A 64,324-nucleotide genomic window follows, 5' to 3' on the forward strand; every position below is an offset into this window, starting at 1 on the left:
TTTACAAAATTACGGCAAGAAGCTAACCTGGTAAGAGGAGACCACATGGGATTTAAGGTCTAATCTCTAAGAACATGGAAATGATCGTTCTCTCAGCTCCTTTCAGGAACTCCAAAAATGAAACCAAAGTCAGCGTACAAGCCTTGAGAGAGAGAAAAAGAGTTTGGTTGAATTAGCTTGGAATTTTGCTAAGCCATTAAAAAACAACCATACACCTCTCTTCAGGCCTCCCTGCTGGCAGCCGTCTGCTTTATTCTAGCTTATTCAGATTCTGCTCCTAAAACAAAATGAATTACCCTTGGATCTTGATACATATTCCCTAAACCTCCATAGCCTCTTTCGGTACAAACCTCCACTGTGTCTCAGTCCTCCATGGAACTGGAATTGTACAAACCATGCCAAAACTTGGTTAGAAACATATATACTCCACATTTCAAGCCATATACAATTATACAGGTCTTGTCGGCATTTTATATGTCATTTAAATCAGCTAAACAAAAATAAAAGAAAGATTATGTGCAATAGCGCCTAGGTGTAAACATCAATCCATAAACATTTATTGGTTAAAATCCATGAATATACATGCCACCAGCAAGAAGCTCAAGCCTGCCATACAACATTTGAATGCCAATAAACTTCACATATTCCTTTCTTTGCTTGAAAATTGTTATATGCAACTGTACAAGACCCATAAATTCAATTAAAAAATAAATTTATGTAAGACCACAGGCAGTACGGCATATCAGGGAACAGTGAAGGACTTGTACAAAAACTAGGACCAACATACTCGTTAATTAATAATTATATATATTCCCAAGGTCTATCATGGATAAAGCGAGAGAGAATTCTGTAAACATATATTTAATTTGTAAAACATGTGTAAAATTACAAATTTTAGATAAAGATTACTAATTTGTAAAAATAGATTGAAGCTAATTTTAAACATAAACTTGAACTAATCTCACTTCTAAAAACAAGTATGAGACAATGCCTCTCAAGCCTCGGCTGAGCGAGGAAGAGATTAAGGCACCAGAAGCAATTGAGGCGGTTGTGAGACAATCGATTTTTAAGATGGTCTTTCAGCCTTCACAACACCTTTCTTTTCTCCTCTCTCTATCTCTCTTTCAACAGCCATCAATCTGCACTCTGTCTTTCTCATGGCATCATATTTTTATTAAAGGCATCCTATTTTTATTCATGTACTTCACGAGGAATAAGGTCCTGCAGAAACCATAAAGAACACCCTCTAAATACCTACTAGTTTTCAACAGTTTGTATGAAAGAGCATAATCATCCAAGCATATCATGTGGTATTGTAAATCCTAAAACCATTCACCATTTCTGGTACTGAATTAACAAAGATTGACATTATCGACTGATTCAGAGTTTTCTACAATTAATGTGGGGGCATGAAACAAAAGGGCCTAGGTATCACCTAATAAACTTCTTACTGAGACAAATACTCAAACACGTCATGTGCATTAAATTGAAAAATCTCCACGGGCAATCTTCTGCATATTATACATTACTTACAAGTCAAGAATCACAAACCAAAATAGCAACACAGTGGAGTAATCAGGCAAGACTACAAACACCATCTAACAACCCAGAGCAACCAGGGTTGACGTGGGGTTTCATACACTCCACTCAAAAGTATCCATAATACTTCCAAAGGCAGGCTTTAAAATCATAAGAATAGGGGAAAATACATAACAAGAACTTGAAAGTACTGGAAGAGAAGCAGAAACTTGCAGCGGCTAAAACATAGGAAACTCTAATGGCAGAGTGAAGAACACGGAATGGTTTAAAGAGAGAGATGAGAGATAATTTGTAGAACATTCAAAGAAACCAAAGAGAATCATACACGAAACAAACACAATCAAGATCCACCAGTAAAAACAAAACCCAATCATTGTTTCAAAACACCGCCAAAATCTTATAAATCATTGTTCGAAACGTAGAAATAGATAAGGGTTTCCCATACCTGCGAGATTGATAGGAGACACGAGGGCAACAGTAGCAAGGAGTATAGAAATGGAGGAGACGAAGTGGAGCGACAGAGAACACGAGTCACAGCAACAGTGAACGTAGACGAGAGAAGAAGGGTAACAGGGAAAAAACAACGCTGTTACCTATTGAACCGGTAACCATCCGTGTGAAGTCGTCTAAAAAGAGTATTATTATATGTCCATTTTATTATTTCTTTCGTATATAAATTATTTTTAACTTCAAAATATTTATATTTTGTTTGCTTTCATGTATACTATATTATAAAGCATTTGATAAAACTCTTTAAAATTATTTTTTATATATGAAGTACTGTATATTAATGCATATTACTTAAAATACAAGATTACAAGTAAATTATGCACGAGTACAACTTATTAAAGCTTCATGTTTGAATTCGTGTAACTAACTGCGGATAAACATAATTAAATAGAGGATAAACATCTTATTTTAAAATATAAAAAATATAAAATATAATTAGGATAATTATTGAGTTATAAAAAATCTTTATAAAAAATTTATTGTTATGCCGAAAATAAATTACTTCACTGTTTGATCTAAATTAAATTATAATAAAAAAATAAATTATATAAAAAACAAGAACTTTTAAGTAGTTAAATTGATATTAATGTCGATATATTTTTTTAAATTTATTTTTAGTCAAAGTAAAAACATTATCTTTCTCAAAGCCACATAAACCATATTATATTAACATACAAAAAATAAAACGAAATATTAAAAGAAATATGTATCTCGTTGCATTGCGCGAGTACCATTCTAGCTTATACTATATTATAAAACATTTGACAAAAACTCTTAAAACTCATTTTTTATGCATAAAGTACTGTTTATTAATACATATTACTTAAAACTCAAGATTACAAGTAGATTGTGCGTAAGTACAACTTATTAAAACTTCATATCTGAATTCGTGTAACTAACTGCATATAAACATAATCAAATACATGATAAACATCTCATTTTAAATATAAAAAATCTAAAATATAATTAGAATAACCGTAAATAATAGAGGGCTCAAAGTACATGGAGTAAAACTAAATAATGAATGTTTCAATCAAGTGAATGGCAACATGTATTTTAAGAGATAAAGAAAATAATGAATCCATCGTGCAAAACATACAATTACTTAGAAAGAGTTTTTTTATCTCCTTATAGTAATTGTATGTTTTGCACGATAGATTCATAATAATAACTCTGGCTAGAATACTCATCTTTACTGTACCAGTATATTTTGCAATACGGTTTTATAGTGGGCATGTGTTTGCCGTTTTGAATCTTGCAACATGAAGATGTTGCAATTAACCACAAGTATGTTGTTTTAAAAACCAGTATGTTATAGATGTGAAATCTATAGGGTGGTTGATTTTGACGTGAGCAGTGTCGAGCAAGACAATTAGCAGAAGATGTTATTTCTTATGACATAACTCAAACGTACTATAGTACTTCGAAGTCCAAAATAGGGTAAACCCCCTTGACAACGATGATGACGACAACGTTAACATATTTCTTGATTATGATAATTCGGGCCAACCATTGGAAATTTTGTGGATCACTTTGATGTTGACTTATAAGAAAATATGAACACGAATGAAGTAAGGAAAGAGGAATATCATTAGGGGTTGTTTACCCAAATATTTATCCGATAAGTGCTTATCTATAGAAGCCAACACTATAATTTATTTTGATGCGTAAGATTTTAGTACGTCAAAACGTATTGAATGCAACAATTTACAAGGTAAGCGCTTACCTGGGTAAGAGTCGTCATCCTCACTTACCGGGTAAGACTTTTCATTCTTCTCATTACTCTTACATGGTAAGATTTTTTACCCTTCTCATGTTCATCCGATGAGAAATTTTATGCGTTTAATAAACGGCCCCTTGGACTTCAACAAGGGCGATAAGTTATCTAAAGGAGATAACAAGATTAAACAAGTTAGTCTAGGTAGCCTGGAACACCCTTCTAAAATAAGATTAAACAAGTTCGATTGTAAGAAAGAAAAGACCGACTTCTATGAAAAAAATGGGAAGAAATAGACTAACGTGAAATATGAAATAAGAACTTGCTATGCGAGCCGACTAATCTCAGGATGACCACTCGTTTTGCGGGTAGCCTGAAGTCACCGTAATTAAACCTTCGTGGTCATAATAATATTTTTATTCCTCTCTAAATTCGAACCGAAAACCTCGAGACACTTTTAACATTTAGGGCTTAAGTTCAAATCAATCAAGTATCACCCTTGGTAAAAAATTAAATCATTGAGTTATAACATAATGTTTAATTATTATCTTTGTTATTAAATCGAAATTAAATTATGATAAAAAATTATATTAGAGAAGTTACACAAAAAAAAAAAAAAATGAGAACTATTAGATAATTAATTTGATATTATTATCAGTTTATTTTATTTTATAAATTCTTATGTTATCTTCAAATTGATATTTTAATTCGAAAATAAAACATTACCACTTTCTTAAAATCACATAAAATCATATTATATCGATAGAGACAAATAACAAAAAGTAAACATTAAAATCGAAATTTATCATGGTATATTGCACGAGTGCCCTTTTGAATCCACGAACTCAAACAAGGTCTCTTCTATTTAATATTATGAATTTTTTCTTTAAATATATTTTTATAATTAAATTGTAATATCACAGAAAAACAACCCGTGTTTCAAAGATGTTTATATATTGATTTGGAAGTAAAGAGTAATAGAATATGGAAATAGAAAGGGGTGATTTTGGTCCCATATCGATTTGAAAGCGAATAGATTGGTTAGTGGAGGTGTTATATAAGGGGAGAAGGGAGGAAGGGGAAAGGCATGATCCTTCAGGCAAGTTTTAACGGGAACTGATGAGTGGTCAAAACTCGCATTTAAATATGCGAGAAGGGGTGTTCGCCTAAAGCCTTACGACAATTGGCCACCTCCAAACTTTAACCATCTGATCCCTATTTTATATTTCTTTATTCAACTTTTTTTAATATACTATGTTTTTTTGTTTTTTAATTTAATAAAATTTATTGATTAAAATATAAAAATTTAATCCACTAAATTTTTAAATAGTATGTAGATATATTTTATTTTAATTATTAAATCACTTAAATTTATCGTTATAAGAGAAGGAAATTTTGAAAACACACAAAATTGAATTTTAATGAAGATAATAGGAACCATCGAGAACCTTTGATGGTGGAGGGTGCATGATCAATCGATGCTTCCCAAGGATCAACACCCGATTATCACAACCAAAAACAAAAAGTAATTTGATCATAATCGAGTTGTAAGATTTATAAACTGTTAATATTTAATCGGGTTGTAAAATTTATAAACTGTTAATATTAGGTTACTACTATGATATCATTTTATTTATTGAATTTAATATGATTGTTGAGTTTATATGAATATATACATTAGATAATTACACTATCACGTACGCTATTTATATATGTATATTTTCAATATATTCTCTATCGTTATATAACTTATTCGTATATATGTTCAGTAACTGTGAACATATATATATATAAATTAAGAAAATTAATTGAATGTGACATATGTAAAAAATATGGAGAAGTTAAAATGGTTGATGATGAAAAAATAGAGGAATAATATATTCAAGGTTATAATAATATTTTAATGTAACAAAGTATTAACTCGACTAAACCGATCAACCTGTATGGTTTTGGATTGGATTGGGTTGTACTTTGATTTGAGTTGGGTTGTAGCAAAGATTTTTCAAACCGTAAGTATTGAATTGACTTATTCAAATGTCTTCAACCCGATCAACCAAACTCATAAACACCTCTAAACAAAGGACCGTTCGCATGTGCACCGACGGGTTTGATCATTATCATGTGTAACATTTTAAGGGTTAAGATATGTTAACATAAATTAAGGTATATATAATCAATTTAAAATTTTGAAACTCATTCAGCAATTATCCAAAATTGAGGGGAGTAAAATGTAAAATTCTAGAAATCGTTAATTTTCAGGCACCGTCTACAGTTAGGGTTCTGAACCTTGAAAAACCCTCGACCAGAGATCCTCTTCAGTCTCCCATCATTAACGAAAATGGCAATGGCAGCATACCTTTCTAGAATGGCCAGGTTCCATGCTTCCCAACAGAACACGGTACGAACCTTCTCCTCCTCCTCTTCTTCTTCGCCTTTTTCGTCATTTAGGGATTTGAAATCGGCTATCAAATCAGAGAAAGACCCTCTCAAAGTTGCCAAACTCTTCGAATCATCCCTTTCCATACCCACGTTTAGACGCTACCGGCCCCTCTTCACCCTCTCCGTCCACAAGCTCTCACGATCCAAGCGCTTCGACCTTGTCGATCGCATACTCACTAACTCCATCACCACTTCCCCTGCTCCTCAGCTTTCTTCCGAAGGTTTCTGGCTCCGGATTGCGATGTTATACTCTCAGGCTGGAATGGTGGACAATGCACTCCAGGCGTTCGACAAAATGCTTCAACAACAGAATTTCACCGTTACTGAAAAATCACTTTGTGGGGTGCTTTCCGTGATGTTAGATAATAAAATTTATCATGATAATGATAAGTTTCAACAGACTTTTGAAGCTTTTGTAAAGAAAACATCCGTTTCGCCTGGTGTCAAGTCGTTTAATTTGATGTTGAAAGCCCATTGTAAAGCTGGTCGTTTAGATGAGGCTCATGCATTGATTGCAAAAATGGAAAGTGAAGCAAATTTGCAGCCGAATATTGATTCTTATAACATATTGTTGGGAAGTAATTTGCATATCAAGAAAAGGAGTGAGTTTGATATGGTGGTGAAAAAGATTCATGAGAAAGGTCTGGAACATAATTTGACCACTTACAATCATAGAATTACAAGGTATTGTAAAAGCAAAGAGTGCGTTAGGGCTAGGAAGTTGTTGGATGAAATGATAGCAAAAGGTGTGGAACCCAATTCTTTTACTTATTGTGCTATTATTTTTGCGTTTTGCAAGGTAGGTGATTTGGAATCTGCCAGAAAGATTCTTGAAAAAATGGTGAGTGATGGTTATGTTAAGGCACCATCTTTTGGTTATATGATGTTGATGAAGCATATGGTTGAGGAGGGAGAATTTGATGGTGGATTGGAAATCTGCAAGGATATCATTCAGAAGAAATGGGTTCCTCCGTTTAAGGCCACCGGGCTTCTGGTGGATGGATTGGTCAAAGATTCAAAAGCAGATGAGGCTAAGGAAATCGTCGAAAAGGTCAAGAGGCAGCTCAGGGGATCTGCGGTAGAATCATGGGGAAAGATTGAAGCTGATCTTCCTATATAAACGAACTCAAGTTGTTTACAGGAAATAAACAGATTTCGTAATCTAATATCTGAAAGAAAAAGGTATGCCAATGGCTTGTTAGGATTTGTACTTGCTAAATGTGACATTCCTGTGTACTGTGTAGTGGTTCAAATTTGATTCTAAGGTTAGTTTATATTTTGTTTTAAAGGTTTCTACTTTTAGATGGAATTTGATTTTGCTTATGCCAGGGTTGTCATAAATTGTAACTTGTGCTGTTAAATCTAAATGCCATGTTAGTTTTGCCACTGCAGGCTCCCACAATCATAAGATTGTTAGTAGCTCAAGCTGTACTTTTGACTAATAACTAGATATGATCCGAAGTCACCAGAATTTATACATCAGGTTACTACTTTGATCATGCAATGCATTATTTTTCCTCACATTGATAGATCAGATTCATCTGGTATTTATTTTGAGCAATTTACCAAGTTCTCTATTGTTAATTAAGAATGGACTTTTTCCAATATCATTGGACTGTTCTTCTTCACTAACTCTGTTGTAACTTCTACTATTGTTGAAATACAAGAACTCTCATCATTAGACTGTTTAATTGCTGAAGTTTTACCATGTCAACTTTGAACCAGTAATTACTGTCAATCCTTTTATGAGGCCCTTCTCATTGTCATTATCAGATATAAAGATCCTTAGTCTGTCGTCCTGGTTGCTATTTTTTTGATTATATAGATTTCATTGAAAACGTTTATAGTATGATCAGATGGGGCGAATATGTTATTGTTTTGTATGACATCAGGCTGCCCTTTGTACAAGAGTTCAGGGTTATATGTCAACTTTTTAGTTGAGTTTAATAAATTTGAATAGTAATATATACTTGGTGAACATGCTATTTTACTCTACTGGATGTCCCAAGTTAGCTTATCGGTCAAAGATATCTACAATACACTATCTCCTTGCTCGTCTCTCATGAGCACAAAGTGTTAGACTGTAACCTCTGCCCAGAAGGTAGAGATGGCTTCCAAGGAATTTGTGTTTTTGTACGGAGCTGAGATCTAGATGAACCTTGGAATTGATCTTAATGGTATATCTACCTCACTCATATGTGACAGTTCTTAATTATACAAGCATGCTGGCATGTGGTGCTTGGGTATACTAGCGATGAATGCTATAAGACTGGCTTAAGATACTGCGAAATAAATCGCATAGTAGATTTATCTATAGAATAATTAAAAACCATTTTACATTTCATATATATCATGAATACTTTACCTCCTTTGAATTTGAGCCTTGGACAAGTAGATGCATAGTTGTGTTCTTAACTTCAAATCATTTCCTTTCATGTTAGTTTAATTGCAATCATACCCACATGACATTAACTGATAGCAAAATGTGATTGATCAATGTATCTGTTTCATCATTCAATATGTTTGTTGATCTTAAGAGTTAAGATAGTCCCCTTTATCAAATTACATGATGTTAAACCAGTATGCTTATTCAGATTGTACAGTAGACATACAATTTGATGACTTATGTTGACATCACTTCTAAAGCTGTTGTAGATTTGGTAGCATATTATTAGTTGAATTTTATTTCATGGGTTCATTTTTTATGTCAAGGTTAGTTGTTGATCCAGAATCTGGATCACTGATCGACCAAGTTAAATCTCTCCATTTAGAGCCAATTGCAGGTCCCTATCAGATACAAGTTTTTTAAAAGTAACTGGTTTAGGGGCCAGTGAATTCAAGGACCGGTTAAGGTTAAATGGTCAGGACTGAACTTAGAAAATAAAACCCCACGTGGTGCTCGCCCACTGGTCAATGGAACAATTAAAGTGGAATTTTGGGATAAGGACGGGTTACGTTATGACATTTTTTGATCGTGCCTAATTATGTCTGATTAAGGGACCGGTTATAACTAGTTTTTGCCCATTTGTACATTGCATAGCACCGAACATCTTTTTTTTCTATTAACCTGGATATCCAACCCGCTATGCGAGCCGACTAATCCTAGGACGACCACCTGCTTTGCAGATAGCCCGGAATCACCGCATTTGAACCTCCGTGACCATAAAGGGATTTTTATTCCTCATTGGATTTGAACCTGGGACCTCCTGGTACTTTTGACCTTTGGAGCCAAGCTCAAACCAATCAGACACCACCCTTGTGGTTGCACCGAACATCTTTGTGATATGTAGGAAGGGAAATTCTAACTCCTTTGACATATATGTTTCTATTAATTTTTTCATAATGAAGGGTTCATTAAGTTGTATTAATTTTTTTGAGCTTTTAATCCTAATTTATTAGATTTCTTTTTATATTTTGAATTTTCTTAAGAAGTGATGTTTAGATACTTGATTAATAGCTAAACATTTATATTAAATTGTATGTGAAATCAAGCGTGAAATCTTTTTACAACAGAACGACCCGAAATAAGTAGATGATGATGTACATGAACGATACGTGTATTTCCTCGCCTTACGTCACATTCTACACTTAAATGACGTAAAACGTAAGTATACAATATATATGTATTCAGAATGTGTTGTTTTCGTCAGAACGTTTTGGAGGCCATGCCTAATATAACTTGAGTACCAACAAAAATAAGTTAACAATGTTCAAAATGTTGTCATTTTTGTATAAATACATAAACAAATGATATTTTTCAAATTTCTATCACCAAAAGTTCAATCAAATAATTATGCTTTTTTGTTTCAGCTCAAAACACTTGCAAGGCTATGTGGGAGGCAATCACATAAACCAATTTCACATTCATCCTTACAAACAGTAGCAGACCTAGGATTTTTGTTGAATTGACACAACTTTAAAGTGGATTAAAGATTTGTAAAGTTGTCAGATGTATGAAGTTAAATTTCATCGTTTCAAAAGATTTTTTAAAGTTTTATGGTGGAGTTAGAGTGGCTTTTTTGATTGATTTCGAGCGATTTTTTTCCCCTTTTTTTATCGATTTTCCTTATATTTTCTAATACTTGGAGTACCTTTCAAATTTTAATAGATAATAAAAATATATTAAATATTTTGAATAGATTATTTAACCTAATTATTAAATATATTTTTGAAAAATTATTAATTAATTAGGATATATGAAGTAGACTATTTTTATTTATATTATATATAATGGTTATTTAAAATCATAAATAATAGATTTTTTTTTTAAATTTGTTTTAACAAATCTAAATATTATGATATATAATAATCAATTTTTGTATTAGTTAAGATATTATTATTATTAAAGATTGATTTTTAATTAAATTTCAAAATATTACAACTGATTATTTTCAAGATCTCATTTTTAGTATTTTACATTTTTATCAGTTAATTTTTACCAAACATAATCTATTCATCAACTAACTTACTAGTCATATGCTCATATCAACTACTTTACGAAACATAGCTTTAACACCTAAACCCCATGTGGGTATGTATATATTAGAGATGTGAAAGCTCCATTTGCTTTTTCGTTTTTTCGCCTTTACATTTCTTTTCCCGCACATATTCCTTTTTCTAGGTGGTGTTGTGTATATCTTTACTTTTGACGATAATCGCCAAAAAAACTTTTACTGATTCTTTTCATCGCATACGTCTTTGTTGGTGTGTATTTTTTTTCTTCCTGAAATGAGTAATTTCAAGTTTCATACAGACTAATTTCATATCAAATTGTGACTGCAGCCTTTTTACCCACATAAACCTTGAGATAAATCTTTCATTGACATGAATAAAGTTTTCCCAGGATTATTAGTCGACTCATATCCAGGTTAATGAAAAAAGAAAAACACAGTTAAAAAAATTATCCATAAATATACATACGGCTGTACATATACAATAAGCAATGAGTTGTAAAACACCTAAAATAAAAATAAAACTATACTTTAGTTGTACCAACAAATATGCCAATAACTTCACGTAAACACATAATTATTTAATTATTTTTAAATATTTTTAATATTATTAATTATCATCGAGTTGTAAAACACCTGAAAAATGTATTTTTATTTAATTATTATTAAGGATACGTATTTTTATAAGAAATAAAATTGTTTTAAAAACTATATTTTAATATTTTAGAAAGGATATTTTTCAAAATATAAGTATTTAAATAATACGTTTTTAAACTATATATTACCGGCAACGGTCAACGGGGGGCAATTCAGGGATTTCGTTGGAAGATTCGTACCTTATCGTCGCTGCTGGCCATATATTATATGCACAAGATGTTTGTATTTGAAAATTGAAAGACGCAGCTGGTAATTCCGGCGACAAACTCTCCGTTCCGACTTGAAGTTTACCATCTTTCAACCATGTTTCTTGTCGACAAAACTCATTTAACTTCCCATTTCAAATCCATCGGGAAGAAACCCACGCATGGCCAAAAAGGCTACCAACTACCTGCTCGATTCTTTGATGAAAAGGTAATTCTCCATCTAAAAACTCTAACTCCACCATCCCGTTCGTCGATTATCAGCTTATCCTGGCTGTCGAAGGCCGTTTCGTTTCTCTCCATGGTTCACTCCGAAGCGCAGGATCAGATTTCGAGTTTAGGATCTGAATCGGATTATTATCAGGCTTTGTATATGGATTACAGTGTAAAGGTACTGGATCTATGTAATTTGATCTCGTCGGCGGTTCAGCAATTGACTGAGCGTCGCCTTCTGATGAATCTCGGCCTTCGATTGATAAATTCATCCGGTCAGATCCCGTCGCCTGAGAAACTAAAAAAGGCGAAGGACGCTCTCATCAGATCCGTTCACCACAGACACGACACTTCAAAGGAGAAAGGTATACGCGCAAAGGCTTTGATCGAAGAATTGACTTCCGCCATCAATAGCCTGCCGCTTGGTAAGACAAGTAGCGCAAAAGATATGATCCGTCGCACGTTACACGGTCTCGGAGTCTTGACTGTCTTCATAGCCAGCGTTTTGGTTGCCGTGCTGTACGGACAGTCCGATTCGGTTGAAGTGCGAGTTCCGGACGTGTTCCTTTGGGCGGATTCGGTCAACCGTATGCAGACACAAATCTTCGAGCTGATAAAGCCAAAGCAAACCTCAGACGGAGGACGAACAAAAGGATGGTTGTTAGAGCTTGACGATACAGCAAGCCGATCTCTAGCCATATGCGATCTCCTTGATGAGATCGTCTTCGACGGCGACGACAACCGGAGCCGATTGGAGAATGGCGTCAAAGAACTGGGAAACGCGGCGGCAAACTTCTCGGACGTCGTTGACGGGTTGACTAACGGCGTTAACGGTTTGTTTAACAGTGTCTTGAAAACACGTAACGGTGTATTAGACGGAGTTAGGAAGGCAACTTGGTAGGTGTGTGAATACGACCTTGGTGTACCGTGTGGGGTTGTTTATAATGTTTTTGTAACGTCAAATTCAACCGAAAGCTCTATACAATTCCGTAATAAAATTTCACACGTCTAAATCACACATTTTTCTTTCACTTTTTAATGCAAAAACTTTTTCAAACGTCCAAAAAACAAAATCATAAAAAAACAATTAATTAGACTGTTCTACCAATTGTTGGTCCCTATCCAACAATCACCTGCCATTTCAGCTCAAAAAACACTTGCATGAAACGTAACCCCGCAAACAAATTCGTCTCACGAGACAAGGAATCGAGTACGAGTTCGTGAAAGACAGCCAAAGGCAAATAACAATCGTAGATCCGGCTTGTTTGTAAATAACGATAGAATTAAAGCGGACTCATTTGGGTTCCTAGTTTAAAAAGACATCGAATATAAGGTTACACAATGTTTGCAAAGAGCTATTAACGGGTCACACATCCTACTTCCAAATGTCGGTATAAAAACAGTTGAGCAAACAAACGGTCGATACTAACATTCTCTACAGCAATAGTAATTACGACTATTTACAGGGCTTTGCACTTGATCTAAACAAAAATGCCCAAGGCCATCAGCTAAGGAATAAGGGAGTCAATGAGCTCCCATGAACAAATATTTTAGATCTTCTGGTGTTAGACGAGCGGTCGAAGTTCCACTTTGATCTTCACCGAAAGCGGATGCAACCATTTTCCTTTTCTCTTCCTGCATGCACCAAATAATATATCAATTAAAGTGACGATGTGGAAATATAACCTGAGTCGGACAAGAATCAGACAAGCCTGAGCATTGAGTAACACAAATTCTAATTCAAGATCATGTTACGGGTATGGTCATGGTTGGTAGGAAAGAAGTGGAATCAATACCAAAGAGGGAGGATGGTGGCAGGGTGCTCGGTGGGGAGGCCATGGGGCAATTCGTCTACTGTTTAGGAGTTAAATTATTATCTTCCTAATATTAATCACTATTAAGGTCGGCTACTATGAACAACGATATGACATAACCTAGAAAGTAAATATCAAGCAAATTGAAAAACTGACATAGTGATCAAACCTGGAGAGCAAGAATTCTGTCCTCAACTGTGTCCTTAATAGTGAGTCTCGAGACTGTAACAGGACGCGTCTGTCCGATTCTGTGAGCTCGGTCAATAGCTTGATCTTCAGTAGCTGGATTCCACCAAAGATCCAAAAGAATAACATGAGATGCAGCAACCATGTTCAGACCAAGATTCCCAGCTTTCAGGGACATCAACATAACAATTACCTGCAACCATTCCATTACTCGATTCAAAACTGAAATTGTGTCTATTTTAAGAATTTGAATACTGTGAAGTAGGAAGTCAACCTCAGGATCGGTGTTGAATTCTTTGACAGCCCTGTCCCTTGAAGCTAGAGACATTGAACCATCAAGCCTCCTGTATGTAATGGAATACTGATTAAGCGACATTTGAACGAGATCCAGCATTCTTGTCCATTGGGAGAATATAATTGCTTTTATTGGTCCTTCGACCACCTGACCACCAATACCCGAACTAGAAGATGCATTTCCTGAAAAGAAAGAATCACCATTGCATCTAACTAGATTTGGTGTTTCTGAACTTGAACCTTTTGATCTGCAACAGGTCCGAATAATCTCCAGAGCAGCTTTGATCTTGGAAGAACTATAATCAAGCTGAAGAACTATAGATTTCTCATCAACTTTGGATGAACTCGGGCCCTCACCATCTTCAGAGATAAGACTTCTTAAGGTGGCATTGTTAAATACAAGATCAGCGCCAATCTGGCTTTTGCATTTTGGTGACGGACATGTATTGTCATCCCCAGTCAGGTATTCTGATACACACTGATAACAAAATACATGTCCACAGAGGGTAATGACAGCATCTTCTGGTGGATCCTGTAAAACCATCAATTGAGACCTGAGAGTCTACACAACGCATACTGTTTTCTTTTTAAGTATATATGAACAATTCCCCTATGCTGCAAACAGGCTATAGCTGATCTCACTTGTAAAAGAATGATAAGGTTGGAGGGACCAGGAAACTCACGCTACACAAGTGACATATGTTGAGAGTTTCCAAGAGATTTAACAAATTCACTTGCATATCCTTGGGGAGATTCTTTCCCATTCTGGTAGAAACTCTACTGACAGATTCTGAGCTAAATCCCTTAACAAGCAACGGGTGATCGCAAGCCTGGCGAAGGCGCAGAAGCATCAATAGGATATTTGCATAATTTTGAGTTAAAGTACCTGCAGCAGCATACGCCTGCAAAAGAGTATCTAAGACTCAGAAAAAGACTAAATAAACCAAGATTCAAAATGACATTCATACAAATAAAATTGCAGACTTTTGACTTCTTTGAAGTTGCATACATTGTATGGCCTTCTATGGCTGACAGCATTGTGTTTTCAGCATTTAGAATCATTCTAATCATAAGATAATGATATAATGACATTAGGCCTTCTGATTACAAGTAAACCAAAAAGTGTGTAACTTAATGTCAAAAAGTAAGATACTATGATACTGGCAAATGTTAACTGATACTTCTCTAGTCCCAAATCAACACTGAACCATGGATGTGGGACGTGTCTAAAGAAATAAGTAGTAAACCTAAAGATACAATAGCCTCATCAATAGAACTTTAAAATGGGGAGCTTTTTCTACCCCTTAAGTAAAGGACATCATGAATGCCTGATTAGTTTATGAGAAATAAAACAATCAGAAATTATGTAGAATGAAATTGTAACTATGAGCAAACTATTAAAACAATAACAAAAAACAGGGTTGAAGTAGTTTTCTTTCTTTCCAGACATAGTTGGGGCTTGCCCAATATATCTTTTGAGCAGTGACTTGGATATGTAGTCCTTCATATGTGCTTGAGGGATGAAAGTATATCTATTTTCTCATTCTTATACGAGCATTTGCAACCATCATGAAGCTGCAATGCCTAACTTCTTGGATATATAATATCATGCGTTCTCTAAGGGGCTGGGATCACTTGTTCTTTTTTCAGTCGCACGTCACAAAAGCGAGGAAGCAACACAGAAAAAAAATGCATAGGAACTGTGCAAGCTGCTGAATACATGTTTTCTCTCTACTAGTTAAATTCGATACAACGCAAAAAAAACCTTACAAGCCCTTGACATATGAACAAGAAAGCCTGTCCCTAACGGGATGCTATTATAAAAACTAACTCACTATCCAAATGAAAGATGATTGATTATTCTCAGCTCTAGTATTAGACCAACTTACCCAATCAAAACCCATGGATTATAACATTCACTTAGATGTGAAAAACATGAAAAGCCATAAACACTATGAATGCTTATCCTAGTGGAGCTGGGAAATACTTTAAATTGCATTTTACATAAAAGATAGTGAGATGACCCCTTTTTAGCATGTGATGAAGCAGGCTTGTACACAGACTGATAACACAGACACAGATACATACTTGCATATATACACACACATATACATACACGTACATATGGTGTGTTTAATTATTTATAAATATAACGATTATTGAATTACAACCATCATACACTATACAACGCCCTCACAGCTGAACTGTTATAAGGTGTATCATTACTACAAATCGACCGAAAATATATAGATTTATGTAGGGGAGTCATGGCCGATACTTGATAAAACCTTGAGTACTATTTCCTGATTAACTGTTGTGAAAAGGTTGGAAGATCTGGCCATAAAATCCTAGACAACATAATTAGTCCTAAATCTTTTATCATAAAACCATCCTACACATGCTCATAATCTCACATTGTATCTCTGTTGGATTCTGTCATATCTCAGGTTCTTGTAGCATCCACCAAAAGATAACAAGGTTTATAGAATGATATCTGGTAGATCCTTTTGACATACATATTTCACTGTTTATTTTTTAGGATTTACCATGTAATTCCCTTGATTTTAAATGAAAATCATATTTATTGAATGACTCCTATTATAAGAGAAAATACAGAAAATTAAACAAATTAAATGGATTGGTTTAAACAAGCACACAGATAAACTGAAGATGCTGCAAAGTTTGCATATGTGGATGCCATGAATCAAAGATCAACTGTTAATTCTGAGAAAAACAGTGTATGTCTGGATAAGACCACCAGAAAGACATGTGTATATATGCCCTATTAAGCACTTTCAGACAGTTTATCAAGGTGAAATATAATTGTTGAATGCTATATGCTTTGTATGAAATACATACCTAATTGACTTAATTCTATTTCATGACCAAAAGAAGAAAAATGGACAAATTAAAGGCATTCATACACCAAAATTGAGACAATCAAAGGGTATGAATATGCTAAAAGCCAACTGAACAGAAAGAAGGGAATGGGTCCAAACATACAGCGTGGTATGGAGTCAACAGCAAGGTGAGTACTTAAGACCAGCACACAAATAAGTTGAAGATGCTGCAAGGAGCGCATAGTATGTATGCTGTATCTCAAAGATCAACAGTTGGTTCCAGCATATATTTGGATAAGACCACCAGAAAGAGCATACGGATATGCACTTAGACATAAAGTTTATCAAGGTGTAACATACTCTCACATCATGGTAGCCATTTAGTGCCGTCGGGAATGTGTCAAATTTCCTTCCTTATCATAAAACATCATGCATATTCCTTTCACAACTCATGGAAGCTTTTTCCGCTATATATAAACCTCAATCCTAGCCCTAAAATGGTTCTAATTTGAATGTGTGCTTTTGATTACTTTTCCTCTAAACAATTTTACTTGTTTTTTTTTTTTTTTTTTTTCTTTTTTTTTTTTTTTTTTTTTTTTTTTTTTTTTGGGGGGGGGGGGGGGGGGGTTCCTTCTATTAGTTAAGCTTACAACAGAGACAAAGGCTGTAGCTTCTGCTGAGAGCACCACAAGGAGTGTATTTGATGATGCTTCTATTAAGCATTCAACTTCTCTTCTTTTATCCTTTTATAGCAACATTTTCTGATGTTTAACCAAATCTTTCTGTTTTCTTCAAATTAATCGTTATGAAATAGTTTTCCAAAATTGACAATGTAGCCACACTTGTTATATGGCATTTTTAAGCATTAACTAAATATCCATTTTCTTGATTAGGCTATTAACCCAAGAGGGATCTTAGTTGTTTTCTATTTGCCCAAAAAAGTTTGCTTCAAGCCTTCACCGTAACTTATTGCATTGTTCTCAAGGCATCTGAGATAGAATTGATCAAGATCACAAACCCAACTAGGAAATCCGACTTCCATCAATTTCTCTGGAATCTAGCTGCAGTTGAATCTGTTTGTACCCTTATTTTCTTGGAGGTAGGGTAGTAGATTCATTTGGCAGTAAGCAAAGGAATTTTTTAGAACAAATTGAGTGCCAGTTCATCTATAGATTGATATGCACTCCAAGTTGGCTAATGACACTTTATGGATGCCTTCAGGTTTTGTTGTATCTTCGGTTCTATTGCAACATGGACATTGGACCATCAGCTTTATGGTACTCACATGTATTCTTGTACCATCAAGTAGTTGCACTCGGGGGTTGTTGTGTCCTCCAGGTAAGCCATTTGGAGGAGAGATGATAGTAATTGTCATCATTACTAGTTATTGTGCTAGTAATAGTATGATATTTACTTTTTCAGAAGCTATAATTTAGTTTATCCTACATCAAGAAAGGACTTTAAAATGGTATTGTAAACCTATTACAAGCAAAACTACATTTATGAAATTAATTTGAGACCAGTTTTGAAGATACATATTATCTCTTTGGTGATATGGCAATCTTGAGTATGAAACTTAAGAGATCCTAGCATTCGAGGATTGATCCCTCAAATCCCTACTTCTTCCTTTTTACCAATTCCTTGCTGTTAAATTGTTCTAAATCAATAAAATTAATAAGATAACTACTAGTCATAATTACATTTCCCCATATTGATTCTTAACACATGCACAGAAAATTTAACTAAAATGGAGAAAAGTTTGTCACTAGACTTCAATAAGTCGGCCATTGTGACTCCAAACACGTCCTCAATAAAGGAGATTACCAATTTTACATGGCTAACAATCTGATATGCAGCAGATAAAACGTCTAGCCAGTACAAATCTTAAAAAGCATATGACAAAGATGGCAACTCAACAATTTATATATCCAATTGTCTTACTAGTGGATAAAGGATTATCAAAAAAGGCACTAGGTGGGCATTTGAAAATAATTAGAAAGATTTGGTTTAATTTTCAGCAATATCATGCAACCAACTTGAGTAGGAAGGGGTTAGAGAATCCACCGACAAGAGGTCGTTAAAAGAGGATACCATGCACAGGATAATTTCCCAAATCATGGTTCCAGGGTTGAGTATTTATAAATTCTTAGAAAATGGCTGCAAGTAAAGCAGTTAATTAATTTACATGCAGTAAATAAATTCATAAAAAGTAAATACTTCATAGTTTAACCATTTAAAATTGCTACTGGTTAGATTAGAACATGAATGACTTAGGAGCACCAAGATAAAAAAAAATCAGCCTGTCTTAAAACTGGAAGGAAAGACACTTATTTTAATAGTTAATATATACATAGAAAAATCGCTTTTGTGGAAATACGACACAATGAATATAGTTTGTAGAAGCTCTATCCCACACATGAGCCATATCCACCAAGTGGGCCCAACATGTGTGTGTCAGATTGAGCTTGCACAAGCGCCATTTATTGCGTGGGATTCCAGTTCCACAGATGAAAATTAGATTGTTTCATACAAAATTACAAAATAACCCAATGATATTGCCAAACTGGTCGGCAGATAACAGAAGCAAGCAACCATAGGATCACCACGAAAGGTGAAGAATAGATGTACAAAAACTAAAAATAAAACATGTGAAGGATCAAGAAGAGAAAAAACAGAAGGGAAGCAGAACAATGATGAAGACACACACCAAATGTCCTCTCCACTGAAAGATGTAGAGTTCGAAGATGGTTGGATTTTTTTAGTTCTCCTCTCTCTCTCTCTCACTGACTTTCCCTCTTTGTCTTTCAATCTCCTTGAGAAACCGTAATTTAAAAGGCAGTTTAATTTGAAGTCCATTATATTTTTGAGGTAGGAATTTGTGACATCATAGCACCCAAAGTTGAAGCAGAAGCCTAAACATATAAGGACAGACCCACCCCAGGTATACCAGCATCCATTACCATACTATAATGGGGTTGTCATCTGAAATGCTTCATCCATCAATCATCAAAAGCAAGAATAAGTTACTTCCACCACACGATGGACACCAGTAAGAAAAAAGCTAGCAAGGAGCTAAGGATTTAGAATATATCAGAAGTTACCAGCTAGGCGGCTAGGCCACATAAATTACAAATTCGAAAGTTGGCTTGCTTGATTTTCATGCTGGACAAGTTATAATTCTGAATTTATAAGACTATACAAATATTCAAATGATAACAAAATAAGGACATATCTTCTAGGAAATAAGGGCTTTGGGGGAGGGAGAACAAAAGTAAAAGCACCTTGAATCGTGTGCGTGATTCAGCTTCAAGCTTGAGATAGAAAGCACGTTCCTCTTTTGAGAAGTCCACCATTGTCAAGTTTATTGTTTTCGGAGGTAAGTTGATGATAGGCTTACCATCGATCAAAGTGCCTGGACCAGAGAAGTAAAGCTGATTAACAACTTGCAATTAACAAAGGAGCATGGAGAACAAATAAAACCTAGAAACCAGGCATGACTACATGTGATGGGAACAAACCAAGATGAATAACAATGAGAACATTTAACAAGAAGCAGAAGCCGATGTATCACAACAATATGAAAACGCAAAACCCTACCAGATGGATAAAAATGTATATGAACTTCACAAAGAACAATAACAATTTAATTTCTGATTTACCCATTGTGCTATGCCCAAATCTCAAATTACCAAGTATATTAATCAATTTTGACAATTAGCCTATTTAACTTCTTAAGTGTTATTGAACACATCATTAACCAGTTAAATGACGTAAAAGAGATGCAAATGTTTAGATTTTAGCCTACATGGCTACAGAATTGGCAAAAATTAAATCGACATGATATGACAGGGGAGAATGTTTATAGGAAGATCTACTTCTTCCCAATGAACTATCCTAGACTTCTTAAATACCCCATTAAACAATTAAAGAGTTCTACTTATTAGCATTTTTAATGATACACAAATCCAATTAAATATTTGAGAAAAGAATGGAAGAGTTAATATTTTAATTTAATCATATGTTATATAGCGTTTTTAACTATAAGGATAATCCCTCGAACTTCATAGGTAAAACTGTGAAAGATGCAAGTAAAATAATTTGTCAAAATCTTTAACCGGATTTATGTACAAATAGAACTGCACAAGGTACAACCTTTCCATTTAACTTTAATTAAAACAAATTAAAGTACAATTTATATTCTACAATGTATGACCCATTGCTCCCTTTTGGCATACAAAACACTGCATTTTTATATTTTACTGCATATAACCTTATTTACTATATCAATTTACTTTATTAAAGCTAATTTATTATATCAATTTACTTTTGTTCTGATGCTTAAAGTATTTACTTTGTTTGTGTAGATGTAAGCATTCATAAAGCGAAAACCTTTTACTTAGTTATGTCTAAACCAAATGAATGTGAATTCGTGAAGTTCATAAACATGTGTATGTGTATCTACGTAGGTACGCATGCATGTTTACATAGATGTGTATATATGTATGGACTTGGACACCATTATTCTTATGAAGTTCATAAACAATGTAATGAAAGCAAGACCTCTTATATTATACCAATTTCTAAGATAAAACTATATATCACATGAATATTAAGGGTTCAAAGAATGTCTATACTACTAATGAGAAAACCCTGAATACAAATTATGGGTAAGTGGATAGAGATACAAAAAAATTGGGAAAGCAATACTAAACTTTAGTTCTAACCAAATTATAATTTTTTACCCCCTAACAATATTAGTGGTCAAGCTTAGAATCGGATGTTGAAGCTTCACAATTTAACATATAAATTTCTATAATGACCAGCCTAGTTCAAGTAATTAAGTTTGCTTTATAGAGCCGCTTGTTAATTTATATCATAAAAGAATTCTTATTCTAGCACTCATTTAGACCTTAATTTATATCATTTACTAATGTACTGCGTTAGAAGCATGAGGGGATGCCTAGCAATTGGGTTGTCTACCAAAAAAACCGGGCATCTGAAGAAAACAATGGTTAACATGAAACCCAATCTACATCTACTAGATACTCGTCAAGGACGGTGCAACTTTTAGCAGGATAACCTTATTCAGTTATTACACAGCAATACTAGATAAATCTTTTACTAACAAAATAGGAGTACATAAATTTGTGCATCACATTAAGTGAGCACAGTAATACAGTATCAAAAAGGCGAACGGATACAATTTTTTTACCTTTTGTTCGACGAAGCATTATTGCCTTCAGCACAGCTTGAAGTTTCATATAACCCTGCATTGAGTTTCTGGATATTGGGATCTTTATTTGATTACAAAAAGATTTATAATTCGCGTATGGGTCACATTTTAGAAATCTGAAATAGCTGAATAGTTCATCAATTGAGTTTTGTATAGGTGTTCCGGACAAGCACCACCTTTTTTTTGCTCTAAGACCACAACACGATTTAGACACCTGGGTTCTGCTATTTTTTATCGTTTGAGCTTCATCTAATATCACCCTGAACCAATTCACCTTTGCAAGAGTACCATTGCTATCAATGGCAGAACCATCAATACCTTTTCTGCTCTTCTTTTTCTTACCAGGATTAGGCCCTTTCCTTCTCTTATTGAAAAACTCGGAAGATAATCCGTACTTGTCCCCATTTCTTTGATCATCTTCATCATCCTCGTCCAAAAACTTAGTTGGGACCTCTTTTGCCACAATGGCGTATGTCGTAAGAACTACATCATATTTTGCTAGTTCTGCAGGATCTTTCGTCCTATTGCCGCCATGATAAACTAGAACTTCAAGCTTAGCTTCATCTGCAACTTTCTCATCCAGCTCTCTGGCCCATTGTCGCAGCACACTTGCTGGGCACACGACCAACGATCCTGCTGCAGGTTTCCGATTACGAAATTCTTGTGTTGAGCTACTGACCCTTGTGATCACCTTCAATTCATCATTTTCTCCAGTCTGCTTCTCTTCATCTACAACTACTGTGCCAATGCCATCATCATCGTCTAAATTCAAAGCTTCAGCTTTTGAAGTGCGAGAATCATCTGATTTTGGTTTTGATAAAGATTTCTGATTCTGTATAAGTGCAATCATTGAAATTGTCTTACCAAGGCCCTGTGCAGGGAGACACAGCAAAAGTAAGTCTAGGTGGGATTCTAAATTTTTAACATATAAATCCTTCAGATCAATGATGCTATTAAATATGCTGTCCAAGGCATTCCAATTTACAAGGTAGCAACCTGGTCATCAGCTAAAATTCCACCAGAACAAGCCACACTCTTTTCCTTCTGAACCATCCATGCCAAGGCAATTTTCTAGAAACACGTAAACAGAACACATGAAGTCATAAAATAAAATAAAAATATAACTACACTAAAAATAAGGAACTTTTTTATATCAGATGCGTAGAAAACCTGGTGCCTTAAGAGGGAGACCGACAAAAGACCTTCTGGTAAAGTTGCTTCAGTTAAGGGTTGATTAAGATCCTGAAATAAAACAACCATATCTTTTTCAAGGTTGAGCATATTTCAAAATACAGTGAACAGATTATAAATGGATCAACCTTCTTCTAGGCTAAAAAATTTAACATCACATGTTAACTCCCTCAAATATCAACTCCTTTACTGAATTACAGAATATTACTACTTCATCATAAAATACCCCTCTCCAGACAATTTGAACTTCCAGTCTTGAGAATATATTGGGTAGAACATTGTAACTGCTAGAGCTAAAACAACACATACATCAAAGTAAATAGGCCGTTTTAGCTTTCATCTCATGCAATAATAGCCAAAGCACAATCCTTGGAACTAACAATGAAAACTAAAAAGTATGATTTTATCTGCAACTAGTGTTGGATTTGCAAAATGCCATTAAGATATATTACTTCAGTCTACACATATATCTTGTTAGGTAATAGTCCAGGCTCTAACTTAATTAGGAGTATCATCTGTCTAACAGTCATCATAAGCTTGTTTATATATAGCCCTCATATTTGTTGGTTTCAATAAGTTCATAGGAAAGGTTTTCCCCAATATACCACACCTTCCATGCCATGGCAGTACAATGTGTAAAAGCTTGGCATGCCACAGAAGTACTGCTTTCACCAGCTTGAGCTAGAATGCCAGAAGATAGCACCTGCCACCAGTAGCACTTGGCCCTGGGAAAATCGTCATCATATCTTTTGGGCTTTAGATGAGCTATCAGCCATCATTAGGATTTCTTTAATGGGTTACATAATAAGATAGAAAAAAGAAGCTGTTGATGCTAACCCTGCATTTGATTTTGATTTTGCTGTTTATGCAATTTTGGCCCTTATGATCTTGTAAGTTAGAACCCAACATGATCAAATCCAAGTTTCTCTACTTAAGTTTGAGAGATATTGAGATCGAAAGGAAGAATTTTCTTGCAAAGCTGATCTCCATTGAGATCAAAGACAACATGTTCTGCTTGAGGGTTTTTGTTGAATCAACTCGGCCATTGCTGTTGAGATCAGGAAACTGTTAAGGTATGAGTCATCAGATATTTTGCATATTAGATGGGTGATGTCAGGTCATTTATTTGAGCAGGATCTGAGAATGCAGATGTCAGGCCTGTCTTGTTTAGAAGGTGAAAAGTTTTGTTTGGCATCAAAGAATATGCTGGATCATGAAATTGTATCCTGCAGACACTCTTTAAATGACATTGCTTCTATTATATAAACCGTGAAATGCTAACTTCTAATTTAGGTATGCTTTTTAATTGTTGTTGCGGTAATTAGAGTTCATTTTGTTGCTTGAATCTATAATGATGGATGATAGGAGAGTTCATCGTGCTGGGTTTCTAGAAGGCTAGGAATCCTACATTGGCTCGTTTGGAAGCCACAATATCTTCCGGTTTTGGGGAGAAAAGAAAATAAATGGTAGAAAAGAAGGGGATGGAAAAGAAAGGAAAATAAAAGAAAGAAAATAATTTTTTGCGTTCTTGAACAGGAGATAAAGGAAAGGAAAGATGTCATTTTTGCTAATATACCCTTTAAAAATCTATCCACTAGAACGAAGGATGGGGTAATTTTGATAATTTTTTAAAAGGTATTAAAAAGATTTCCTTTCCTTTCCTTCCCTTCCCTTTCCTCCTACATTTGGGAGGAAACTTATCACTGTTTTCCTTCCCTTCCCTTTCCTTCCTCTCATAAAAAAGTTTCAAGAACACAAGTTTTTTTTTACTTTCCTCCCCTTTCCTTCGTTAAAAACGTTTCGAGAACACAGCATTAAGGTTTGTGTAATTGTGTTCTTCTTGGATGATCCAGGCAAGAATCCTTCATAATTGCATGTCAATGACTCCTTTCACTGTATTGGGTCTAACGATGTCTGTCGACAATGTTAGGTGGTTGTCAGGAAGTACAGTAAAAGCATTTAGTTATTACATAAATAGGTATCTCTTATGCAGATAGAGAATAGAAACAAAAATGACCATTAGTTTTCAGTTACTTAAGCTGGGTAACACTGACACAGGTTGACTTACACTCCAAATGTTTAATTATCCTTGTTGAACCAATTTTAATCTTTATGAAGAATAAACAGGTTGAAGTATTCAACAAGTTCAAGAAAATACACAAATATTGATATAAACTATAAAGGAAATTGAGTGTTTTTTTATTACTGGTAAACAAAAGACACAAGTAAGACCACTGTTTCTGTTATTCTTTTAAAAATAGCATTAGGATATTACCAACAACATTATAAGGATATTATGCTGAATGAAATATTCATCTCGTTGAGGGCACTTCGTCCCTCTTTCTCTCTCTCTCTCTCTCTCTGGTTCTTCTATCCATCTCCCTATTCTTCTTTTGTAATTTGTTCTACTTTTTCTGGTATCATATATGTGGTAAATGTACAAAATGAATCAGCAATGGCTCATATTCACTCATCATGACATGTGAACACAAATGAAATTCTACAAAGCAACCAATCTGTCATCGGAAACTGTTGGAAAATGACATCGCAATCATGAATATTCAAAAAGACGTTGATCAAAAATCATGTGTAGAATGTAAGGCCAAATGATATATTAAACATGTCCATAACTTAGATACAGAGCCACGAGAATCCTAATCACATCTACAGCAATTCAACGCAGCTTGTACTATATAATGATACAAGGAGAAACTAATACCTGTAATGCTACTTGATAAATAAGCCTCTCATCACCAACCGCTTGTTCAACAACCCCCCCAGAGCGATAAAGATCAGATTGACCAGCATATTGTGTAGCTGAAGCGTTCATCGATGGAGTTAGAACCCTACCATGGCTGTCCTTCACCACATCATTACTGGCCCGGCTGAAATTTTCTTCCATATGAACCTTTGCGTGATTTGGCCATGCATGTGCATAAGGTTTTCCATAAGTTTCAAGAGTTTGACTGCTGCTCACACTTTTTAGTGGAAAATTTGACCTGGATGACGATGGCTGAAGAGATGGATTCAATCTTTCGGAATCTTTTCGGAATAACTGATTATCAAAGCCTGTACAAAAAATAGCAGTGATTTCATGAAATCAAGCTGCTGTTAGAGAGAAATATCACCCCCAGACTATCCTATCACACCCAAATTACCATTCTTTAAAGAAAGCTTGGCATACTTACTATCCATGAATTTGTGCCGATTTGAACTTCCAAAATTGTTAGTAGAACTGGATAAAATCTGAAGCTGGTCATCCAAATCAAGACTAGAATGAGATGAGTGTCCATTTATAGCAGCTTTTCTTTCAGGCTGAAGAGACCATTGACTTGATCCATGCAGACCTATAATTTTGATAAAGACATTAAGACATATCAAGTTAAATTGACAAGATAATGGTTTTCTAGCATGGTGAGTCTCACTGATAAAAATGTTCTTTACCTGTAGTACTTGTCCCAGAAGACGATCCCAACAGAGGAAGAGCACTAGAATTGCGCAAAGAAATATCTGAATCCGAATCACTTAGCGCCTTATATTTGTCTAGATCCCAATCACTAGAATCACTATCTGTTGAACTAATATATATCATTTCCATTGGCGACACAACAGCTGAATGCTTTCCTCTTTCTGAGATCAAAGCGCATGAAGTCCCATATGCTGGACCAAGCTAGATTCAGAAAGCGGGACCTGAGTATCCAAAATTTACATCACAAAAGAAACCAAAAAGATACCCCATAGACCCATGAATTAGAGCGCTAAGTAACTCATTCAAATAATCTCAACATTCCCATGTAGCACCAACCAAACTAAAACAGGGTTAGCATGATCTGGCATGTATTCTTATATAGCACCTCGCGATTCACAAAGTTAAGTAACAAGAACAGAAAACTTTTCAAGAATGTAACCGGTATTTCTTGAATTAGGTAAAAGACTAGAGACAACTTCACCAAAACAACATATACATATCCTCAATCCATACTAAAAACAAAGACATGTACCAGTTAACAGCAAATGGCTTTAATTCCACAACCATGCATACATACATTTACATTTAAGCGTGAAGGAGAGATTCTGTATGAAGATAGAAAAGATTTTCTTGGGCGCACCTCGTAATTCTCGCTCACATCAGGTCTAAGAAGAGTTGTGGTTCTTCAACGTCCCCGTGGTAACAAAAGCCCTAAAATTACTCCCCCAATTTCAAACCGAATCAATTGGCCTCTTCTAAACCAGTCTCCTCAAACAAGAAGAGTATCTATTAGGGAAACACACTTCATTCCGCAGCGTATTCACATTTTGCCCCTTCTATTTTTCCCAAAACCCTTCTAATTTTGAGTGATGTCAATTTTATTCTAAATGTAAAAAATTATGGTTGATTTTGACATTTATTTAGGTGGCATTTGGTATACTGGATATGGATATGGACATGACAGAATAAAACAGGGATTCCCTGTCTCATGTTTGGTAGAAATTTTATATGGAACAGACCTGTTTTATCCCTACCCTATAGAACAAGGTGGAACAAGGAGGAACAGACTTATATTTTACCAATATGACCTCAAAATAAAACTTAATTCTCTTCTAAAACATCAAATAGGTCTCTCTTTTACATTTTATTCATTCATTAAATTTTATTTATTGTATTTTATGTTTTTTAAACTTTCATTTTACTGTCCTCAAAATATTATTTTTATACGGTTTCTATATTTTTATTAATTTATATAATTTATTATATATTCATCCCTATAGTTTATTAATTTATGAAATCCAAGTTTTGTGAATGTGATGATATGAAATCCAAGTTTTGTGAATGTGATGATACTATACGGGATCACTAGCCAAATCGTTTTTATTGATGCTTGTATTTTATTTACTATTTGATATTTAATCTATTTTAATTGATTGTGCGCTTGTTGGTAGTAGTTTTTTCTTCTTAGTATGGAATGCATATAGATTTGCTTCGATAATGGATTCTTGATGCTTATATTATATTTACTTTTTTCATATATCATTAGTTGATTATGAAATCATGTACTTTTACAAATATATTTTTGCAAGTAGCAGTGGTTTTGATGTAAGTTAATACTTTGCACACCGTATTTGTTAACATTTATATTGATTACTTAGTGGGAAAAAACAATAAACAGCTCACTGAGGATAAATTGGTCATTTTAACCAGCCCTGTCATGTCTTACCAAACGTTGAACAACCGTCTTGTTTTGTCATGTCTTGTTCTGTCTTGTCCTGTCATATTTTGTCTGCGTATCAAACGTACCTTTAAGGTTGATGTTGGGTTTTAAGAAATGCTATGCATATTAGAATCATATCAAATTATTCATTAAAAATGTAAAAAATAAATCTTGATGTTGATGTAAGTAAAAAAATCTAAAGCTTTGGAAATTTAAAAAGATTACTTTAACATGTTTTTTCTTGTCCAATCAAAATAAGACAATTGTCAAATGTAGGTGAAAAGGTAAATTAAATTATGATGATATGTCTTAATTTGATTGGTCAGTTTATAAATAGCAACTTCTTACAAGCCACTTTGGAAATTGAACATATTCTTAATAAAATAAAATGTCATGTAAATTAACATAAATATTTTAGAGGATTTTCAACAAATTTTTTTAAAATAAAAAAATTACGTTCAATTTAACAAATTGTCTATTTTAAAGATTATAAATATTATTAAAATAGTTAATTTATTTAATAAAATATTGTCTGTATCTTTTAAAAAAAATTCTTACGGACATAATTATATTTCTAAGTGATCATTTCTAAAAGAAATTAAATTTGAAAAAAATTACTATCTCTTTTTATTTTAAAAAGTTTGTTGGAATGTTATTATTATTATTATTATTATTATATAATGCATTATAGATTATTAGAAGGGTACTTACACAATGTAGTGAGATATATCTTGATTTCAATGTTTCGTTTTTTTTGTCTCGATTGATGTTATAATACAGTTTTATGTGGTTTTGATAAAACGATATCTTATTTTTTAATAAAATCTGAATATGAAGATATATCATAAAATTTTGAAAAGATATTGATATTAGTATCAAACTAATTATTTAAAATTTCTCATTTTTTGTGTATCTCTTTAATTCATTTTTTTTTAATTTTTTGTTTAATAATATAATTTTTATGAATATAATAATTAAGTATTATGTTATAACTTAATGATTATTTTAATTATATTTCAAACTTTTTATATTTAAAAATGAGATATTTATCATGTATTTAATTATGTTTATCTGTAGTTTATTACACTAATTCAAACATAGAGCTTTAATAAGCTATACTTACGCACAATTTAATTGTAACTTTGAATTTTAAGTAATATGCATCAATAAATAATACTTCATGCATAAAAAATGATTTTTAAAAGTTTTTATCAAATTTATAATATAGTATAAATGTAAATATGGATTATTATTCTACCATAATATATCGTAAATTATTATATTATATGTTAAAATCATATGATTGTAACATGATATGTTATTTTTAATTATTTTTTAATTTATATTATTATGATTGTTATATATGCATGTGTATGTTATGTGTAATAATTCTAAATAGTTTTTTTGTACTTAATAAAAATTTTATAAATCGAAGATTGTTTTCTATGAACATTTAATTATTTTACAATGAACCAGATATTTATGAACCATTCGTTTAAAAAATCTATAAATATATACACTTACGTTAGATAAAATGATATATTAGGATGACTGAGAATATAACACAAAGTACTGTATGTTTTATCTATATTGTATTATAAAAACATCTGGTTTAAATTCTTAAAAACTATTTTTAATGCATCAAGTATTGTTTAATGATGCATATTACTTAAAATTCGAAATTACAAGTAAATGATACATGAATACAACGTTTTAAAACTATATGTTTAAATTCATATAACTAACTAATAAACATAATCAAATACGATAAATATCTCATTTTAAATATAAATATTATAAAATATAATTAGAATAACTACTAAATTCTATTATAATTATTTTTATCTTTATAAAAGTTATATTATCTATACTATATTATAAAACATTTGATAAAAACTCTTAAAAACCATTTTTTATATCTGAATTATTGTATATTGATGTTTATTACTTAAAATTCAAGATCATAAGTAAATTATGCATAAGTACAACTCATTAAAGCTCCATTTTTTAATTCGTGTAACTAAATGTGGACAAAAATAATCAAATAGAGGATAAACATCTAATTTTAAAATATAAAAAATAATTAGGATAATTATCGAGTTCTAACAAAATAATTTATTATTATCTTTATAAGAAAATTATATTATTAAACCAAATATAAATTACTTCGTTATTGAACATAAATTAAATTAATAAAAAATTGAATAATTAAAAAATTACACAAAAATAGAAATTTTAAATAGTTAATTTGACACTGATATCGATATATTTTCGTCAGATTTTTTATAATATCTTCAAATTTATATTTTATTCAAAAATAAAAACATCATCACTTTTTCAAAATCACATAAAACCACACTATAACATCGACTGAGATAAATAATAAAATGAAATATTAAAATCAATATATATCTCGCTGCATTGCACGAGTACCCTTCTAATTTATATTAAAGTATTTATTATATATTTTTAATTTTAAAAATATATTAAAAATATATTTTTAATTTAATATAATTTTTTTCGTAATTTTATAAATGTGCTTAAAATTACTTTTTTTTTCCTTTTTTCTTTCTACATTTATTTTGATAAATCTTGATAGATACATTTATTTGTAGTTTTTGTAATCAACAAAAATGACTTCAGTAGCAGACTCAAATTTTTATGAGTGGGGGACCTTTGAGGTCAATCAATTAAATATTAAGGGATGTTTGACAGTTGTTGAATGATTTGGTGTAAAATGATTAAGATGTTTTAATGATATAATGCAAAATGAAATATAATTGTTTGGTAATTGGTTACAATGAAATCAGGGCGTTGAATGGTTAAGGAAGATCCATGATACAAAATCATTCAGAGAGTTTCTAAACCATTAAGAGACATATATTTTTTTGTCAAACAAAATTCACCTCTAATGTAACTATTAAGAGATAAACAAACAAGTTATAACAAAGTCGCGGTTTAACCCAGAGAAAAGTCAATATGGTTTGACTCAGTGAAAATTCAGTTGTTTCAATATGATATAATACATTTTACAAATGAAATCGACTTTATTATTTTGAGCAAGACGTAAATACTACTTTTTTTGGTTGATTTCGTGATGGGTAATAAAAAAATTTAACAACAAAAATATAATTTTATAAATTTATTACGTAAACATGTTCATATAAATAATAACCGATTTTCAAGTATTATAAAAAAAATTAAAAATAAAAACTCATACAAATTTTAATTGTTAAATGTGATTTATTTTATTTTATTTTATGTGAAAGGAAAAATATTATAAAAAAAGAATTAAATGTAAAATTGGGAATTGTAAATAAAAATATTATAAACAAATTCATAATAATTTTTAAGAGAATGGTCAGTTTCATAAATTTTAATGGGTGAGGATGATTCGAGCTTGGTTCGAGTTTGAGTTCGAGCTTGGTTCGAGCTTCAAACGAGTTTGAGTTCGAGTTTAAAAAATTGCAATCGAGTTCGAGTCGAGTTTAATTTTTAACTACTCATGAGTTTTCGAGTCGAGTTCGAGCTTGAGAAATTATTGTCGAGTTCGAGTGGAATATATCAATACTCAAGTTCGACTAGCATCATTGACACCTCTAATTCTGACAACTTCACATTTCTTTTTTAAGTTTGGTTTTAAAAAACATACAAAAACACACTTCAAATTAAACGGATACACAATTAAAACCGATAGAAAAAAGTAACTACAACTGAATGATTGAGCGGGGGCCATGCACCCCCTACTCCGTTTGTAAGTCCGCCCCTAAAATGACTTTGATATCATGTTGATTAAAAAAATGTCTTTTCATATCATATTTACATTATCCGTATATTTACTTTTTTACAATTTGCATACCGAAAGTCGTCTAATTATATGTACATCAAATAGGCGTCACAACGTCAAAATATGACGATGTCTTATATTTATATAGATATTAATCAAATCTCACATAATATAATTCTTATAAATATTTTAACTTTTGATTCTTTATTAATTTTTTTTTGATTAACCTGGATATCCAACCCGCTATGTAAACCGACTAATCACAGGGCGACCACCTGCTTTGCAGGTAGCCCGGAGTCACCGCATTTAAACCTCCGTGGCCACAAGAGGATTTTTATTCCTCCTTGGATTTGAATTTGGGACCTCCTGGTACTTTTGACCTTTGGAGCCAAGCTCAAACCAATCAGACACCATCCTTGTGGTTTAATTTTTATTTTTACGAAGAACATGTTAAAGATACGGAGATTTGTAACCGTTTTTTGGCCATCTCTATCACAACATCTTCACATGTGCATGAGATTAACATGGTCATGTTGGAAGATATAAAAGTAGACAAAGATGATATGATTAAGGGGCTGTTTACCAAACGCTTACCTCGGTAAGTATTTACTAAGTCACATTACCTTACCGGATGAATATGACAAGGACCAAGAATCTTACCCGGTAAGAGCGAAACAAGGACCAAGAGTCTTATATGGTAAGTGAGGACGATGACTTTTACCACGGTTAGCACTTACCAGGTAAATTGTTGTATCCAATGCCGTTTTGGTGGACTAAAATCTTACCGGGTAAGAAAGTGATAGTGTTGAATTTTACCGGGTAAGTGTTTGGTAAACGGCCCCTAAGTAACCAAAATGCTGTAAAAATCTGTGAAATTCTGGCTTCTTTTTTCCATTATTAACTTGGTTCTGTCATTAACTCAACAAAACCACAACACTGATTATTCCTCAAAATAACACAAAAACAGAAACAAGAGGGGAAAAAAATGGAACACCAACTGCAAAGCTAGTCATCATATTCCTCTGAGCAGCGTGATTTCAACAAATGACATACAAAGATTACTCACTCCTTCAGATGATGCACAAATAAAGATGCCATCTCAATCTGCAATACAGGTCAACATTTCAGTCAACAAAATAGCCAACTTGACTTGTGTAATTTGGTAAGTCTACTCTCAAAAACATCATCTAATCTAAACCCTAAACAAATTCATAGGATAGAGGCAACTTACAGCGGTCAAAGCCGTCTCAGACCCCTTGTTCCCTGCTTTACCACCCGCACGATTCAAGGCCTGTAACAGTAAATTGTTTTAACTTTACTGAGTGTAATTTGTTTAGTTACAATATAGTCATAACTTCAAATTCAAGTGTGATGGTTAAATCAGAAAATTAGGAGGACAAATAGGTTTACATAAACTTGATTGGTTTACTAGTTCTACTTTTGTTTTTGGTACATAAAGAAGCAAATTCAAGAGCAAAGAACAATGGAGTTTTCACTTGTGAATAGTCTGGAGTTTTGATATAGCATGAATGCATTCATGATTATTCTCGAATCTCGAGTAAGTTGTTATGATCTTATGTTTAACGTTTCATACCCCATGTTTTGGGCTAGGTGTTATACTGAAGGTGAAATATTTATAAACATTGATCATGAACGATCAAAAATTACTGAAGCTGGGTATTCAAACTATAAATATACCTGGTCCATGTCTTCACATGTCAATACTCCAAATATGCAGGGAACACCTGCAACATCATAAGTGGATAGCATGGAGTCACTTCAAGTATATAATACAAAACTGATTATTAGACAAGCATCAGCTCCAGGTTTTTGGCTTCAAATCATTATACCACACTTAGCACTGTTGTTGTCATGTAATTCTTTGACCATGTTTGTTTGACATATACTTACATACATGCATATGTACATGTGTGTGTAAGGATGTATGTAGTGCAAAAGAATATCATGTTAAGTGAGAGTTTAAAATGAAAGGATTTACTGATAGTGGGTAAGTGCTAAAACACTTATATGAACTCCATACACTCCTTTAAAAGATTGGTAACGACTTCAAATACAAATATAAATCGTACCTGAATTAAGTCCAGCAGAAAGGACTCCGGATGCAGCTGAATTAGCAACAGCATCATAGTGGGTAGTATCACCTCTTATCTAGAAAACCACAAAATAGCAATCAACATATTTAGGCATCGATGTCAAGCACATGTGATCGCTTTTGTTTAAGATATTTTATCTATCAAACATAAAGAAGGGAATTCCATCTACCTAATCACCTTCTTACTCCAAGTTTACATCCATCAAATAACAAAATTCTACTATCCACCATACGTTTTAGCTAAAAGGGCGATAATGTATAGAGAAATGGTCATCTTTCCTTTGCAAGAATGCATAATGCAGTTGTTGCATAATCGTATTGAACAATATCACAGATAAAATGTGTAAGAATAAGTATATTACCACAGCTCCTATACACAAGATTGCATGGTATTTCCCTGACTTTCCAAGCTTTTCAGCAACCAAACCGACCTCAAAACAACCAGGGACCCACACAACCTAATAAATTGAACATAACAATGTTAGTCACAAACTCACAATACACTTGAGCATAAACTATAGCAAAAAAATGAGATAATCAAAATCACAATTTGTTGAGGATAGCTGAACCTTCCAAGAAACTTGTTTAACATATTGCAATTCAGTTATGAGTTATGACCCATAAAATTATAGAAACAGAAAATACATGAGGTAGTGCAGAAAAGAAAATGAAACATATATAAAGGGAGATGATACGTACATCAATATCTTCTTCCTTCACTGAATATTTCTTGAATGTGTCCAAAGCACCCTCCATCAAAGGCCTTGTGACAATTTCATTAAACCTCGCAACAACCTATGTCAAAGAAAGAAGTAATATATAACAAAATGTTATCAGAAGTTCGATAAATAGTGAAAAAGTCCACATAATGTCAATCCATCTCTACTTCCCAAGAAGTGGCATGATAAGAATGCAATAAAAAGCTCGAGTTCTCTATTACACAAAAAAGGTATATGCCACCCTCTAGAGCGGCCCCACTGAAGACAATCGCACATCCCAGAGGCAGGTGGATGGTGCCGAGATTCGAACATGAACACGAAACCTCTCTATTGTACATGAAATCATTGACTCATGGACGTTGATTACCAAACAAAAGGGCAATTGGCAAGCTGGAATTTCAAATGAGGTTTGAAGAACTATACTTTGCTGTATATATAATAGTGTGGATCTCGCAGATTAGTGGAAGTAAATTTTTTTTGCTAATACTGCAAACAAATGTGGATAGAACTCCATAGTAAGAGATTAAATCCCATTCAAGGATAATAATAGGGACTAACTATCGATTTCAAAATTTATAATCTCAAAAGATGAATAAATTGGTAAATCTTGCTACAAATTGAAATCAATTTCAAATTCTGAAAGTAAAAAGGTCGGATAATACCCTAAATATCCTACAGTATGGTTTGATTTTAACAGCCCATTATGAATCCAGGACCTTTTCTTATCAAGATTCCCAAATTCATCTGAATATACGATTCTACCTTTTCTTTAATTTTCTGGGAGACATGAACTAATAACAAGGGAAATTGGAGAAGAAAGCGAAACAGAGATAGTGAACTAACGATAGCAAAACGAAAACCCTCGGCCTTTGTCAGCGAACCAGTCAACTGACGAACAGCTTCTGTTTGAAAAGATGATTTCTTCTTCTCTGCCGGCGTCACAAATAGCGGGTTTGCCAAACCTTACAGTATAACAAACGAGTATGTAAGATGAAGAATAACCAATACACATTTCAAACACAAAACACTGAAAAACTCTCAAATCTTACCTTTTGGGAAGAACTGGATTCGGGCGGATTTAGAGGAAGTTGTAGGGGAAGATAGAAGAGAAAGAGAAGAGGAGCGACGATACATTCCCCTTGATAATGAGGTATCATCATGAAGACGATGAAGAAAAGTTGATGCAGATGTAGCAGTGGCCGCCATTTTCGTCTGTTAATTGTAGTTTGGGTCGAGAATGGAAGTGCTATTTATCTATCAGTTTCCCTAGCCTCAAGTAGCCATTAACCATGGCGCCTTGACCCCCAACCACCGTCGCGGTTCATGCCTTTCTATATTTTAAAGCAAATATTCCATTTTGTAGTAAATAGTTTTTGGAATCTTAATTTGATTTTGCACCAACACAAACGAAACTAAAAATTCAAAAATCAACACAAAACAAATTATGATTTGTTTAAATTGAAAACAAATTAATTGGATGTTAGTTGGATAATGTTTGGATAGATAACCGGATGGATAATTCGATGTCGGTCGGTTCTGAACTAATATCCAAGAACTGACCAATTCAAATTGGATGTTGAAATCTTCAATCCGATCTAATTACAATTGGATATTCAATTATGTTCAATTGGTTCTAATTGAATCCTTCAGTTCCAATTGGATCGGTTGACTTTCTGCAGACATTTGTTTAAAACCCATCTCTCAAATCAAATCAGTCTTAATTCCCCAATTCCAATTACTTTCACGAAATCCAAATCCGTCCATCAAACACAAACGGACCTCTAAAACCTTTGAAAATTAATGTCTAAAACACTGGTTCTTAAAACAAAAACAAAAACAAACTTATTTCTATTTCAATGCAATTTATTCTATCATAAAATATTAAAATGACAAACACCTAACCTAACCTAACACTAACCTTATATACATAACAAAAAGCCACATACCTTAAACTGCAAAATATGTCACAACAAAGTATGGAACGTTTTAGTTTACAATGTTTGTATCTAAATATGATGAGTGTGAATTTTCATTCACCCTACGCTATGTAATTTACAATTTCGTAGTTGATACTCCATTCTATATAAAGTGAAAGACGAGGATTGAGATGAATTGAGACTTCACATCAACACATGTGTCTCAAAGAGAAAAAAGTTGTTTTCATGGAAACCTCCGATTTTTACGAAGATTGGACTTGAATGTGATGATAAAGAGAGAGATGAGCGTTGCTAATTTTAGTGTCATCAATCATATTGACGTAGTTGTGGTTTACATGATGATGGGTGGGATTTTTAGTTAAGTTATAACGTGGGTTAGGAGATGTAGAGTGCATACTCGTATAAACTTACTTAAACCTGTTATCACAACAAAACAGGGGGTCAAGGGGCTGCGCCCCTAGCATTATGCAGTAAGGGGCCTTTTACCAAACCTTTACTGGGTAAGCACTTACCGATATCATTTACCTTGACGGAGCATGACAAGAACCGATAATCTTACCCGGTAAGAGGCATAACAAGAACGAAGAGTCTTACCTGGTAAGTGATGAATTTTTTTTTTTTTTTTTACCTGGTAAGCACTTACTGTGTTTAAGACTCTTACCAATAATGCATTCTGATAACCGAAAATATTACACGATGAGATAAGTAGTGACGGTTCATGCCGGTAAACGCTTACATGGTAAATTTTGGTAAACAAATCTTGTTTAGAAGGCTAATCTGATTAGAAGCCAAAGTTCAGAAAGGCAACTTTATGTCTAAAAGGGCAAGTTCTGAAGGAAAATCTATGGGAAGATTTACCTTTCGAACCGACTTTGGTATGATCTGGTGCAACTGTTTTTCGTTCATATCCATTGGTAGTTATGACTTACTTGGTAACTGTTTTAGCGCCAAAATAACTACCTTCCCACCAAAATTAACCGCTCATATAAGTAGGTTTGACCTCTATTTAGAAACCATGAACAACACAACAGAATCTCACATGTTTTACTCTCGATCTTGTCTAGAGTCTAGAGTGCGACTTTCGATTATCTCAAAGTGAATTTCGTGATACCCAGGGCTGTGAACATGGTTGAAATATTATTTCCGGAAAGTGCTCCGTACAAGATCCATGTTTCTATCCAAGTCTTTACCGATTGCTATATCACTGGGAACATAAAAAATCTAACGAGGCCCAACAATTTGATGGACAGATTTCCATTAACCATGTTCTATTTCCTTGTCTAATTTTATTCTTTTTGCATAAAGGATGACATTTCTACTCAGGATCTACTGATCTATCATCCATTCAAAAATGAGCTTCATTACCAAAAAACCCAAAGGGTTGATCAGTACATGTATGATATCTACTTTTAAGTTAAAATGAACAAGAAAAAGAAGAATGGTTATAGCCAAACCTTGTTGAATGATGTCAGAATTCATGCTCCAATATATAGTTAGAACCATAGTTGATGAAAAAGAAATCAGGGTTACAGCCACATCCCGAAGAAGACAATTGGCATTTCGACTGGAAGTTAAGTAAATCTTCAAAATAAGCTCCAGAAGATAAAGAGACTGTTTATATACAGTTTTACAAGGCTCAGCTTAAGAACATGACTATGGCCCTCCTGTTTGTAGCAAATGAATTGGAAGAACATTATCTGCAATAAGGGTCTCGATTTCTAAAGAAGTCAGTGCATCATCCATCAATTTCCGCACGGCTTCCCTTAGAGTTATACAGTTCTTATCAAGCACATTGGGGACTCTTTCATTCTGAATCATCTTTCTTAAAATCCAAAGAGCCATGGGTGCATTTGATACAGAAAGAAAAGCCTCTATTAATGTGACATATATATAAGTATCTGGCTGCATATGCTTTTCTTCCATCTCTTCAAAATATATTAATGCTGCATCTGGCTTTCTGCATTTGCAAAGACCATGGATGAGGGCCATAAAAGCGATTTTGTTAGGGGAGCAACCCTTCCCCTGCCTGACCATTTTGTTCCAAATTAGCAGAGCTTCATCTGATCTTCCATCATTGCACAATCCATCAATTAAAGTTGTGTAAGTAACAACATTTGGATCCCTTTGTTTCTCAGCCATCATTGAGAAGAAGCCAATGGCCTGATCGATGTCATCATTTTTGCAGTACGCATCTATCAGCAAGTTGTAGGTCACTACGGAGGGAATAAGGCGCTTCTGTACCATTTGGTCATAAACATCCTGGGCTTCTGACAGTCGTTTGGCCTTGCAAAGACCATTTATGACGGTATTATACGCAACTACATCAGGGCAACGTCCACTAGCAGAAATGTCTTTAAACATCTTCCAGGCGTAATCCACTTCTCCCATCCTTAACCAACCATCAATTGCTGCAGAATAGGCAATCATATCAGGCACAAAACCTTCTTGAATCATCATTTCCAGAAAGCTACATGCTTCAGCCACCCTTCCAATTGTGGACAGCTTCTTCACAAGCAAGGTGTAATGTTTAATCCATGGCTGATGCCCATGAGTATGCATCTCATGTACCATATTTATGGCACCGAGCACATCCCCAATCCTGCAGTAGTATCCAAATATAGAGTTGTGGGTGAATTGTGATGGTACAAATCCATTGGCCTTCATCTCTTTGAGAAGCTCATGGCATTTTTCCACTTTGTTTGCATCACTCAAAGCAATAATCAAATTATTGTAAAGTAGCAAACTTCGTTTACAACCAATTTGGTCCATATCATTGAAGAGTTCTAGAGCCACATCCAACTTGCCTTTTTGGCACAAACCATCGATAACAATTCCAAACGAAGAGGCATCTAGGGGAACAAAGTTTTGAATCCCAAAGCATCCATCTATCTTAATGTCATCACCAACATCATCCTTCATCATTGCTCGAAGAAGATGATAGGCTTTATCAATCGAACCACTTTTTACCAGACTACTCAAGGCAGCATTATGTAGTGTAGTCATGGATTTCTTATTAAAATGTTTTTTTGCCTCTTTGAGTAAGCATATCATCTCTCTCTCATCAGCTAAAGACGATATGAGAGTCTGAAGTAAGTTAAGATCAGGACAAATACCCATTTCATTCATCTCGGAATGCAATTGCAAAGCTTTCGTAAATTCTCCTCTTTTGCAGAGCCCTTCAATGAGTACCGCATAGAGTGAAATTACAGGTACAAAACCCAAACTTTGCATCTTTTTTAATAAGCTTAGAGAGTATTCTACCTTGCCTTCCTTCACAAACCCATGAATCAAAACATAAAAGGTCTTCTCATTCAAGCTTATCTTGAAATCATCCATCTTGTTGATCAAGTATATCGCCTTATCCACCTCACCCCCTTTAGTCAACGAGATGACTGCAATCGTGAAAACATATGAATCTACCCAACCAAGCTCGTCTATCCGCTGAAACACTTCCAAAGCTCTTTCATACTTGCCTGCCATAAAATAACACTGCAACACCATTGTCAACGTATACTTATCAGGCTTCCACCCATTATCCCTCATCTCACTCATCCTCACAGTCATCAACTCTACAGAGCCCGACTTGGCAATAGCTTCCAGTAACTTATTATAGCTATAATCATTTGGAACACAACCCAGCTTCTTAACTTGATCAAACAATTCATTAGCCTCATTAACCATCCCTAGACCTCCCAAACACCTAACATAGAAACCTAGCGCGCCCGGACTCACATAACACCGTGAGTTTACTAAATCAATATACAGTGCCTTCAGTGCGGCATTTTGTCGAGCACCTGATAGGATAGAAGCCATGGCATTGTAAGTATAACAATTGTGGCGATACCCAGTTTGAGTTGATGCCCAATTGAAGAATCTTAGTGCTGTTTCCCAACTCTTGAAGCTTTTAAGGGTAGTTTCAACTACATCAGTGGTGAGCTTGGACCCAAATGCGGCTAGTTCTGTTGTGGAGACCAAGGATGAGGGTTGCTGGTGTGAGAAGATCGATACGAGTTTGTTTACTGTTTCAAGATTCTCAGAAGGAAGAGACGAGTAGTGAGAGCGATTGGTGAGGTGGGTTGGGGAGTAAATGGGGAGCAGAAGATGAGGAATCGGAGGGAAGATTTGAATGAGATGATACAAGGGGTTTAGGTGCTTACAAACGACATGGGCGAAAGTCATACTTGGGTCAAGTGGACGACAAATTTTATGATATACACCACGAATCAAACATATATATGCAATTGCAGTGTTGGCGTGGGGAGAAAGGATGAAACGAAAGTAAGTGGTGGCATTATAATATATAATAACAGAAAATAAAATAGAGTCAAATTGATACTATAAAGTAGTGACGTTAAAAAATCCGACCAATTCGATCAACTCAACTCAATCCAAGACGAAATAATTCAACCTAAAGTAATCCGATGTCTAATCGAGTTGTAAAATTTTCAAACCGTAGGTATATGGTTGATATTGAGTTACTATTGTTTGAACCCAACCCAACCCGATTAGACAATTACACTATCACGTACGCTTTTTATATACACATATTTTCAATCTATTCACATCTCTATATAACTCATTCGTATATATGTTCAGTAACTGTGAATATATATATATATATGTGTGTGTGTAAATTGAGAAAATTAACTAAATGTGATATACGTAATAACTATGAATAAGTTGTATCAAATGGTTGATGATGAAAAAAATATTATGAGAAATAACATATTCAAGATTGAAAGAATATTTTAATGTATTAAAGTACCAACCCGATCGGTTTGAGTTGAGTTGGGTTGGGTTGAGTTAAGATTTTTCAAACCGTAAGCACTGGGTTGAGTTGTTCAAATATCATCAACCCAATCAACTCAACTCACAAGCACCCCTACCAAAAAGAGTGATTAAACAAGAGAATAAGAAAGCTATTGAATCAATTTTACATTAAAATCACACACGATTCACTCTAATTTGGCTTTGAATTGAAGTTGTAGGCCATCATCCGCACACCTTTGTATTGACATTAGTATCAAATCACATATGATTTTGCATGTAATTTAGTCGTTTCATATTATTTTATTTGATTATTGTTTTCATTTGAATCTCTATCAAATAAAATAATGATATGTTAAAATCTATATAAAATGTTACGTTATTGTCAGAATCATTTTATGGTGGCAGGAGGAGACCTACTAGCGGTTTACTGAATTCGTTTCCGAAAGAATATATCTGAAAACATGAAAAACCTCATTATATTACTTTTTAAAAGAGCCATTGCAAAGATAACGGAGCTTCGAACATAAACAACATTTATTGGTTTTTAAGGTTAATTAAATTATATATATATATATATATATATATATATATATATATTAGCATACATTAACAATATGATTATGTTTGAGAGGCTACTAAATTATTAGTATCATCAATCTAGAAGCACATGATACATTGATACGATTCAAGAATATGTCATTTGTATATTTGATCTAAATAACCTTTTAAACATACAAAGACAATGTTTGCAATAATGAATCTCAAGATGTGGTTTCAAAAAAACAAGGTTTAACAAATACAAGACAATTAGAATAATTTTACGACCGATTTGCTTATAATATATCTGGTAAGACCTGTAAAAAAGAAAGAAAAATGTTTCAGTATCAAGAATATAGATTGAAAAACATGCTATTCAATAAAAAAAACAAATGTACAAGACTCGTAAATATAAAAACTAACAATAATATGCAGTGCCACAAGTACAGTTATTATGAATACCGTCATTATATACCAAGGAAACTTTATTCATTCTTTAGTACGTTTATTTACATATTTGTCATTACCGACTTAAAAGGTCACATTTTACATTGAAAAGCAAAAAATATATGAAACCGTATAAAATTATGAAAAAGCATATAAAAAAACATCATTTCTTTTTTATAATTAGTTTGTCATACTGGTTTCTCTCATATACGTAATTATATATATATATATATATATATATATATATACACATCCCTACTTTTATTCATGGTAAAAGCACCAATAACATCTCAAAGCATAGCAAGCAATCAAAATCAATCAGATGGTGAATGGTGAATAGTAGTTATGAACTCAAACAAACAAAGGTTTAGAGAAGTCAATTAACCCTTGAGCTGTTGAGCCTTCCCCACCAGTAGTTCTTTTTAACCTTGTCACCACCACCACTTTCTTCATTGCCAAGCTTGTTTAAAATTACTTTTGTCTCCCTCAATCTTGCCCCATAATCCTTCTTCCACACTTCAAACATCTGTTTCAGCCTTCTAAGCTCATTATCTGGGTTCAAATTTGCCTCCACTTGACCTGACTTGACCTCCACCAAGAACCTTGCGTCGTCTCCGAACACTTGGCTCCGCTGCTCAAACTCTTCGGCTAACCGGCTGATCAAACTCAGCCCGGCTGTCGATTGGCTTTGGCCGTTACTTTGTGTATCCAAGCTCTCATTGTTTGATGATGTTGTGTTTACTGAACCATCAGAAGGATTCTCCATGCTGAGGCTTTGCTTGGCTACAGCTAGGCTCGCTTGAAGGGAGTTCATTTGTTTTTGCCATGTTTCCTCCATGGACTTCATTTTATCCTCGTATTCTGACCAACGGCTCTCGTATTGTTGGAGCCGTTCCAAAAGGATATCCCTTTCCTCTTCTTTCTCTCGTAAACCAACCTCGGCTTTAAGAACTCGTCGTTGTAGATCCGCAAGATACGATGCGTTCACCAGTACGTCTTCTGATCCATTACCCTGTTCATGATCACACGAATTCATATTAACATATATGTCATGCAACAAGAAATTCGCAAATACACTACTTCAACACACACACGCACACACTTGTCTATACATACTACATAGTTGTCTTAAAAAGGGTTTGAGCTACCTCACCGGACACAGCCATCATGTTCAGTGTCAGATCCACATGAAGAATAGGGGGTCAACCGTCCCCGACCAAAACCTAAAAAATTACCCTATTTTTTTTTAACCCAAACTTATTGTTCCTGCTCCTTGCTGAGAAATTTCTTCAGAGTCCTACCCCCATCACCAAAGATCTTGAATTGGCCACTGATCATGATGGAGGTAAAGAGAATCTTTTTTGAACAATCTTTAGTATTTTACACCAAGCATTCAGATTTCGGAAATAAGATATAGATGTGTCTCAAATTGATCATTTATATAACATGGAAGATTTTAAGAGATCAGTCAGAAAACAAGTTCTTTAATGTCGTTCTGTCAAACACTTGATAGAATGATCAGCCCATTTAAACAAAATTGTTAATAGGATTAATGTTATTTTATGACAGTAAATGAAGAAAACAATGGAATTAGAAGTACCTTTTCAGGACCAAATTGAAGCAGCGCAATGTCGCCTGTGCATTTCCGGACTAGCCATCCACGAATAACTGAAAAAGGTTTAATGTTCAGTTCTTAACGGTTCCATTATTAAAAATTATAATAATGTGATCTAAAGAACCCAATAATACAAGTATTTGCATTAAAAATCCATCCCCACCTCTGCATTTGATCAAGTAAATTTAGGGTTAATTCAAAGAGGGAGTAAGTAGGCTAATAGCCATCCATTTCCCCAAGATTTCCTTTCATCTCCATACATTTCCCCAATGAACATAAAAAAACCGAGTCTTGCATCATCAAATTTGAACACATGCGACGTAAATTGGTGAATCATTTACAACTATTAAGTATATATTCAACTTTTGTATAGTTTATGATATTAAAGTAGATGAACAACCATGTTGATGGGAAGACTATAACATGATAAAATACTACCATCTTGTAATAAAGCATGCTTCAGATTCTCCAGATGCAATGTAGAATGGAATGATTATTCCATGGTAGCAGTCGGATTCAAACCAGAATAGATACAGAGATATTACCGGCTTGTAACACAGCTGATGCACCATTAAATTCTCTGAACTTTTTCCTGATTATCATTGCCTTGACCCGCTTTTGTATAAGCACAGCTGCTCTTCTTCTCCGTACTAAGATAGCGAATTCCTTTCTATCTTTTTCACCACGAACAACTGCAAAAATATGTTGCAAAACGTAACCACCAGATAGCACTTGTTCATTAGGGAATCAAATATTTTAGAACAAGTCTACAAGGCATACAGGACTGGAGAGTGAAAATTCCTCGTTTTTTCTCCTTCAGGAGATGCCGGGCTTTGTGACCTCGAAAGCAGCTTTGAACACGTAATATACCATTGAGAGTACGATTTCGTGTATCCTCAAGCCTACCAATCTGGCATATCATGACAGCAAACATATAAGACCGGTCAATCAAAAATACTCATCACCCACAAACACGAAATGTTCAACAAAAAATACTCATCACCAACTAAAAGAACACGATATTCCATTCCCAGAAGTTCATAAGGCTTGTCTTTTGTGAGAATATGTGGAACCCCCAGATCCAAAAGAGCCCTTGAAAAGAAAGGGGAGGTTCCAACATATATATAGGACAAATGCTCCAAAAGTCTAGCCGATGTGGGACTCCAACATGCCCCCTCCAACGGAGGCTAAAGGGGAGGTTCCAACAAATATACAGGACAAATGGTCCAAGTCTAGCCGATGTGGACTCCAACACGCCCCCTCCAATGGAGGCTAGATGGACACAAATTGTCCTTGGGTGTCGAGAGGGGGTTAGCTCAGAGTGTCGAGTCCCTAGAGTGGCAGACCTTGGCTCTGATAGACCGATACCATGTGAGAATATGTGGAACCCCCATATCACTCTCCAAAAGAGCCATTGAGGAGAAGGGGAGGTTCCAACATATATACAGGAGAAATGGTACAAGTCTAGCCAATGTGGGACTCCAACATCTTTGACATAAATAAATAAAGTAGTTCCACCAGAGGTTTTGGAACTTCTTTCTTTCCTTTTCTAGGCTCGATATCACTGGTTAAGTTATTAGAAAAGATCAATGGTACTGGTTTTGGTAACTACAGAATATAATGCAATGTCATGCCTTAGAATGCTTTTAATGTTGGAATGAGAAAAAATTAGTACATTGGTCTCAGTTACTGTTCTGAAATTTGCATGTATAGCTTTCACCACTTCATTACTAATTCTGGCTGGGCCAGGATTCAAACTGATAAAGTGTTCTCTTATTGCTAGGCTTTAACATCCTATATAACCTTCATATGTTTACTACCATCAGGTTGAAAGAAAGCATGAGTAACATTTCTTCTTCAATCTCCATAATAGGGGCAAATCTGATTCTAGGAAATATTTTCTATGAATGGAATTTGTAAAACTGCAGCTAGACAGATCCATTCCAACCTAAATCTTATTTGGTTTATCCTGGTTTTTAAAAAACTTAGGGCCTGTTTGTTGGCAGCTTAATGAGCTTAATGGGACTCACAGTTTATTTGGTCAGCTATACATGGTTGTTTGGTAGTGGCTTAATGATATAGAAAGTGGCTTATTCAGTAAGCTTCTAGGGGAGAGTTTATGCAGAAAGCCAAGTTTTTTCAAGCCTGCCCCTCCCAATTAAAAACACGCTCCTTCCATCTGTGAAGAACCCCTCCCAAACAAAACCTTTCCAATCCATACAGATAGATTAATCCACAAGGACAGCTTTTTCCCAATCCATACCAACCAAACAGCCCCTTAGTGCGCCTGTGCAGCTGTTGATACCTATCAACTTTGGATAAAGGTTTACATGGCAAGAACTAGTGTTACAAGAAGTTCAAGTGCAGAAAAGACAAGGCTCAAAGTAACCCCTTATATGACAAGTAAAAACAAATTAGGTGCATTGGCGTGGCATCATGGGTTCAGCGACTGCAAATGCACTTGCTGACTTCCTCCTTACAGACGCAGAAAAGAGATACTTAAAGAAAACTTTCACTTAGTCAAAGTCACCCCACTCTCTTATTTAGCAAGCCTCTCAAACTCTAAGCAAATAATCAACAAAATTTCTTTGGACCAGCTCTCTCCTCCTCTCTGCTTCTCAGTGTACCGGTGTGTTTGAATTTTGATGTTACAATAGTAAACTAGTAGTACAACTGAATGTGTATCATAATTGCTCCCACTTTCTGATCTCTCTATCACACACATACACACTCTTTTTAGGTATGCTATTTAATCCATATGCAAGTTTTTGATATTTTCTCACGTATCTATTCCTTATTTTCACAGTTATGTTACACCGTTTTCAATGTTAGTTGTCCTACTTTGACTTTGAACGTCAAACTTTAATTTAACGAGATTGTAATTATTTGCTTTTCTACAATGTTTAACATCAATTCCTTATACTCTTATAATACTTGTGTACCTGTTAATGTAGTTACTGATATTTCCCCTCAAAATAAAAATAAACACTCCATATTCTTATCGATTCTAGAATTAGTTGTTAATTTGAAATTTTAAGTTTTTGGATCCCAGATAATAAAGCACGGAAGGAGTAATTTCCATTGAGAATGTGTATCCTTGTTATTAAACACATGCAAATCAAATGATTACAAAGTTTCTGTTATTTTATCTTTCATTCACAAAAAAGGAGAAATCATTGCAAGACACTATTAAATGTTTGTGATCCGATGGTATTTATGTTTTATCGTCTCCAACATGTTTTTGTTGATTATTGCTATATTTGAACTAATAATTCAAGTAAGTTCTAACTTATGACGATTTAAAGAAACACTCATAGCCTCAAACTTGTTGATAGCTTAATGCCATGGACAAGGAAAAGTAAGATAATCAACTTGCAATCCATATGCAACATTAGCTTATTAAACTTTGTCAAAGATAATTTGGGAAATCGGACCAGGTTGTTTCAAATTTCAAGTTTGCATGTTAAAATCAAACCAAACCAAACCATCCCTACCCAGTAAATCCCACTCGAAAGTAGGGTCTGGGAGAGGTGAGATGTAGACATAAAGGTAAGGTACAATGAGAACATTGGAAAAGACAATAAAAGGGAAGCTCACACAGAACAAATAAGGCAGAAAAAATATCCCTAGCCTAGTCAGCCCACTACCCCCCCCCCCCCCAAAAAAAAAAGACCTGACCAACTCTCTTCTACCCAAATAGGCAATGCTTTAATGTTAATTTAGTTCAAATGTTTAGTATTTGATATAATCTGGGATTCAACGATGAAAAAACAATGCAGTAATATCATGGGATGGATCTCAAAGGATGGTTTTGTAATGACCTTTTCAGTTTACTTTGTATTGTATGAGATTCTTACGATGTTTGAATAATATGATTTAAACTTATATTTGCAGCATTTTTGTTATCTTTAGTAGAACAAATTGCAACCCTACTCAATAAAATTCCTGCACTATCAATGACCCAGTTATAAGTAATGGGCATATGCAATAGTGACAATCTAATGACTAAAAAAGAAAGAAGGGGCATTGCTATTTAACCAATAGATAACTGAAGAAATCAAAATATTAGACAAACCTGTCCAGTTCGAAAGAACAACTTTGTATAGCCAACTTGATACATTTCAGGAAGGATACCGAATTGTTGAAGAATGGCAACTGACACACTTAGTGGATCTCGTGAGGCAACATGGTCGAGAAGAAGAAATCCATACCTAACGCAGAATCATTGAGTCAAAGAAGAGTAGAAAAAATGTTACACTTAAATAATAAAAAGAACGCATCACATGTTGTGGAACAAATAAACCCTAGAAAGTTTACCTCCTTGCGAATTTTTGATGGGTCATTCTTGTTGGATAGCCAGATCTTGATATTCGAACAACTTCTAAAACACCACAACATTTTAGCTGCTGCAGTACAAGTCCTTGATTGTAAATTCCAGGAGAATGGGTGTTATTGGGCTTAATGCAACGTATGAAATGTGATCTCGTATTCCCCAAACATTTTATTAACTGGAATAACTGGGCCTGAATATAATGCAACTTATCAGTGAGTGTACGTGAATAATAAAGAATAAAAACATGCTACAACAAGACAAAATGGAATTTGATCAAAATCATAAAGGCATCAGCCATAGATGGTTCCACAATCCTACGATTATTCCAGACTCAAAATATATAGAAACCTGTTTATACTTTATATGAAAGCATATAGAACCTGTTGTAATATTGAAAAGGATGACTACAAAAAATTTGTGTTCAAAGAAGCTGGAAGTGAACATACCTTAAATTTTGACATGGCACTAAGCTTCTGGGAATCCACTCCACCTGATTTATTTAGTGAACCAGCCACAGGCTTCTCAGGCTGAGAACGCATATTCGAAGCAAATATCTGAGGAAGTTTGCATTTGCATGAAGACAGAAGTTGAATGGAATCTAAATGCAATAAATCACGATTTTTTTCCAGGAACCCAGTTGTATCATAAGTAACCTGAGAGGAACAAATGAGAGCATAACTGTTAGACAGCAAAAACATGTATAAAAACTCGCAAGTATTTAGCTTTTGTTCTTTTCACAATAAACCAAATCAAACCATTTTTTTTGGGGGGGGGGGTGTACACAAACAGATGGAATTGATATCCTTTTGCTCTTGGAAATCAGTACCGGGAAAAAAAACAGCATTACTGATTACATTAATCAAGAACCCCATGATGAGGAACTCTCTGTATTAACATGAAAAGTAAGTAGATGTTTACTCTCATTTGCATTTAGGCTGTTCCTTTATCAGATTTATGTAAAAATTGGTCAGTCATGTTCCTTTAGCCCCCTTTCTCTTCTAAATTGTCTTTGGACATCTTGTCACCTGCTATCCCCGTGTGAGTACTCTATTTTCTTCTCTCTGTTATTTCTAGAAAAGGATCAATGACATGCAGAAAGGAGCACAGGTAGATTAACAAGTTTCTTTCATGAAGATGTATATTCATTGAACTCTCCTTTCTTGTTCCACTTCTATTTCTTGGCAAGAGCATCTTGTCATCTACTATCCTCAATTCCTCATGTATGTCATAATTTTATTTGGCAAGTATTCATGGGAGAAAAAGGTAATAACAAGTACAAAATGTGGAAACAGATGGATCAAGAAGAATGATATCTAAAGAAGTGCATACTTCCCCAGCATAATGGCGAACTGTGAACGCTTTGCCTCGTTCTCCTTTAAAACAAGGATTAGACTTCAAGTGCTGCTTTAGCTTGTTGGCAAATGACAAGTCTGTTCCATTCGGGAATGTGGATTCTTCATCTAAGAGACTTAGTAATCCCAATGGTTTCTGTAAAAAGACAAAACAGATGCTTCAATCAAGCGGTCAAGGTCCTTGATATGTGGACACGGGAAATAGAAGGCATAAGATTTTAGCAAAACAGAAGTAAAGATTTTAGCAAAACAAAGAATTTTATGTGAAAAAACCTTAAAGCTATAACCAGGAGTCCATGTTGGCACCTAAAAGAAATATATATTCTTAAATTTCGTAGAAATAAACAAAGTATCATGTGGCTAATGCTACATTGCTATCAAGTATCAACTCCATCCATCTTGTTTATGTGGTTTATCCCAGGCTAGGGTAAAAAACATTGATATGGTAGTGTTTGCAGGCCAAAATAATAATTTATCCTTACTGAAATTGAACCTCACATAAATTTGTTAGGGCATAATCCACATAATGATGGACTACATTAGGCCATGAATTTCCTGTGTTACATAAGCAAGAGTTGGGATGCAGTCCCCAACTGCTGCACAACATCAGTGACCTGCCACCAAGGAATAAGTGTGGATCTTCATACTCTCCTAGACGAGTACAGGGTAAAGAAGTTAGTTTAGTACACTAGGATTTGTGTTTGGCTGGAATGTAGAGTTTTTACTTCAGGGAGTCAGTTGATACCCTAAATAAGATAAGTGAATATTAGGAGCTTTCAAGACACTACGTGGATAGGTGAAAATGCTAAGCAAACTAATATACAGGTTTTAAGTTATTGCCAGGAAAAAGTAAGTTGATTTCAAGTAGGATTTTAACAAATAAGAGCTTAAGAAATTGAATGGTTACGGTTGTATGAAAGTGGGTTAGGATCGTTACGAGGTTGTTATGAGTGGCATTAATGCATATGCCCCTCATCCTCAACCATGCTTCAAACTTTGTATGGGAAAGGATTTTAATGGTCATGTTGGTAACATAATGTAGAAGGGATAGGTTTTGGACATGGGAATAGGAGTTCCGGAGAAGATATCCATTCTGGATTGGCCTACGGTTTGATGGTCATAAGAATTTTCTGGAAAAGAGTCATGTCTAGTACCCTTTAATGTAACCAAAACTCTAGCCCAGTAGACATTCGACTTACTAAGGGAGGATTATACTCATTGATAGATTGTGAAGTCATACGAGCGGAGTGCGTAGTCACACCACAGAGGCCAGTGGCATCACACATCCACCTATGAAGTACTGGAATGTATCTACACAATTGATACCAAATAGCAGAGCATGGAAGGATGCTATTCATGTTTCAGAGAGCCTAGAGACTTCCTCACTTTCTCCTCATGGGCTTCATTTTCAGCCTACCCAACTAGCATGGGATAGAAGGCTTAATTCTTATGTTGCTATATTGTTATCAATTGGTCTCGAGACTTTATCACACATCCAAGCAGGATTTCAAATCTTACATTTTATGACTATGAAAGCAGAAATAACTTTTTCTTTGCTAAAGAAAGCAGGAGGAGCAGCAATAACTTGTCATTACATGAGATGGATAATGTCCAGAAGATAAATCAACAAATATGTTAAGATACTTGAGAAACAAATTTCCATGTGAAAAGGTAAAATAGATTACAGGAAGTCTAAAAACCTTTTCAAAAAGACTGAGACAATCTTGGTTGTCCTCAAAATCCACCTTTGCCCAGTCGATGCCATCTTGGATATATTCCTAAGAAGTGGACACCAGCATTTAGTAGATATTGAAATACTGCTAGAAAAAATTTCAAGCAGGCTTCAGTAGGTATTATCTTGAAACACGTCAAATGGAAAAACACTAAAAAAGACTAAGTAGCAAAGTCAAAAAGAATTTAAACTATGAAACAGACGGATATCGGATGTACTTTAGGCCTTGCATTATGCAGCAAGTACACAAACATGCGAGCTTGTTAAAAGTAAATCAAAATGTATTTTCACCTATAGGGTGCATTTGATACACAAGACAAGACGGAGCAGAACAAGAACTTGTTGTCTCAATTTTGGCATGACACTAGACTGGAAAATACATGACCGGGTGGGACAGAAGTTCATTTTTTTCGTCCCGCCAAAATAGGTGGAACAAAAATAAGGGACATGGGACAAGATTGGTAAATTACTAAACTACCCATGTTATACAGTTTCACCTGCCTACCTCACTCTTGCCCATCCCATTCAGTCCTGTTCAGTCTTGTCAACGTACCAACCACACCCATATTGCGCCATGGACTGAACAAGGCAAGGCAACTCAGTGGTTTTTTATTTTTGGTATTCGTGCTATCAATTTCAGTAAGTGTTTAATCCATCTGATTACTCAATTAATTTTCTTTGGTTATCATTTTAGTTCATTTTGGACAATTACATATTGAATATAAATTTGAGTTGGTTAGGAACAGGATAATGTTGATCACATATTTGTCAAATATACTAATCCAGAAATGTGAATGCATCCTCCTTTTTTTAGGGAAATGTGAATGCATCCTCAATACATCCTATTTTCAAGTCGGTTTGTTCCATTTGACTTCCAACTCCTGCGCCCATTTTCCCTAAAATTTTCATATTCGCCGTTAAATCAAATAAAAATCGTATAAAATATATAACTGCAAACAGAAATAAGTGAAAGAAACAAATGAGGATAAACTGACAGGGGCCTATTCTGTGCATAATTTCTCAGCTGGTTTACAGAGTAGAAACATAGAGACAACCTCAATACAACTGAATTCCCCTATTGATTCTTCTTGAAGAGGATTGAAATTTACTATATCAATCAAAACCAAACAAACTTAAAAAGACAATAACAGATAACATTTGTGCCTCAAGCCCCATAATGTGGTCCAATTTTTAATAAAAATATAATTTGAAAATCTAAACAGATAAATAATCATCACGATGGGTTCCAAATTTGCCTCACCTTACCTCATCCGCTCCAGAAGCTACTTATCCGAAGATGGTTGCCGTTTACATAAAGAATAACTGAAACCTAGAATAATTTTCATGTAAACATAATATGTAATTGTGACAGCAGATGGAATAGTTACCTCCTGTTCTAACTTGAATAAATGCCGATTAAAGTGTTGCTGCAATCTCTCATTTGCATAATTAATGCAGAACTGCTCTATACTGTTTACCTATATATGTCAAAGAAGAAAGGTCAATCATTTGACCACAGAAAATACCATAAGAAGAAATGACAACAAACCGAGTGACTGTAGGACAAACATCAAATGATTCAAATCCATAGATATCAAGAATACTGATAGATCTTCCAGTCCTACGTTTCCCCGCAGAAAGTGACTTGTTGATTTGTTCCACCAACCAATCAAACAAACCAGAATATATTGATTTTGCCAATGCATCCCTTGAGTCAATCGCCTGAAAGATAAGGGTTTTCAGTATCATAATATTGATTGGTCTTATCCACACCATATGATGCTTGTATCTACTAATTCTGTTACCTGGGCTAGGGTCAGCTTTTGAATAATTTTCTCTCTACCAACAGTCATTTTCCGAGTGGATAAAGCAAGCTGTAGTTGCTCAGCCCCACACCCAAGCAATTTAGCAACAGTTAGAAGAGCTGTCATAGACATCATGTTATCATTTGTACATGGAAACCTCAAGAAGATCAAGCAAATATGTATTTATCAAATCAAAATATATGGGATCAACATGCAGCAAGTCACTAACAATATACTGTTGGTGGTCAGAAGCCTAGCTCATTATCTGCATGTGTCAATAACTTTGTAACAAAGCAATATTAGTGGAGTCAGTTGACTGATATTTGGATAACAAGGAGTCATATAAAATGCTCATATGTCATATTTCAAGTGTGGATAATTCCATAAAGCAATCAAGCAAACAAAGGTTAGCTCATAAAAAAAGATGAGTACCATATTGCAATCCTGTAAAATTATTGTGGAAGACATTATTTCTGTTCTGTTAGCCATCCAATACAAACATGGATCAAGGTCTGACAAAGACATGATATATACTCGCAGCATTTTATTTTGACATGGCACACCTATTATGAATGCAAAGTGAAATCATAGAAGGAATGTAGCAGTAACTTTGTCATGCAATTAATCTGGTTAAAAGGGAAGTAATATCTAGTTCTCCAGACAATTAAAACTTCTATATGCTTATTCAATCATGATTATCAAGTACAACCTGAACCAAGCCAAATGGCATCAAAGTGATCTGCAACAAGTGCAGAAAAATATCTATTTGAGAGTGCTTAGAGGTCAATGTACATAAACTTTTATGACTTCTAAAACTTCTATGTCTAGAACTCGATGAGACCAAGAGAGCAATTTTTCTGGCATGACATCCCAAAAATTGAGAACGGTTATTTTGCAGTGAAAGCAAATGAAAGAGACTGTCATGCAATGAACACCTCATAAAGGATGACAATCTCTAGGCTTGTTCATAAATATTTCACAAAAATAAGAATAAATTACAACTAACTGAATTCCTGCAGAAAGCTATTTAGTTTGCAAGTCCACCAAACCCCATTAATTCCATTCTACAAACAAAGTGAAGAGTATCCCCACATCTGTAACTAAGTCTGCCCCATGAAAGAACCATACGAGTAATATCTCTTCGAACTCAAGTACCTCTAATATGGTTATATTTATAATAAGCGTATCAAACTTCAAAATGACGGCCTACTCTGATTTATGCAAATTAGCCCACATAAGAGTTAAACTGAACGTGTTCACAAGCATGTTTGAACCTAAAAGAATAGGCATGGCTCGACTTTTTTCTGTGTGAGAACCAAATAGAAAAAAAGAGCACTGCTTGGTAAGGGACTAAAATGACCAAGCTGACAAGCACATAAAACTGACTATTAATCAAAGAAACAGCACCCAGTTAAAACGGATTTCATTAACCAGTCAAAAACTATTCCATGATAGAAGCGATTACTAAGCTGGACTTTGTGAAGGTTATTTTACCTTCATCAATCACAGGTTCCACATGGTTTTCATTATCAACAATTGCAAAAGTTACATTTCCCAACCACAACACTGCTGCAAGCATTGCACAAAGATTTTCTTGGTCCTCTTTGCTAACATGAACAACATCCAGAGCTTCCTGAAAGAAGGAAACACTAATGTGAAAACAAAAGCAACTAATCTCTTTAGATAACGGAAGTGTAAGATTGTCGATTCAGATTTCTGGGAATGACAAACTGATCACTAATTTTAGGCCATATAAAGACGAGAGATACAGTACCATTACAATACCAAATTGTTCAGCATCATTAACCCCAGGGATCGTATAGCAATTGCTTTGCTGCAAATACTTGTAGTCATGCACACTCTTCAAGTTTAATTTCTCTGCCACAGAGTACACATACATGACAAAATTAACCAAAAAAGAGAATGGCAAGGACCTGAAGGCTTAAACAATCAGAACTGTGACACTTCAAATTCAGTAGTAAACCAACAGATTAAAAGCAACAATCAGGTCTACTTCAAATTGGTCTGTTGGAGCATCTATTCCACGCCTACTTTTCCAGTTTAAGACAATGCCTCAAATGAAGTATATTCAAACATAAAAGTCAGCATGAGAAGATGTGCGTGTATGCCCTGTTGGATGCATCAATTTCTGTGTGCTAACTCATATTACTAATACCACAAATGACAAAGCATGAAACAGACAATGATCTAATAGTGATCTTTGCTCAAGTAAAAGTCATAACTCAGGCTGTGATGAAAGATGATGCTACAGGTACATAATAAATAACAGATCATGAAACAGACATGTCCTGGGTAAAGACAAATAATGATCTAATAGTAACTCTTTTTGGAGTAAAAGCCATAACTGAAAAGGTTGTGATTGAAGATGCTTCAGTATTGTGAATAACTTGTTCAAGGATGCATCCATGAACAATGGATTAACCATTTGAAACAAGATGAAAGAGATTTTAGTATATTCAGTTCATTCCACTACAAGCACAACTTGCTTATCAATAACACAAAAATCAGCCAAAACCCACAGAACCTGCTGGAAATAAAGTATAATATTATTATTGTTACTAATAGCATTTTAACAAATCCCACGACCATATGCTTCAATTTTCATTGAACACCCAGCCATTGGTTAGACAAAAGGATATTCAACATATAAGAAGTTGCGACATGAGCAGATTTATCCATTAAGCATGCAAAGGATCATCGAATTATTGTCGGTATTATACACAAAAAGTCATTGAAGAACATAAACATTGTGATTATCAAACAATAAAGAGAGAGCACCCATGATAGATGATACAGAATATTCTGTGAACTAGAATGACCTATGAGATCTCATATAATCTATCAAATAAGAGTGGCTAAAATGGCAAATAGGACAACCAACATGGCAAAAGAGGGTAAGGCTATGAAATGCTACCTCTAAGAGAAGGTGGAGCTCCTGCACAAAGCTGATAAAACGAATGATATGACCTTTCCCCTTCCGTGCACTGAACAACTCTTGACTGATCATAAATAAACAGGTAAGTGGCTTGTTATATGAAGAATGATGGATGAAAGCGTAGAAGATCAGATTTGTACCTTTTCAAGAAGAACTGCAACAATTAGAAATCACAAAACATCACAGAAAACAATCAGTACTCACCCTCAGATAAATTGCAAAGAAACTTACAAGCTTCATTTAATGGCCTTAGAGAGATGGCATCTTACATGTTTGGATACTGGCACCCGATATTTTCCCAGTTTCACTGAAGTGGATTTCAATTAATTTCCCCTGAAATATAGATCAATATTTATCACGGGATACTAGGTGTAAATATTAGGAAGACTAGAGCTTCATGTTCTTATACAGAATGTCTTTTTCTGCATTTGTAATCCTAAAAAATATATAGAAACAGGAACTTACAAAACGACTTGAGTTGTCATTTCTTGATGTTTTCGCATTACCAAAGCCCTCCAAAATTGGATTGGTTTTCAGTATCTCATATTCTATTCCACTGCCGCCTCTAACTGCAGCTAAATATTGCATTGCTATCTTCGCTGTTTCAGTTTTTCCTGCTCCACTTTCACCACTAGGCAGAAATAAAGGGTACAAATTAGATGCATAGCATGAATGCTCTATACAGCAGTAAATACTTTCTTTCATATAAACAATATCTATTAAACTTGTTTCATCCAAAAAATCATAACAAGGTAGAATTATAATCTCAACAATCAACAAAGTTCGGAACTTCTTAATAAACAATGTAATAAAGTTAAGCAATTCGTTTTATGTGAATCAGAGGAAAATAAAGTAGCTTTCGCCTACTCCACACCAAATAATGCATAACATAGGCCCTATGATTGCTAGGTGTTTCGTCTCCACTTGTTTAGATGTTTTTTTCAGCTGTAGGGTACCTCCTGCAACCCTTTATGCAGTACTAAACATGACTTCTTATGTTGATGACGAGTAGAATAGGCTGGCATGAGTAATTAAGGTACAACGCCATCAAAAGGACAAGTAATGATGGTGTCCCATCCCTGCCTACTGATTGACAAAGATGATTCAGGTGAATTGCCTAGTTGCTTACCACATCATACATAAAAAAAATTAAAGAAAATATTGTGCCTCTAAATCCAAAAATGACCTGAAGAACAACAATTTCAACCACACAACTTGATCTCCCTAGTAAACTTCGTGTGAACCTTTGCTTACATTCAAATAAAATTCAATACATGCTTAACTAACCTCTAATTTAGATTAGATATCAAAACAAATCTACATTTTGTAACCATTCATGCTAGTAAAGCAGTAATATAAATCATGGTAAAAAGTAATTGAGTACCAACGTACATACAGGACTACTACCAATTCAAACTAGACATCTATGTAAGAATGAAGAATACTCTCACAATGTATTTTACTGTTCCAGGACAAATTATATCCTCAGTTTGTTCCAAGATTAAGTGGCATGATATGTATGACGAGTCCATAATGGGTAACCACTCAACAAGGGTTGATGTTCTATAGTTCTAGTTCTTTTTTGCTTAGGACAGTTCCTACCACATATTCTAATTATTTCTCTTAACATCAATCAAATTCCGGGAAAACACATTATGAAGTGATGCAGAAATTGTAAGAAGGTACATGTCTATCAACAACGTGAATATAAGAGTGAAAAGAACAGAAAAACTGAATATATGTGTTCAATTAGGATAAATTATCTAACCTTATCACAATAGATTGGTTAACTTCATCTGCAAAACAGAAAAGGGGTTATTAAAGAGAAATACATAAATGATAAAACACCCACATTGAATCCAATAATAGACTTTACAATGATATTCAAACAACCTCTAATCATCTCTCGCATAGCTGTATCAGCAATGGCATATACATGAGGGCTATCAATGGATTTCCTCTTATAGGCTTCGACATAATCATCCCCATACAATGGAATATTCTTAAAGGGATTGATGGCAACTAAAACAGGTCCTGCTTTTGACTAGAAGACAGAAAAATATGTCACCAGAACAATAATACAAGCTTCATTCCAAGCATAACATTCAAACCATTAAAGAGTTACAAGTTCTTACATAGATCATGTCTCGATCATATCTATATTGAAGATTGTATAAGACCGATGGTTCGCTCAAATAACTTAGTTGCATGAGATCATCTACCCCATCAAGGATTTCTGGATTTGCAGGTAACAGACTATCAGATTGCACCTTTAATACCTAGATCGAGAACAAAACATCAAAACTCATTGCTTGAACTTCCATATAAAGGCAATTACTTAAGATCTTTAAGATCTAGCTTACTTTTCCTTCAGAATATGATATGAGTGACTCAGTCCCTGAAACAGATAAAATCTTCGCCAATTCCCAGTTCCCATCAGGGGCTTGAAACCAAGCATTTTGCGTCTGAATTATTAGTACAACCACAGATATAAAGAGCAACAGATACACGAATAATTTCGTAAAAGTCAAAATATCAACAATATGACACACTAGAATTGCCTGTACATGTTTACATAGTACAACTGTAGTTATGTATTTGTCTGCCCTTCTAATGACAGGAACACTTGGTAGCGCCAAAAAGATACGATAAAAACAAGTTGATTCAACGCCTAACCCCAGTTGCAACAGTATCAGCAAGCTATCCGTGACATACATACAGCTTCCATATTACTGAAGCTTGTTATCCACATGACCAAGTTTTATAAGACATAGACATTCCTAAAGATATCCTTTGTCCTTGACCTGAAAATGCCTATGGTTCCTACATAGCTTCAGTAACAAACTCATCCACTAGACGACTCTAATATATAGATATAGACTGTGGTCCACACAAATAGCTATTAGGATGTCAGCTATCGGCACATTTGCTATATGTCTCACCTGTGCAAGAGCCAAGCTTGCATCAAAGATGTCCATGTTTGGAACAATGCCGCTCACATTTTCTAATAGTTATGCAGCTAACACAATGGAAGAAACCCAAAATTTTCCAGAAAATCCATTTCACTACAGACAAAACTTGTGACATCCAACTAAACCAAAAACAAAAAGCCAAAGAAAATTAAGAAGTGTCCTCTCAATAGTCCAAAACAATGGTTGTACTGTTGTAGGGTAGACTGGCGATCCTTCTTAACCAGAGGAACTCTGATTAAGAATCATAGTGTGCTGATTGGCTTCAAGACTTCTACACCTTGAATTGGAAGAAATAAATAGTCTGGCAGAGATAGACCCTTGGACTGGAAGAAATAAGACTCTTGGTATATGTTTTTTAGTAATAGAATACATCTATATTCAAGAACCCTTTTCAATTTAAACAAGCAAAATTACCTCGCCATTCATTCATCACTCATTGGCTCAGAGAATGCCAATCAACCAAGTGTTCCCCTCCTCAAATGTATAAATCATTTTTTCTTACATGTGACTTGCAATTTTATGAAGAAACATGTTTGTTTGACAAGAGAGCCTTATGGCAACAAATATTGAGACACTACCACATGCACAAAACAAATAACGCGAAATGATACTTTGCAGTATGGATATCATGAAATAGCACAGCTAACTTAGGATAAGTGACTTGTTGTATATCCTGGTTAAATGTGCACAAGAGGACACGTAAACCCGTAAAGAGCTGCGAACCAGGTTACCTTCTTCGCATTGTACACAGAGACATCATCCCAGCCCCGTGAAGGTAAAATTAATTTTTGATGAGAAGTTGATGGATTCACATCTTTATCATCCATGGAAGGTCTTTCATTCATCATTAACGTAGAGCCATGACCATATCGTGAACCATCGACCTGATGAATGTTGTCATTACGGGATGCACCATCATTATCAGAGATCATACTGCCATTACGGTTTCTAGACTTTCCATCTGAATCCATAAACCTATAATCCGCAGGCCGTGATTTGATGGAACTAAAAGGAGTTGTTTTATCTGACATTATCCGTACAAGAGGTTAATTAATTGAATTCATGTTAAATAGAGCAGTTTAACTCTTAAATAATCCAAACGATCACGATGCAGTTAACGTCTTTTCTATCCAAAAGTTGATGATTTCTAACCCAAGGTCGCGCTAATTGATGTATCCGTCAAACTTAGGGGAGGGGCCGATAAATAATCTTGTTCTTCCCTCTTGATCGATCTCTCGACAATTCCAGCGTCAAACCTAGATCATGCATGGAAATTTACACGAATGACGAATCTTCTTTCAAAGAAAATCATTCCCTCCGGCCACAGTGAATAGCTTATGTATGATAAAAAATAAAAAGACCAGATTTAAAAAATGAGTTTTACCCAATTTAGGCTTCGATCACCTTGCGCAATATTGTTTAAACAAGAAACGTATCTTGGGGAACAACCGTTGTTGAATAGAATCCAACAAAAAAAGATTTCCTCATTCAACTCCGAAAATTCTCCACAGACTTTCTTGAAAGCCCCGATCGATTAATTGTGTCTAGCAAAGACGATCGCAATTGAACAGAATGATTAGGAAGAAAGCTGGGACGAATTTCCGAAAGAAGAATGGGAGAAAAGCGAGGATCTTAAACCCTAGAGATGATTCCGGGAGAGAAAGAGAGGAAAAGGGTAATGATGAAGGAAAATGGCGAGAGACGATGAATGCAGAATGTTCCATCCTTAACCTGTGTTGTGTCCCAACGCGGTTGACAAACCGATTCGCACGTCGACCTGCCACCCCTCTTATTACTCTCCGCCATTTCGCTTGTCTTCCCACCCTAATTTCACTGTCCAAAAAAACCACCTTTCAAATCAATTCTTTTTTTAAAGCCTAAACTACCCTTTTAGTCCCTTTGCTTTGTTACAATTTGCTATTTTTACCCTTATATGTTTTTGAATTTACAATTTTAGTCCTTGTGGTTTGTAATTTCTAGTCTATTTACTTTTATTTAGTTTTCTGTTAATAATTAAAACTAATTCATCATAAACATTCCATGTGTTTTTTAGTCAAAACGCACCCTGTCGCACCCTCGTAACATTTTTTTCAATTGAATAATAAAACTCATCCCAACCTCGTACATCATTGGCATCGTCTATGACGCCCCTTACCCTTTTCGCTAAAGACGACCAAAGCACCGAAGCACTATTAGCACCAACCGTATGTTGCATCTTAGGAGTTGTTTGTTTACCTCTTAATAGTTTCATTAAGATGCAGCATCTGAATCGTTAAGAGGTGAATCTTGTTTGGGGAAAAAAGTTTGTCTCTTAGTGGTTCTAAAATTCTCGGAATGATTTTGAATCATGGGTCTCCCATAACCATTTAGTGCTATAATTTCATTGTAAACAATTACCAAACAATTATATTTCATTTTGCAATATATCATGAGAGCCTCTTAATCACCTTGACCACTTAATCATTATGCATCAAACTATTCCGCAATTACCAAACAACCCCTTAATCTCTTCTTCCTCGACCTACTACCTACATCTTCTTTCCCCTTTTTCTCGTCGATTACTAGACAACCTTACCATCTAACCACAATCTTTTTTTTCCCTTCTCATAATCATCATTTTTGATGCTGTTGTCTTTAAAGAACACATACTGCAGACTCGTTTTTCATCCTATCACGTGTTCTGTTCTAAAGACCCGTTTTCATAATTAGTTACTACTAATTTGGATTTGAAAATATCATACGTGTTGATATATGATCAAAGTTATATTTTATTTAATAAATATAAAACATGTGTTGAGAAAAGGACGATGCCATTGGTGAAGTGAAGTTATCAGGGAAGAAAATGTATGTGCCTGTGTTTATGCAATCATAAAATACTGATTTGGATAACTGAACCTATAACCGTAATCTTGTTTTCCATGGGTTCAGAGTTCGAGTTTGTGTTTGATTAGGGAACCAGGAAAAAGGGGGGGGGGGTGCACCGAAGGAGATGACTGAAGAAGGGAACGTGAGAGAAGATGACTGAAGATGGAATTTGACGAGGTGTTAATGGGGACTAAATTCGAACGTTTTTACATAATGGTTATTTTTGTAATTTTTAAAACTGCAAAGACGAAAGAATGCTATTTTCAACAAACCATAGGGACCAAATTTTTATCAAATCCGTTTAATTTATACAAATGACGTGGAATTATCAAGCATTTAATTTGAAAATGTTTTATAAAATTCAAATTTTAATTTTTTCAACTTCAAATAAGCGCTTACCAAGTTACATTACCTTATCGGATGAACATGGAAAGGACCATAAATCTTACCTGGTAAGAGCGAGACGATGACCTAGAGTCTTACCCGGTAAGTGAGGGCAACGACTCTTACCACGGTCAGCTCTTACCGGGTAATTCGTTGCATAAAAAACCGTTTTTTGTTGACTAAAATATTACCCGGTAAATAAATGATAATGTTGAATTTACCGTTAGATGCTTACTGGTAAATGTTTGATAAACGGCTCTTAGTTTATTTTCAACACTTCCAGATGCCTTTATAAGCATCCATAATGACATGTAGCTTTCAGTTTTATCATCTTTTGATGATCGTTATTTTTCATCACTAATATTTTTCAGGTACTAATTTATATGTTTTTGTGTGGATGCTGACAAATTAGGAATGGTAAAAAAAAATCGATGGTGATGGGGATGGGGACGGGGGCGGGACCGATGATCACCTGCCCGGCCAACCCAATATGTGTATATATATTAACTTTAATTTATATGCATATATATCATTAAACAAATTACTAACATTAAAATTTAGAAATCTTTTATCCACTTTACCTCAACATCTCAAATAAGGTTCACGAAAAAGTCTAGTTTATTTTTCTAATCGTGAAATCATGATGTTAGTTATATGATGTTTGAATTTCTGTTTACTTTTATATTGTAATCTAAGACGTTGTTTGTAATTAGTTTGATTATGTTTGAGACATTTAAACTTCTATATTTAAAAACATTGTAATTTACTTTAGTTGTGAAAATTAACATATTGTAATTTTTTCAGATCGGTTCAGGTTTCGAGTTCAGGTATAACAAACGGTGAACGGAGAAACCAACAGGAAAAAGAAAATTTTACCCTTAACGGATTCCCCAACAAGGATCGGGGAAACCGCGGGAACCTGACAAGGGTCCCCGATAAGATCCCAGATGGGAATCAAAGCGGTTACATGGACGGTTTTAGTTACCGGTTTCAGGGACAGTAATACCAATACCAGCCTGAACCCAACCCATTGCCATTCATATGACGAATTTACGTACGGGATCTTATGACTTATGTGACAACTTAATCAGTTTCGATGATTATTTTTTAAAATCAAAAAGTCGATAAAATTTTGAAATATTCTAATCGCAATTATCTAAGATATCCTAAACATAATTTTTGCTTCAAGTATCGATTCTTGTGACTTTAGTTTAAAGAGGAATGCATCATTCTTAATTAGCGTTTAGTTTAAGACGGTGAAAGAAAATGAAAAATAAGAGATAATAAAAATGGTAATGAATTTTCATTTTTTTTTAATTTTAGATGGGGATGAAAATTTGGATTTATATGGGGATGCAGTTATCTATACTATATTATAAAGCATTTGGTTAAAACTCTTAAAAACTCTTAAACTCTTAAACTCTTAAATCCGCTCATCCCTATCCGATTTCATCCCATAACTGAATTCGTGTAACTAACTGCAGATAAACACAATCCAATACAGGATAAACATCTCATTTTAAA

At 34.5% G+C, this 64,324-nt stretch overlaps 7 protein-coding genes and 1 non-coding gene across 11 annotated transcripts in view; 3 read left to right on the top strand and 5 right to left on the bottom strand.

Annotated features, from left to right (window-relative positions):
* LOC112525466 (pentatricopeptide repeat-containing protein At2g26790, mitochondrial-like) overlaps nucleotides 1-2,076 on the bottom strand; it is a 6,044-nt gene extending 3,968 nt beyond the window's left edge. For 2 of the 3 annotated variants that reach the window (XM_025135602.1, XM_025135603.1), the window contains exons 1-2: nucleotides 1,985-2,076; nucleotides 1-378 (exon numbers count right to left, since the gene is read on the bottom strand). The exon at nucleotides 1-378 is cut by the window's left edge and continues 2,332 nt beyond it. In XM_025135602.1, the coding sequence (XP_024991370.1) occupies nucleotides 1-47 (47 nt within the window). In that variant the 5' untranslated portion in view covers nucleotides 48-378; nucleotides 1,985-2,076. The remainder of the gene's footprint in view (nucleotides 379-1,984) is intronic. The other variant, XM_025135604.1, reaches the window with a different exon arrangement.
* Nucleotides 2,077-4,877: 2,801 nt separating this feature from the next.
* On the top strand, nucleotides 4,878-4,982 carry LOC112526187. Its single transcript, XR_003070521.1, has one exon. It is a non-coding gene; the product is annotated as a small nucleolar RNA Z279/snoR105/snoR108 (small nucleolar RNA).
* A 1,043-nt stretch (nucleotides 4,983-6,025) lies between these two features.
* LOC112525468 (pentatricopeptide repeat-containing protein At1g61870, mitochondrial-like) lies at nucleotides 6,026-7,590 on the top strand. The gene has a single exon (XM_025135605.1). The coding sequence runs from the start codon at nucleotides 6,105-6,107 to the stop codon at nucleotides 7,323-7,325; it is 1,221 nt and encodes a 406-aa protein (XP_024991373.1). The 5' UTR covers nucleotides 6,026-6,104; the 3' UTR covers nucleotides 7,326-7,590.
* Nucleotides 7,591-11,544: 3,954 nt separating this feature from the next.
* LOC112525469 (protein BPS1, chloroplastic-like) lies at nucleotides 11,545-12,746 on the top strand. The gene has a single exon (XM_025135606.1). The coding sequence runs from the start codon at nucleotides 11,617-11,619 to the stop codon at nucleotides 12,628-12,630; it is 1,014 nt and encodes a 337-aa protein (XP_024991374.1). The 5' UTR covers nucleotides 11,545-11,616; the 3' UTR covers nucleotides 12,631-12,746.
* A 286-nt stretch (nucleotides 12,747-13,032) lies between these two features.
* Nucleotides 13,033-27,527, bottom strand: LOC112525465 (helicase-like transcription factor CHR28). Of its 2 annotated transcripts, none has more exons than XM_025135600.1 (12): nucleotides 27,397-27,527; nucleotides 26,732-26,977; nucleotides 26,476-26,634; nucleotides 26,007-26,356; nucleotides 23,267-23,338; nucleotides 23,093-23,167; nucleotides 22,076-22,967; nucleotides 20,145-20,275; nucleotides 14,707-14,925; nucleotides 14,004-14,555; nucleotides 13,713-13,922; nucleotides 13,033-13,364 (listed from the first exon to the last, which is right to left on the bottom strand). In XM_025135600.1, the coding sequence occupies exons 2-12, from the start codon at nucleotides 26,883-26,885 to the stop codon at nucleotides 13,254-13,256; spliced, it is 2,925 nt and encodes a 974-aa protein (XP_024991368.1). In that variant the 5' UTR covers nucleotides 26,886-26,977; nucleotides 27,397-27,527; the 3' UTR covers nucleotides 13,033-13,253. The 2 variants fall into 2 exon arrangements, with proteins under 2 accessions (XP_024991368.1, XP_024991369.1); XM_025135601.1 differs by lacking the exon at nucleotides 13,033-13,364 and having other exon boundaries at nucleotides 13,837-13,922; nucleotides 14,004-14,073; nucleotides 14,264-14,555.
* A 5,604-nt stretch (nucleotides 27,528-33,131) lies between these two features.
* On the bottom strand, nucleotides 33,132-36,401 carry LOC112525470 (6,7-dimethyl-8-ribityllumazine synthase, chloroplastic). The gene is made up of 8 exons (XM_025135607.1): nucleotides 36,145-36,401; nucleotides 35,939-36,057; nucleotides 35,076-35,171; nucleotides 34,739-34,834; nucleotides 34,354-34,432; nucleotides 33,962-34,008; nucleotides 33,495-33,554; nucleotides 33,132-33,367 (listed from the first exon to the last, which is right to left on the bottom strand). Exons 1-8 carry the CDS (start codon nucleotides 36,299-36,301, stop codon nucleotides 33,326-33,328), a joined length of 696 nt encoding a protein of 231 aa, XP_024991375.1. The 5' UTR covers nucleotides 36,302-36,401; the 3' UTR covers nucleotides 33,132-33,325.
* A 1,993-nt stretch (nucleotides 36,402-38,394) lies between these two features.
* Nucleotides 38,395-41,211, bottom strand: LOC112524364 (putative pentatricopeptide repeat-containing protein At5g08310, mitochondrial). The gene has a single exon (XM_025134150.1). It carries the CDS (start codon nucleotides 41,209-41,211, stop codon nucleotides 38,686-38,688), a length of 2,526 nt encoding a protein of 841 aa, XP_024989918.1. The 3' UTR covers nucleotides 38,395-38,685.
* Nucleotides 41,212-43,050: 1,839 nt separating this feature from the next.
* On the bottom strand, nucleotides 43,051-60,536 carry LOC112525699 (myosin-1-like). Its single transcript, XM_025135928.1, has 23 exons — nucleotides 60,283-60,536; nucleotides 58,943-59,044; nucleotides 58,715-58,858; nucleotides 58,473-58,623; nucleotides 58,348-58,375; nucleotides 57,045-57,210; nucleotides 56,849-56,912; nucleotides 56,720-56,733; nucleotides 56,559-56,643; nucleotides 55,398-55,501; nucleotides 55,118-55,256; nucleotides 53,624-53,742; nucleotides 53,388-53,540; nucleotides 53,207-53,296; nucleotides 51,787-51,864; nucleotides 50,064-50,222; nucleotides 49,181-49,387; nucleotides 48,719-48,924; nucleotides 48,477-48,612; nucleotides 45,182-45,311; nucleotides 44,947-45,093; nucleotides 44,387-44,454; nucleotides 43,051-43,798 (listed from the first exon to the last, which is right to left on the bottom strand). Exons 1-23 carry the CDS (start codon nucleotides 60,520-60,522, stop codon nucleotides 43,163-43,165), a joined length of 3,366 nt encoding a protein of 1,121 aa, XP_024991696.1. The 5' UTR covers nucleotides 60,523-60,536; the 3' UTR covers nucleotides 43,051-43,162.
* Between the last annotated feature and the right edge of the window lie 3,788 nt (nucleotides 60,537-64,324).

The sequence above is a fragment of the Cynara cardunculus genome, assembly GCF_001531365.2.
Source record: "Cynara cardunculus var. scolymus isolate 2C chromosome LG 13, CcrdV1, whole genome shotgun sequence".
Lineage (NCBI taxonomy): Eukaryota > Viridiplantae > Streptophyta > Magnoliopsida > Asterales > Asteraceae > Cynara > Cynara cardunculus.

Coding starts and splice junctions, on each gene's coding strand:
- LOC112525468 (XM_025135605.1), top strand. CDS start 6,105: ATGGCAATGGCAGCATACCTTTCTAGAATGGCCAGGTTCCATGCTTCC.
- LOC112525469 (XM_025135606.1), top strand. CDS start 11,617: ATGTTTCTTGTCGACAAAACTCATTTAACTTCCCATTTCAAATCCATC.
- LOC112525465 (XM_025135600.1), bottom strand. CDS start 26,885: ATGGAAATGATATATATTAGTTCAACAGATAGTGATTCTAGTGATTGG. Junction 26,635..26,731: donor TTCTGGGACAAGTACTACAG/GTAAAGAACATT, acceptor TCAAAATTATAG/GTCTGCATGGATCAAGTCAA. Junction 13,923..14,003: donor AATTCAACACCGATCCTGAG/GTTGACTTCCTA, acceptor GAATGGTTGCAG/GTAATTGTTATGTTGATGTC.
- LOC112525470 (XM_025135607.1), bottom strand. CDS start 36,301: ATGGCGGCCACTGCTACATCTGCATCAACTTTTCTTCATCGTCTTCAT. Junction 34,835..35,075: donor TGAAGGAAGAAGATATTGAT/GTACGTATCATC, acceptor TCAATTTATTAG/GTTGTGTGGGTCCCTGGTTG. Junction 33,368..33,494: donor CTGAGACGGCTTTGACCGCT/GTAAGTTGCCTC, acceptor CCTGTATTGCAG/ATTGAGATGGCATCTTTATT.
- LOC112524364 (XM_025134150.1), bottom strand. CDS start 41,211: ATGACTTTCGCCCATGTCGTTTGTAAGCACCTAAACCCCTTGTATCAT.
- LOC112525699 (XM_025135928.1), bottom strand. CDS start 60,522: ATGGATTCAGATGGAAAGTCTAGAAACCGTAATGGCAGTATGATCTCT. Junction 58,624..58,714: donor ATGATCGAGACATGATCTAT/GTAAGAACTTGT, acceptor TCTGTCTTCTAG/TCAAAAGCAGGACCTGTTTT. Junction 55,257..55,397: donor AACAATTTGGTATTGTAATG/GTACTGTATCTC, acceptor TCCTTCTTTCAG/GAAGCTCTGGATGTTGTTCA.